The sequence below is a fragment of the Mya arenaria genome, chromosome 15 (assembly GCF_026914265.1).
Source record: "Mya arenaria isolate MELC-2E11 chromosome 15, ASM2691426v1".
In the NCBI taxonomy this organism is placed as follows: Eukaryota; Metazoa; Mollusca; class Bivalvia; order Myida; family Myidae; genus Mya; species Mya arenaria.
The window spans coordinates 7,376,495-7,429,368 of record NC_069136.1 but is presented as its reverse complement, the minus strand read 5'-3'; the positions used below and the strand labels follow the sequence as shown (position 1 = coordinate 7,429,368).

The 52,874-nt window shown below is 37.9% G+C and overlaps 2 protein-coding genes and 2 long non-coding RNA genes across 4 annotated transcripts; 2 read left to right on the top strand and 2 right to left on the bottom strand.

Moving 5' to 3' along the window:
- The first annotated feature begins 24,636 nt into the window (after positions 1-24,636).
- LOC128218938 (uncharacterized) lies at positions 24,637-25,099 on the top strand. The gene is made up of 2 exons (XR_008258513.1): positions 24,637-24,686; positions 24,828-25,099. It is a non-coding gene; the product is annotated as an uncharacterized LOC128218938 (long non-coding RNA).
- Positions 25,100-25,309: 210 nt separating this feature from the next.
- On the bottom strand, positions 25,310-26,259 carry LOC128219564 (uncharacterized). Its single transcript, XR_008258582.1, has 4 exons — positions 26,230-26,259; positions 26,008-26,043; positions 25,644-25,735; positions 25,310-25,329 (listed from the first exon to the last, which is right to left on the bottom strand). It is a non-coding gene; the product is annotated as an uncharacterized LOC128219564 (long non-coding RNA).
- A 450-nt stretch (positions 26,260-26,709) lies between these two features.
- Positions 26,710-27,530, bottom strand: LOC128220138 (uncharacterized). The gene is made up of 2 exons (XM_052928409.1): positions 27,107-27,530; positions 26,710-26,747 (listed from the first exon to the last, which is right to left on the bottom strand). Exons 1-2 carry the CDS (start codon positions 27,528-27,530, stop codon positions 26,710-26,712), a joined length of 462 nt encoding a protein of 153 aa, XP_052784369.1.
- Positions 27,531-34,296: 6,766 nt separating this feature from the next.
- LOC128220133 (coagulation factor V-like) lies at positions 34,297-35,088 on the top strand. Its single transcript, XM_052928403.1, has one exon. The coding sequence runs from the start codon at positions 34,297-34,299 to the stop codon at positions 35,086-35,088; it is 792 nt and encodes a 263-aa protein (XP_052784363.1).
- Positions 35,089-52,874: the final 17,786 nt, after the last annotated feature.

Genomic DNA, 52,874 nt, shown 5'->3' with positions numbered 1-52,874 from the left:
ATAAGGAATGAATTTTAATAGGTAGACATACCAGTAATCTTTTTTAATGGATAGATACGAAAAAATAATTGTAAACTATGTGGTACTTCAGTTACTTAATTGCAATGCATTGTGCACTTCGATACCAAGATTATTTCAGTTTTCGACCATTTTCATTTTTTTTTCGCTATTTCATTAAACGGAGTGCAGTCCCTTTAATGCGCTTGTTCTGATTCTGAATCACACAAAAACTGCATAAAACTTCCTCGCCCGACATAAAAAGTTTTTAAACCTAAAACCTCGGCCGTATAGTGCCCATATAAGTGCACCAGCAACCTCAAAGGAAAAAAATATCAATAAAATATAGCTAAAATAGGTACAAAATTGTACACTTTGACTAAAACATTTTTACTTAGTAAACAAGCAATCGTTCAGTTTATACCCTAAATAACGTTTTTGTTAAGGCCTCTAGAAACATAGGTTAAAAACTGATAGAAGTTTACACGTGTGGCCTCCGGGTTGGTGTATTTATATTTCGAGAAAAGTGATTTTTTAGATCGTATCATGCATGATCAAAATACTGTCAGAACAAAGATCATTTAAACCTTTAATCTGTAAGCGTGACCTTGACCTTTGGTGTACATACCTGGTCTTGTACGCGACACGCCACGTCCTCATCATTGTAAAACTTCATGGCATTTAAAAAAATCGTACCATCCGTAAAGAGTCTTGATCTGTGACAACAGTCCGGACAAGCACCATTTGAACATCTGACCTCTAAAGGTGACCTTGACTTTTGGTGTGCCATGCCGCCTTATCATGGTAATCTTTCATGGCAAGTTTTAAAAGCCTTTACTGCATGGTCAAGATACAGCCCTGACAATGATCTTTTCAACTATTGACCTTTAATGCAAAGACCTTGGTCTTGTGCGTGACAAACCACCTCATCATTGTGAGCATTCATGGCATTGTTTTTTGAAAATCCTGAGATGCATGGTAAATATACAGCTCGGACAAGGTTTAGTCCGGACAAGGTTCAGTCCGGACAAGGTTTAGTCCGGACAAGGTTAAGTCCGGACAAGGTTCAGTCCGGACAAGGTTCAGTCCGGACGGACGCATGCACATTCACGGATCCATCATTGTGATGACTATGTCTCGATCACCTCAAGCGATCCTGACACAAAATAGAGATGAAACGCAACAGGTGTCGAACCTGTGTCCTATTGGTCTGGCGGGAACAGTATAACCCATTCCACGTTGGAAGATATTGCTTAAGGTGTTAAGAAACGTTTAGGCTAATTTCATAATTTGTCAGATTTGTAAACATTGTCATTGCGATTCGTAAACATTGTCATTGAGATTCGTGAACATTGTCGTTGAGATTCGTAAACATTGTCATTGAGATTCGTGAACATTGTCATTGAGATTCGTAAACATTGTCATATTGTCATTACGATTTGTAAACATTTTCATTGAGATTCGTGAACTTTGTCATTGAGATTCGTAAACATTGTCATATTGTAATTACGATTTGTAAACATTTTCATTGAAATTCGTGAACATTGTCATTGAGATTCGTAAACATTGTCATTGCGATTCGTGAACATTGTCATTGCGATTCGTAAACATTTTTATTGAGATTCGTGAACATTGTCATTGCGATTCGTAAACATTGTCATTGAGATCCGTGAACATTGTCATTGAGATTCGTGAACATTGTCATTGCGATTCGTAAACATTTTCATTGAGATTCGTGAACATTGTCATTGCGAGTCGTAAACATTGTCATTGAGATTCGTGAACATTGTCATTGAGATTCGTAAACATTGTCATTGCGATTCGTAAACATTGTCATTGAGATTCGTAAACATTGTCATTGCGATTCGTAAACATCGTCATTGAGATTCGTGAACATTGCCACTGAGATTCGTAAACATTGTCATTGAGATTCGTGAACATTGTCATTGAGATTCGTAAACATTGTCATTGAGATTCGTGAACATTGTCATTGAGATTCGTAAACATTTTCATTGAGATTCGTAAACATTGTCATTAAGAGTCGTAAACATTTTCATTGAGATTCGTAAACTTGGGAGTTATTAAGAATGGAACATGTATTGTAGACAGTTGTAGATTTTCTTTGTCAAACAATTCTACTGTTCGTTTGTTCAGGATTATGACTTTCACCTTGTTATGAACTGTGTTCCGTTAGAGCAATCGTGTCTTTGCCATTATGGAAAGAAACGAAGACACATAAGGACGAATGCGAAGAAGGGAAAGTACGAAGGCCAAGGAGTGAACAGACGCTTTCGCTACTCTCCTTTCACAATCATTATGTTGCAATTTACTTTTGTTCTTTCGCTACTCTCCTTTCACAATCATTAAATATTCATGTTGCAATTTGAAGATATTTCCATGCAAGGGATTCAAAGAAACTTTCGTGCTTTTATCATTGAACGAGGGCAGATATATCATGTAAAACACTTTCATTTTGAAAGTAGCTCGAAAGCAAAACTTTGGCTGGGTTATTAAAAACTTGCAATATTACAATAGCCATCCATTCCTTGTTTGTTGTATATTTAACCTGATTTGCAAATTCAAATGATTGTAGAGAAAGCACAGTGGCTATTCCGCCAGGTCGTTGGATAAAGGGGGTGGGGTGGGGGGGGGGTGGCAAATAGATCCGTGCACCCCTCCCGCTCCGACAGTTGGCTGGCAAGGGAAGTTTGGGCAAAACCTTGAATAAAACAAAACAGCATTACAAAAACATGAAATAATGCAATATGCACCATTTCAATCTTTAAATAGCTGACCATCTATTGGTATAAATCACTGCCGACATCTGGACGACATGGAATTGGTGTTCATACTGAACGCTAAAATACATGAAAATATATCTAGGTCGTCTTTCATGGTCAATAGTAACTCCAGTTAAGTCAATGTCTTTCTTTAGTTTTTTTCAGTCCTAATACAGAAATACATCTTTATATATCACCCCTTAAACATGACATTGCAATGGATCGGTTAAAAAGAACATTGGGCGGAGCGACAACCTCCGCCTTCTTGTGCCCACTTCCCCTCCCCAGTTATGAATTTTGTGTTGGCTGATTGATTAATACATCTTACAACTAAATATATATAAACAACCTTAAAAGTAGGAATGAATATTTTTTTATGAATATATTATGTTAATGTGGTTAACAAACACTGATGCGATTACAAGCGTGCAAACAAAACACTTTACGTAATCATATAATGGGCTACTAACATTTGTTTTTCAAAAACAGGCACAAGTCACTGCACAGAATGGGATCAAGGAAATCTTGATAGTTAATATATCCGTGTGTTTTTAAACAATGTTGAGAATCCCTAAAGAACTTAATCAGCGGTATATAAGATTATTATGGACAAGAAAGACAATTCGTACTCATAGTTGTAACAACCGCAGACTAAGTTGTTTCCCTTGCATCAATAGTGAAAACATGATTGGTCAGTTTGTTTTGAAATGTCTGTAAAAGCTGAACTCTCATAGATTTACCGTTTTATAACTTTTTTACCTTTTCTTGGAATAAGCCAAATTTTGCGTATATATCTGCAAACCTATGATACAAGAATGCTGACAAAAAATCAAATAAAGGATTTTCATTATTCCGTTTGAAAATTAATGTTTTATGGCTTAAACCACAGTGGCTTGATGACAAGGGCTCAATAAAGTCAAAATAAATAATTTCAACTAGTCAAAATTTATTTTATACATACTTGAACATATATATGATCAATATTATACATTGCCATAAACATAAAATGAGATTTGACAAAATTTAAAAATACCCTATACTGTAATATGCTTACACGACATTGGACATTCAAAATCGAAATTCGTGCTAGCACGACATTAGACATTGGCCATTCAAAATCGAAAGTCGTGCTGGCACGACATTGGACACCGGACATTCAAAATCGAATGTTGGCTGGCACGACGTTGGACATTTGACATTCAAAATCGAAAGTCGTGCTAGCACGACATTGGACATTTGACATTCAAAATCGAAAGTCGTGCTAGCACGACATTGGACATTGAACATTCAAAATCGAAAGTCGTGCTAGCACGACATTGGACATTGGACATTCAAAATCGATTCTTGGGCTAGCACGACATTGGACATTGGACATTCAAAATCGAATATTGGGCTGGCACGACATGGACATTGGACATTGAAAATCGAAAGTCGTGCTAGCACGACATTGGACATTGGACATTCAAAATCGAATGTTGGGCTGGCACGACATTGGACATTTGACATTCAAAATCGAAAGTCGTGCTAGCACAACATTGGACATTGGACATTCAAAATCGAATATTGGGCTGGCACGACATGGACATTGGACATTCAAAATCGAAAGTCGTGCTAGCACAACATTGGACATTGGACATTCAAAATCGAATATTGGGCTGGCACAACATGGACATTGGACATTCAAAATCGATTGTTGGGCTAGCACGACATTGTACATTGGACATTCAAAATCGAATATTGGGCTGGCACGACATGGACATTGGACATTCAAAATCGAAAGTCGTGCTAGCACGACATTGGACATTGGAAAATCAAAATCGAATGTTGGGCTGGCACGACATTGGACATTTGACATTCAAAATCGAAAGTCGTGCTAGCACGTCATTGGACATTGGACATTCAAAATCGAATGTTGGGCTGGCACGACATGGACATTGGACATTCAAAATCGAAAGTCGTGCTAGCACGACATTGGACATTGTACATTCAAAATCGAATGTTGGGCTGGCACGACATTGGACATTTGACATTCAAAATCGATAGTCGTGCTAGCACGACATTGGACATTGGACATTCAAAATCGAAAGTCGTGCTAGCACGACATTGGACATTCAAAATCGAAAGACGGAAGTGGTTTGGTTGGATAGTAAACTGTTCCTAAGGAGTTCATTGTTGCTAAGGGTTGTGATGAACAGGGAAGTCATAGTATGTTTAGAGAATTACGGTTGCTAAGGGAGTTCGGTGGTTGCTAAGGAAAGTCAGGATTTCTAGAGAAATATTTTTTAGAGGAACACTAGACAATCAAATGATGTCATTTATCCAACTGTGTTGATATTCATTCTTTTATAAAGATCAAGTAGACACAACAATTAAATATTGAGAGCCATTCTTCAACGTTGAAAGTGATCGGTATTTCATGTTTATGACGTGAATTGGGAGGATTATAAAACGTTGCTCATAAGGAAAATTTGTTCTGTTTTAGCCCGCGACGTTCTCAAAAAGACACGTATCCTGCTCGATTAATATGACACATATGGTGACGTCCTGATTAACTTATAGTATTGGTAAATAATAATAAATGTTATTTTGATTATTTAGTCCAGTGCTCAAGCTAGGCATAAATATCGTTAGAGGGGCGCCCCACTGCCCCTTTACAGCGACTTGTTGCCTTTTCATACACACCGCTGTGCCCTTCTTTTGACATAGCCGCCTTTGATGATAAGTGAATTACCACAGCAGGCACACTTCACAGGTACAGTCATCACAATGCGGGCCTTCAATCGCCAAGTGATCAGCGGTGTGAACGCACGTGTGGGCGGTGCTTCTCGCTTGTCAGAGTTTCTTTCAACCAACGAGCGTTGATAATCCGCTGCCTTTAATTGAGACATATTGCGGCTTAAAACTAATGTCAGTAGTGTTACATCTAGGTGTTTTTGAGCATCTGCCAACACCATGCTAACCCTTTGTTTGCCATACTGCCCATACATCTTCACACGTGCCTTGTTATTGTCCTGCGACAACTTATCGCTTGCTTGAGTGCTGAGCAGACGACAAAAGCAGTCCATAATCGGTAATAACGGGAAAGGACCTCGTGCCAGTATTATTTGCGACTCAACTCAGAGTTAATTCGAGAATCATTATCGGTTCAAGTAATCACACTGGCCACGAAAGTCTCAATACGGATATACCTTTAACTCGAAAATATCTGAACCGTTATGTGATTACAGATGATTAACTCATTAAGTGTGAGTGAGAGTGGTTGTTATGAATTCGGTCCTTTGACGTTTTCCCAAACAAGTTTTGAATGAGCTTTTATGAAAAAAGTTATATTTTCTGATTAATTAATGTCTGTGAAGTTTGCAATCTGGCAGCATGACAGCTTGAAGTTAGCAGCCCAGCTGTATGGCAGCGTGAATTTAGCAACCAAAAGCATGACAGCTTGAAGTGAGCAGCCTGAAAGCGTGGCAGCGTAAAGTTAGCAGCCAAGCAGCATGAAGAAAGCAGCTCAGTTGCCTGGCAGCGTGAAAAAGCAGCCCGCCAGCCTGTCAGCGTGATGTATGCAGTCTAACAGTGTGGCAGTCTGGCAGCGTGAATGTAGCAGCTCTACAGCATGACAGCCTTACAGCCTGGCTGCTTGAATATAACAGCATGACAGCTTGCTAGCCTGGCAGCGTGAACATAGCAGCATGGAAGCGTTAAGTTCACAGTCGAACCGAGTGACAGCTAGGCTAGTTCTGGCTTCCATAACTTTAATGTTGATATTTATTTTTTTGATGTTTACAACACATTAAAGTTATGGCGTAACCCCCATAGTAAAGTCAACCAGAATCTATTGAGTGTGATGATGCAATGCAATCACATGACCATGATGACGTCGATGGATTCTATTTATAGCATTGGTTCATTTAGTTGAATCCAATTGCAGTAAGGCTGTAAATACCTTTTGATAAGTAAAAACAATTTATTTATTCCAAATTTGTTATTAGTTATTTATTAATTATTCGAAATAGAAAAAATAACAGCAAAATAAACACTAGGTCACTTGGGTATTTTCTGAAAATCTTGGTGTCACGTGATTAAATTTGAACACAACTATGACCTAGATAAGGAATGCTTGTAATAGGATTTATTAAAATGCTAAATCAACTATCTTTAAAGCGTTTTTTGGTTTTGAAAATGAGTTTGTGAACTACATTTTACTTCATAAACCTAAGGATATAGCTATTTTGTCTGTACAATGCATACAAGTGAAATAACAGCGTGACATAAAAATGTCACGAATTCTGGTAGGGTTTGGATACGGCGTTCTCTTCAGCGAACACATCCAAAAAGGTAATATATAACGTGTTCGCTGAAGTTCTTTAGCTACAGCTAGGCATGCGCGTGAACTGAGCAGGTTGGCAGTCCGGCAGCGTTAAATTTGCAGCCTTACAGCGCGAAATCCTGGCAGCGTGCAATCAGAACTATGACATACTTGCAACATGAGGTTGGCAGCACAATGGTCTTACACACAAGCACTGTTTGTAGTCAGCTACATAACATAAACCCAGATATTTATGTTTTCAAAACAAGAGTTTTTTTCCATTGCATTGATAATTTTCTGGTTGGCAATTTTAAGTATGAAGACGCTCTTTTTCCACTATCTTTGCTTAAATATACGGATTTATATTTAAAATTATGACTTTTTGACTATTATTTTGTGCTTTTGATTCCTTTGAAGATATTATTTCTGCAAACTTTGATGTAGCAAATCAGAGCACTACCAGGCAATGTAGCCACAAGAAGGCCTCTGCATTAGTCTTAAATTCAAGACGTGTTACAAGTGTACGGGACTCTTCTAATCCAGGATTTGCCATATCATACATCGTAAAAAATCCATACATATACAAATATTTGGACTAGCCTCTGCAAAAAGCTAGACTGGACTAATTGTTATTACAAAATTTGGTCAGGCATTAATGTCAAATTATGCTGCTGATCAGGGAGTTATAAAGATTTTTTGGTCTCAGTGCTGACATTACCTACTTAAAGAATATTAAGTTAACTATTAGTCTTGTATCTTCATTTGTTTAATGCAGTACACATCAGCGCACTAATCTATGAAACCACATACTGTTTGTGGTAAATTTGTACTTACCATGTTGATGATACTAAATCTTAATGTTTACAATCTTGATCAATGCGTCCCTACATCTGCATGCATCACTTTCATGTGTTGATCTTTTACCTGCGTTTCACATTTTAATACATATGGCCTAAGCGAGGAAGAAATCGTATTCATAAGTATTTGCATATTCTAAATTCAATTATATTTTAATTTCGATTGACTTCCGTTTGCAATGTTGCATGACATGCCACGAAATTGAATTGCATAAAATTGTTCGTGCCATTTCTTCCATGTTTTAATCCTCACGGTTCAGTGTTAAATTAACATGATTAGTATATCATTCTTTGGACAATCTAACTCAATATCTGCGTTTGTTGAAAAACTTCACTTGTTTCTTAATTTTGTATAAAATTCATACCAAATTGTATTGTTTTGTTCTTTTTAAAATCCAACATTGCTGCTATTTTACTCACCTTTGTAAGAAAAAAGTCAATGACGTCACAGTATACTTAACACAAGTCGTCCGCAAAACGTGATCTAAATATTTTGGAAACCTCAATATCGGTCATGTACAAGTCATTTTAGCAACACAAACTTATCAATTTGTCGAATTGTTTAAAACTCGAACATCATTACACAAATAACGCCTACGGTGGACTTCTCGACAATGTATAATTAGGAAACTCTTTTTTGGGCGGATTTACAATTCAATGTTGGTTTTTTTATATCCGCGCGGAGTGATATTTTCATTTCTATTTGTGCTTAACTCGGACGTTAAATTTGAAAAAAAGATAATTCAACATTTTATGATGAAAAAACACTTGGAAATTTAAACAATATCAACCTTGAGTTTTTAAATTTCCTTCATGAGTTGAATCATTACTTTCGCCTCAAACTGAGATGAATTATACGGTTTTTCTGTTTGCTCAAATCCTATGAAATCATTACAAAAGCGTCATAGCCGCAAAATGTGGATACTTAGGAAACTGATGGTTTCTAAAAATAACATTGGTTGTTAAGGGAACTAGTATGTTTCTAAGGAGGTCAATTGTTGCTGAGGGGTGTGATGGGTTATAGGGAAGTCGTAGAGTGTTGCAAACGAAATTTGTGGCTGTTATGGAGTTTAGTGGTTGCTAAGGAAAGTCATGGTTTCTAGGAAAATAGATTTGGTAGAGAAACACTAGACAAAGCACAAGTATCTCAGCTCTTGGCATGGCAGTTTTAGGGGAAAATGATTCGTAAATAGTGTACTAATACAAGACAATGTAAAACAAGCGACCCTCGGGACAGAGTCAAACCCCAAGGGAAAATTCGAACGATCTTTGTAGAAGACCACAGCAAAATGCTACATGCCAAATATCTTATCTCTTCGTATTGCTGTTGAGGGAAAATGTTCCGGGACTACTGATTACACCAGACAGAGACAGGATTTGAAAAAGAGTGTCTTCGAAGAAAAAACGTTGTAAAAAAATATTATACATCTTTAAGTCTAAATCAAACAAGTGGCGACTAGGGCGGGGCCAATCTTACACCAGTGCCAATTTAGTAGATGACCGCTGGACCGCTACATCCCAAATATCTAACATAAATGCTTTTTCGTTTTAGAGTAGATGGCTTTGAAAGATGTTCCAAATAAAACTCAAGACAATGATGTATTTCAAATTGTCTTATCTCTCGGACTTTTTTTTGAAGTAAGAATTTTCCCAATACAAGTCAATGTAAAACAAGTAAATATCAGGACATCATTTGACCAATCGCGCAAGAGGTTGTTAGTTCTATCACAACCAGGACGAGAGCGGCTCTGTGGTATAGTTATCAGCCTCTCACCCAAGAGGTTGTTAGTTCTATCCCAACCAGGACGAGAGCGGCTCTGTGGTATATTATCAGCCTCTCACCCAAGAGGTTGTTAGTTCTATCACAACTCGGACGAGAGCGGCTCTGTCGTATAGTTATCAGCCTCTCACCCAAGAGTTTGTAAGTTCTATCACAACCAGGACGAGAGCGGCTCTGTCTTATAGTTATCAGCCTCTCACCCAAGAGGTTTTAAGCTCGATCACCACATGGGATACTTTCTCGTGAACTGTTAAAGTACCGGGCTCTACCAAGAGAGTGTACACGCGAGAGAATATGGTCTCAATCTTCACAATAGAACAAAACTCTACTAAACATTTATAGTTTGTTTCCACAATTTCCTTTAACACTTGTAAGCTCACTGATATGAATCAAAGTGCTGAAAGCACTGATGGACTAGGGCTTCATTCAGGGGAATGTTGACAACCATATTCTAAGCATTGAAAAATCGGCTTACATCACAAGGGGTCACTGTTTAATGGGCTATCTTAAATTTTAGACTAAAACTGCTTGCAAGCTGCAAAGGAAATTTGAAAAATCTAGTTAAGTGTTTGTAGAGTGAGGGGGGGGGGGGGGCACACATACTTCTTTAATTTGATCAAATCGTTTTATATCAAAGGTCTGTTATTTGTAGTTCCAGAGAAGATTTTCAATGATATAATTATATACTATATAGAAAACCTGTCACCTCTTTTTCAGGGGAGCTTTAAACCACAGGGCCATACTTTGAACAATCTTTGTAAAAGACATCTACATTGTACACCTATGTCAGACTGCATGCACAATGCTATTAGGAAGTAGTTTTTATTTAAAAAGAGAAGAATTATTTTCTCCCTCTTAATTTGTGCTTGGTATTCAATTCATATAACATGTTACCATGATAACTTAGTGCTGTTGATAAATATTAGGCACTGCCTTCTGTCTAATGCTATTCATATTACTGCTGCAGACTTTTGTACATAGCAAACCAAGTTGAGTAGACTAAGATGAGATGAATATCGTTTTTAAAATATGAAATATTGAAATGTCTTTTAAATACTTTGACCATCAAATTTCATAACCTGGTGTCAGCAGCTCATCACACTGCTAGTGAGAATGGAATACCAAACATAATTTTATTCTTTATTATATACCCATCATCAATCCACATGCAATACATATCACAAAATACCTTAACCCATTTTCCGCTCCAGTGCAATACGGCCATATGCCACTCTTGTGACGTCAAGTCATAACAAGTATGTTGCGCAATATTAAATTGACGTCATTAAACCAATGAGTGCATCCTTAAAATGAAATTTATTATGCAAAGATGTGGCTTCTAAGTGATCTAATCAGTAATGTATATAATAAAAGGGTTATTAGTACTGCGTTTTGATCCGGATATGGCGGAATGTCAAATTTGATTCTGGTAGTTTTTTGTAGATTTGATTTTACTCGGCTTGTGCCTTGTGAAATCCGAATCTGCAAAAATCTAATTGAGTTAAATACAACCTCCTGGATCAAAACGCAGGAACAATAAAACCTGTTACCCCGTGGACAGAGCAACTTTAACCCACAGGGCCATTGTAACTTTGAACAATCATTGTAAAAGACACCTACATACAAGATGCTTAAGGAAGTAGTTTGGAAAAATTAAGAATTATTTTCTCCATCTTAATTTGTATGCATTAGAAAACTCAATAATTGCAGCAGTTGGCCATTCTTGTATTGTTATCTGTCACTGTCCTGATAGCTCCCTATCTCAATAAATGCAAAAGGTTGTAGGTTCATGTTTCTCCTGGTCAAATATGTCATACCGAAAGAAGATGTTGAATGTAGAATCAAGAAGCTTTCTTTTCAGGCACTCCAAATTGAATAGTACTGTAACATTTGGAGTGCCAAGAATTTGTTGGATTCCTAGGCAACAGGTATCAGGTGTTGCAGTACATTTGGCAAATACTTTTCACCCGTCCTTGTAAATCTAAAATCCATTTCACAAAAGTAGTTCATATAACTATATTAAGGTTGCTAAATCAGAGTTTGAATAATTCTGCAAACTAGATGTGCCTTTAATTGCAGCAATTTGAACTCCAACTCATAATGTCAATTAAGCTGGTTAAGCAATACTGCAGTTCCTTGGTGTGGGGATTGCTTCATTTACTTTTATAAACAAACAGTTCTTGCGTTGGAAAGTACAATGTATTAATATGCATTTTTCTTGCCCTGACTCCATCCAAGCCTTAAATCTTAGATCAACATGTACTTTGGGCTATGTGTAATATCATTGAGAACTATAAATTATGTTCAATTTAGTGCCACTTATGATATTTCATTCCACATACAAAAACACTAACATGTTCTTTAAAACCAATATCCTATGTTATGATAAAACCATTGCCAAGTTGGTAATTTGAAAAGACAAGAAATTATATCTGGTCAGGGTTTGACATAGTATTTCTAGACAGCGTGCTGGACTTGTTTTGCAGTTTTGCATTCTCACATCACCTATACCATTAGTTCTTATCTACAAACTTAAGTCAACATAATAATTAATGTTTTACATAAATATTGCAATGAATAAAACATATTGCAATAAGTGCCAATAACATAGCAATCAAGTATGATCACTATAGGCCTAAATATGAGATTTCAACATTTCCTGATAAACAATAAATAATTTTACTTAACAATTTTCCCATTATTTACACAAGCTTAAAAAATGGTCTCTTTTTGAATACTTCACATATTTCATGGCTTTCATCATTCAAACTAACATTTCGCTTGTTATTTCAATATTCAATGATTTTGTAAACATTCATAAATGATGGTTAAAATTAACATTCATGCTAATCATGCCTACCAAAAGCACCTGACTGACCAATCAGTATCCAATTTTGGCAGGGCTTATTGGTGGTTCATTGAAATCAACCATGACCTCCCACAATCTGCACTGTTCAACAGTAGTTAATGAGTTGTTTCAATTGTTCTTATTTTCATAAACTTAGAAAACAACTGCAGTGAATAAAATTGATTCCTCATCACTGAGAGAAAGTTTAGAAAAAATGAACGAAGCCGAGTTACATCTTGTAGGATATCAAATCCTACAAATGTATTCATCATTTTATATAACCGTATTTAGTAAATGTTCAATTTTTGAAAGTCTAAAAACATTTGTGTTGATATTTTGTGATTCATTTAATTTCATTCTTGTTTCATTTAGTGTTCAATCCCAAGCTTTCTTGTTCACATTTAAGTGCAAGAAAAGTCACTTAATAATTATCTGAATAAATTCATTATAATGTAAGGTCACATAAAGGATATATTGTGCTTTTTAAAAATAACATTTTTTCATCTGTTTAAAATTATGTCAAATGTAGTGCATTGAAATTTTACTATGATTTTAAAGTTGCACTCTCATTTTGACAACTTTTTTTATTTTTGGCTTAGAACGAGCCAATTTTTTGCGAAAATCCATGGAAACCAGTTATATAAGACTGCTGACCAAAATTTAGATGGCAGATTTTTATATTAAAGTTAAAAAATTGATGTTTTAAGCATTATTCTAAAACTGTTAGTAACGGTTTAAGCCATAAAACATTAATTTTCGAACAGAAATATGACAAACTACTAGCTGATTACTAGTCATCAATCTGATATCATTGGTTTGAAGATGTTTATGCAAAAATTTGCTCTTTTTCAAGACAAAAAAAGTTGTAAAAACGGTAAATCTGTGAGAGTGCAGCTTTAAACTATGACAGGAATAATTGAAGGGAATGATTTTTTTGTGATTTCTAGCATTAAAATTGTCTGAATCGCATGAATATTTATAAATTATGTTAGGTATTCTCACATTGGTCACACTTTTTGAACTTTGTGTTGTCTTCTTTTTGTTTGTCTCAAATTAATACAGCATTGGCTTCACTTCAATGTTGTTTATGAAAGGGACTGTACACCAGATTGGCACCAAAAAGTTTTTTTTTTCCTGTAATGAATCTAAGGACACTTTTTTAATAAAATTTTTACTCTTTGAAATCGTTATTGTAAATAAAATACCAAAATAAAAAAAAATTGCAGTGAAGTGTCGTATCCACTATGCTATGAAGACATACTTTTACTTGGTGGAATTTTCCAGATGTATACCTAACTCGCTAATATCATGTAATAACATCAACGGCAAATCACGCATAAGGAATATTCTACTATGTAGACATACCTAGTAATCTTTTTTAATGGAAAAACACGAAATAACTGCTATGAATAAATCATTTGCAAACTATGGGGATCATCAGTTAGTAAGTTTCAATGCATTAATTGTACACATCGATACTAAGTTTATGTCAATTTTCTACAATTTTCTTTAAATTTTTGCTTTTTCATCATTAACTAAGTACGGCCCCTTTAAACTGTACCTTATAATGTCTGTGATTTATCAAATATTTAATAGTTATGGTCTACAACCAAGATTTATATCAATTATCCAGGTTTCAAATTGCATTATGTATACGATTGGAAAGGTAATCGTGAAAGCTCACTTAGTATTATTTTTACAAATAACATTCACCCTGAAAGGTACTCATATTTTGATGATACATAAAGATTTGCACAGTCATTTATGTATACTTGCATTTATTGATAAAGGATACTTTTTTCAAATCTTTGATTTAGATTGCAAAGTATAACTTATATAAATAAATATATATTCTTGACTTTATTAGTATAAACAAGCTAATGCATCAGTCTATTGTAACCATGCCCCCCCCCCGGTCCCGGAATAGCGGGGACTTTTACTTTCGGTCCAGCCAACCCTAGCTAAAATCCCCGCCCTGCGGAGATAATCTGATGGTAAAGTCCCCACCAAATGCCCCGCACCCAAGGGACATTATGTTAAGCCCCATCCACACTGTATTTTCCGGGAAGACCTGGCACTGCGGGGCCACCTGAAAGGTAAACACATGGCCCATTTCGCCGGCTATCCCCGGTATACCCCCGGATGTGGGAGCCGTGGTTACAATTGACTGGTGCATAATGATCCATAGTGATCCAATCTCATGCCAAGATGATTTCTGGTCTGACATCGCAAGGTTAGTTATTCTTAAGCATAAAAAAGCATGGACAGCATTTGAGAAAGACGTGAGGTAAAATCTTCATTACTTCACTATTCCACAACATTGGGTGATAAGGGAACTTTATTGAATATTTTGATTTTAATTCTGTTCCCTTAAAGCCACAAGGCAACAGATTAATTAATACAAATTCAATTCTATCTCCACAATATTTGGCACTGCATTGTTAATTAAAACTCAAAAGTTCCACTTTCAAATTATTTAACCAAGTACCTTTCCCTTAAATATTTCACAAATTTATATTGATCTATCAACAACAATGCATCACCATAAAGTATCTCTGACTGATTTTTGATTTTCATTCTTGGTTAGAAAACAAAAAGTGAGCACAAAGCGTCTTCAGAAAAAGAACTTGTAAAGTATGCACCAGTCAATTGTAGCCACGAACCACGCCCCCCCCAGGGAATAGCAGGTACTTTGACTTTCGGTCCAGCCAATCCCCGGTAAAATTCCTGCCCCGTGAGAACGAACCGGTGGTAAAAATCCCGTGAATAACCCCCCGCGCCCCGGGGATCTAAGGTAAGAGCAATTCCCTGATATATTTTGAGGGAAGACAAAACCACCGCAATCACCAGGCATTGCGAGGACACTAGTTCTGGCTTCCATAACTTTAATGTTGATTTTTATTTTTGACTGGTGCATTTCACAGGGGCAGGTTGTATTGTTTTAACACACCACGCCCCTGTCCGTTTTGTTGTTTTTTATTGGGTTTTTTTTATCAATTTTTAGTAAGAATATGATGTGGTAACTGTAACTTTAAATTGGCAAAAAAAAAAAAGTTTTTTTATTTTTTATCTTTGTAAAGGGTGACGACTTGACCCTGAATTTCCATACTGTATATTTGCCGACATGACCCTGTTTAAGAAGCCATAACTTTATCAAAGATTTTGTGTCAAAACAACACAACCTGCCCCTGTGGTAAGAGAGGAAATCAAAATTGAGCATGCAAGATTGTTTTATCAATGGCGATGGTTCATCACAATGTACTTACACTGACAGTGGCTCCAAGACTTTTCTATGCACATAGGTAAACAATCATCTTATTCACAGATGCTGTGCACATATTCATACATGTGGCTTCATTTAGAATGAAACTTCATAAATAAGTATGCGCATATTTGATATTTTTTATCTCCATTTTGCAAAATTGAAATCACATGATTTTTTCAAACGAATTTGTATTGCTTAAAAATTTACGTGTCAAATTAAAAATGCTTCCCACGGTAAGATGAAAATAAATCCGTTTGATGGTGGTAATCATTCAATGGCGGCTTTATTGATAAATTTCCTCAATAAAACACTATGAAATTCACATCATCAGCATCCGGAAGTAGTAACATACATGTATGTCTGAATCATTCGGCCTCTCTGATCAGAGTAAATTTTGAGGTCAATAAGTAGACTGGTACCCTGATTTACTTTTCCTCAAAAATATAAAGTTATACAGGTACGCGGCATATGGTTTTTAGTTAACATTAATAGTATTTGAACAATAAATACCAAAAATTATGTTGTATTTAAAAATGTGCTTAGTGTCATGCGATGATTAGTTAAAAAAAACTTTGTATCGAAAAGAAAATATCACGGAAATATGCAAATTATGTCGAAAAAAAGAACAGGGACCGACTTCGGAATACCAACATTGTATGCAAAGGATAACAATACTTTTTTAAACCAGCTTTCCTGGTTGTTTTCTACTTAGACCGCCCGCTTTATTATGAATTCACAAGACATTTCGAATGCGCGACGGGCACCGCGGTTAGCTGATACTGGTTTCTTTTCGAATAAAAGAGAAAGAGGGTACCAGTCTATCAATACAGAGCATTGAACGGAAAACTTTCGATGCGTACTTTTCCAATATGTTCATATTCTTATTGCGTATAATCTAACCGTATGCAAGAATATTCATGTAGTTAACCCGATTAACCCACTCGCTACGTATGAATTTCTTGTGCTTCATTGAAAGAACATACAGTTAGCTTGAATTGTTAGGAGAACTATTTTTATTGGATGTTTTCATTGTAATCAGTTCTGGTACTACTTTGATTATTCAAATTCGCTAACGGCAATCCAATCAAAATACACCAATCAGAATACATTACGTCAGTGAATCCCCAGATGCGTCTTGAGAATGCAGATAGCGCGTTTATGGCTATGAACTAGGCCACAAGTGCCCTAGTCCTAGTTCATTTAATGTGTTAGTTTTAACTAGTTAAAGGTACACATTTCTCTATTACGTATCGCATGAAGCCCATTATGCATTCATACTTATTTCTGGCAGTATAAGAGGACGTATTGCTTTATTCGTTTTATTACACGCATACGTTCTTGTTCTTTTTTTCCTCAGGTTGCCTTTGTAACTCTTTTATAATGAGGTATTGTCGTATTTCCATCAAAGCAATAACTCCGATGTTTTGTTTCATTATGATTTGCCTTGGTGTTATGTGTGTATAGTTTGCGTGTTATGGACACATTTACAGAACTCGGTGAATACTCTTTATCCCTTGTAAACATATACGAACGATTCGGTTGAACATTATGCTTTTTACGTAGTTATAAACAGTACATAGAAATTAATCACATTTAAATGCTCAATAAGTTCAACCTCAGCATTGAGTGCGTTAACATAAGACTATACTTTATGTTCATGTAATTAATACAGTTTCAACATATGTATACAAGGATTGCAACTTTAACACATTGATGTATATTCACGTAAATGCACTTTAAATTGAGGATGATATTTCATGTATAACCATGCTGATAATTTGATGAGCAACATTTGTGTTATAACACCTAAAGCGACGCTCAAATGGAATATATTTGAGCCATCAAGAGGGTCGGCTGGTCGGCTGGTCGGTCAGGTGTAATGAAAGGTTTCGTTAAATCAACTACTCCAACAGACTGATATATATCCCCCTGGTACACATTATTAGTTTCATGATCGACAGTCATTACCAATTAAATTATTAATGAGATATGATATATATATATATATATATATATATATATATATATATATATATATATATATATATATATATATATATAACACTTTTCGATATTATGTGTTTGTGCAAACCATTTATAATTTAAGATATATCACTATAATACTTTAAACTCGTTTCTGCTTTATAGGGTTTTAGAGCTTTATTCGTGACACTTGTTCATCTGTTTCAGAGTCACTTGCCCTAACATGTGCTGTATGCGATATTCTAGTTATTGAGGAAATAACTACTATATCAACTTGCTATATAGTGGTGACTCGAGTTTTAATCATACACCAGTCAAACTCATCTTTAAGTTATGTGCCCTTGGACATCATTTACACGTTTGGTATATTCGGGATTCGATAAACGAACGCATTCACACTGCAAACATGTATCACTATGAATTACAATTACATCAAAAATACTAATAATATCTGTCATGTGTTCCTGTTCCGGATAGAAAAATCCGACCCTCGGGCTACGCAGCGTGCCCGAGGGTCGGATTTTTCTATCCGGAACTGACACACATGATAGATATTTTTTCTTGCATACCTTAATATTTTTTGTGTGTGAAGAAACTGCATAAAAAAGCTCATTTTTGTACATTTCACCAAAAAGCGCGTGCGATGATGTTTACTGACGTCATGACGCGCAGTAGTTTTTATTCACTGCATACGTCAATAAGTTCCTTCGATATCAAGTCTTTGAAGGGTTATTTTGTTTTCTTGTGAAGATATATTTTTGCAAAGTTAATGTTTATGAAACTCATCTATTGAAATCTCATAATTATTGTTACTTAAAGTATATAATAAAAGAAATAAAAAGCATTACGTCACAGCACGTGACTCATCTGGCATGCCAGATGGAATTTTCCAGCACGGCTGACGTCACCGGAAATGCCCATCTGGTGTGCTAGAAACTGTTATAAAGATTGCTAGGGTACTTAAGATATGGCTTTTTGTTGTTGTTGTTGTTGTTGTTATTGTTGTTGTTGTTGTTCATGAGTGTCATTTTAAACAGTCGATATCTCGGGAAAATGGAGGAATGTATATTTTAGTAAACAAACGATCATGCATAATGTTCTGTAGAGAAAAATGTTCGAAATTACATTGCAAATTTTGAAAAATAGTTTTAATGTATGTTCAGCGTACAAAGTGCTTCAAGGACTACAGAGCGTATATAATTTGCTTACGAATTTAATATGTTAAGAGGTGAGCAAATTCTACGAGGGTAAACTTTATTCGATTGCAGAATTCATGTTGTTGTTTTTTATCTGAATTATATCACCATCTGCTTTCATATTAATTGTCCCGCTCTCAACTTATACGAAATGGTTCAATAAATGATATGCATGAATGTTGCAATAGAGCTGTATAAATGCGTGTATGCTAAATCAAATGTTGTTGTTTTTGTTGTTGTCTTGGCTTGTTTCAATAAAAATGTCAATTGACAATAATTGCCAGAGTAACAATGTCAAAGTCATTTTTGTCGATTCTGATGGACGAGAAATAAAGAGACAAAATGCAGAATGAAAATCTGCTAAGATGGAAGACAGCATTTTTTTCTTAAGTTGGCATTATAAAAATGTATTAATTTGCTGGTCGAAACTTAACTGCATTTGTATATACGAGCAATGAATCATCCAGGATAATAGATCTATAGATCCCTTACAAATATAGTATATAAAGTGAAATTTAACAAGTGTCACATACCATGATTGACATTGGCCCGATTGTTCAGAAAGTCGCTAAATAGTTAACGACGAAAATCGTTGTTAAATTTAGCGATAAACAGATAGCGATCGTTAGGATATTCGCTAATTTGTTTTTGATTGTTCAGAAGTTTTTAGCAATAGCGATCGTCAACATTTTCGTTAAACTAACAACAAATTTAAATCACCTCTTACCCTGATATCAAAAATTTAGCGACGGTTAACGACGACAAACAAAATGGCCGCAATAATTGGTGCTCAGAATGTAAACATCAGGAAAAAACGTGTTTATCGGCCAAATTTTGTATATAAAACTCTCACAGACAAGGAACTGCGTGCAAAGTACAGATTTGGTAAAGAAGGGTTGCAATTTATAACTGACCAGCTTGAAGAAAGGCTCCGTAGACCTACCGGTAAAGGTTGTGCCATGGATCCCGCAGAGCAGGTAAATATTTATACCATTTTTTTTTCATTTTGGGTACAAATTTCAATTAATCAGAGGAATTATAATTGGACTTATGTGTATATATATACCTTTCAATCATTAATATTAACATGGACCTTTAATCAGTTAATAGACCCGTGATATTAATTGTTAATTTTATACTTATGCCAGAATGACAAAGCAAAATTTACCTTCCACTGTTGAAATTGAATAGTAGGTTTGTGTCATCTACAGGTAGATACAAGTTATCTACGATAAGATTCAAACAATGATTAATTAATGCATTGAATCAAATCGTAAAGTACCTTATGTGTCTTGCAATTTGAGTGTAATCCACAAATGTATACACGGTTTTCCTGGTGTTTTTATTTCTGTATCCAATTTTATGATAGCATTGATTATTTTTTGGGTCGTGCTAAACTGCTGACCGATTAGCTGACCATATAGGAATAGAAGAGATTTGCTGACGAATTGCTGACCATATAAACAAAGAAGGATTTTTATTTTTTAAGTTTTTCTGTTTGTTATGTTTGTTTTCAGTGTTTTAAATGTTATAATGTCATATGAAATAATTAATTGAATTGACGAATATTCTTTTTTGTTATTCCAAGAGCGTTTCGTTGCAGATACAGTAGATGTCTTTTTATCAGTAAAAGATAGAAATAAAACTGTCTACATCCAGGCCACACCACGTGGAGGCGCTCTTACCATGGCCTATTTTTTTTTTGAGTGAATGAGCTAGTGAGTAGTGATTGATTGAGTGATTGAGTTATTGTGTGAGTGAAAGAGTTATTGATAGTGAGTGATTGATAGTGAGTGATTGATTGAATGGGTGTGCTAGTGAATAAGTGCAAGCGCAATTGCCTGAATAAAAGTCACCTAATATGTGTATAATACATGATAAATGTATCATAGTCCATTTTCAGTAACTTTTCAATATCGAGTTTTCCTAGACGTTGGGTCAGCTAAGAATTTGGTCAGTAACTTTCCAATATCGAGTTTTCCTATACGTTGCATTGGTGAGCTAAGAATTTGGTCAGTAACTTTCCAATATCGGGTTACCTTATATGTTACATTGGTGAGCTAAGAATTTGGTCAGTAACTTTCCAATATCGGGTTTCCCTATACGTTACATTGGTGAGCTAAGAATTTGGTCAGTAACTTTCCAATATCGGGTTACCTTATATGTTACATTGGTGAGCTAAGAATTTGGTCAGTAACTTTCCAATATCGGGTTTCCTTATACGTTACATTGGTGAGCTAAGAATTTGGTCAGTAACTTTTCAATATCGAGTTTCCCTATACGTTATTTTGGTGAGCTAAGAATTTGGTCAGTAACTTTCCAATATCGGGTTACCTTATATGTTACATTGGTGAGCTAAGAATTTGGTCAGTAACTTTCCAATATCGGGTTTCCTTATACGTTACATTGGTGAGCTAAGAATTTGGTCAGTAACTTTCCAATATCGGGTTACCTTATATGTTACATTGGTGAGCTAAGAATTTGGTCAGTAACTTTTCAATATCGAGTTTCCCTATACGTTACATTGGTGAGCTAAGAATTTGGTCAGTAACTTTCCAATATCGGGTTTCCTTATACGTTACATTGGTGAGCTAAGAATTTGGTCAGTAACTTTTCAATATCGAGTTTCCCTATACGTTACATTGGTGAGCTAAGAATTTGGTCAGTAACTTTTCAATATCGAGTTTCCCTATACGTTACATTGGTCAGCTAAGAATTTGGTCAGTAACTTTTCAATACCAAGTTTTCCTATACGTTACATTGGTCAGCACTATGCAGTGAACCGTGAAGTTGACTGACCATATAGTCACTTTGGTCAGCTAAGAAATTGGTCAGTATCTTATGAATGATGCATTACTTTGTCATCAATATGCACTGAACCATGAAATAGAGTGACAAAACAACAATTGACCCCGAGGCTCTTGGTGCAAATCGTGACAACTCGATAGTCGCACAGTGTTAGCGTTCTTATCTTTACAAGATATTAAGGGGCTTCATGGAACATAAGAGTTAATGAATAAATATAAATTAAAAGCGTACACTAGTTTCACCATTAATGCTTTATTTGTTTATATCTTATATTTAAGATTTTTCAAGACATATTATGTTAAATTTATTTTATATACTCCTTATAGTGTAAGAATAGACGGATTTTTGGTGTTTTTTGGGGGTTTTTTTTTGGGGGGGGGGGCGGGATTGCATTTCAATGAAATGAATTGAGTTGTTTTTTACTGGTTTGTTGAAAATATGTGAAATATATCACGGTTTTAATTACGATGTACAGTACAATTATATGCTGTATATGACTATTATATAGTCCAAAAGTTACATTGGTCAGCTAGGAATTAAAAGGACTTGTAATTAAACATAATATGAATAAATATAATATAATGCCCACATAACAATATTAAAGGTAAATTATTTGTCAATGACATATTGCTTACATAACTAATTTATTAAGTATTTAGTCACGAATTTAACATTGTATCATAGTCCAATTTCCTCATATGTTCCATTGCTCAGCTAAGAATTTGGTCAGTAAATTTTCAATACCAAGTTTTCCAATACATAACATTGGTCAGCACTATGTAGTGAACCGTGAAGTTGACTGACCATATAGAAACAGTACAACTTTCCAATATCGAGTTTTCCTATACGTTGCATTGGTCAGCTAAGAAATTGGTCAGTAACTTTTCAATATCGAGTTTCTTAAATATCAAAACTTTTTTTTTCATGTGTTTTCCTTCTTTGTCTATATCGTCAGCAATTGGTCAGCAACTCTCTCTTATGGTCAGCTAATCGGTCAGCAGTTTAGTATTGACCTTATTTTTTTTTATTGCTAAACCGGTTTCGTAGTGTTTAAGAGAGGCCCGTCTTCAAATATTCTCAATACAAAAATCGGTGGAAAACAGAATCTCAAGAAATGAACAAAAAGTAAAGCTAAGGAGCGTTATAATTATTTAAATAATAGTACAGTTAGTAATATTGAGAACTGTATAATAAATTCGTAGAAAACATAAATGTATTATCAATGAAACAAAAACTTACGTGAAAACATACGTATGTTTTCTTACCCTCAGGTTTGCATTGCTCTACGTTATTATGCCACTGGGGCATTTTTCGATGTGGTAGGGGACACCATGGGGCGCGACAAGGCGACAGTTTGTCGCGTGGTAAAACATGTAACAGAAGGTCTTGTAGAGATGAAAGATCGCTTTATACGTTGGCCGACTAGAATGGACACCCGTCGCAACATTATGGCAGGGTTTGCGGATGTAGCTGGGATTCCAAATGTGATTGGTGCGAAATCATCCATATGTATTAAAAAATATAAAAATTATGAGTGTAACCAACATCACATTATCACTGATACGTTCATATGTTGCATTAATTTTGGTTCAATTCATTCATTTTTTTTTAAAGCTGTTGTTAAATTTATCATTAATCTTAAAAACAAATATTTGTAGATGGATTAAAGAATTTCCATTCCGTTTCATAGTGATCAATTTATATTAATTATGCTCATTTGTAATAAAATGTGTTTCGACAACAGGTGCCATTGATGGATCACATGTTGAAATTACGAAGCCAGGCCCAACAGAAGAAAGGCTGTTCATTAACAGGAAGGGAAGGGCATCCATAAATGTAATGGCAGTTTGTGATAATAAAGGTACATAATATTGCAATACATTATTCAGGTGAATCCTGTTTTAATTGTTCACGTATGTGTTTATCATAAACTATCGTGTGTATTGCATATTAACTGAGTATTCCGCCCGATTTTGAAAAGTAAAAGTCTGAATCTGAATTTTCGCCTATTGGAAAGGATTAATATCATTTAGTGATTTGGTCAGAAGGACACTGACCTCAAAATCATGTTTTGTGTATTAACATCAGTATTTGAATTTATATTTGAAGATGTAGGATGAGCTGGGTCTTATGTTTATCAAGGTGAAATCCTTTTTTAAAAGATAACAATTAACTTGGTCATTTGACCTTATGATCCCATAATCAATCGTCTGTTGATAAAGGTCAGTGAATTAACCTTATTTTCAGGAAGATTTACTTTCATAAATGCAGAATGGCCGGGCTCTGCGCATGACAGTTTTGTTTTTCGAGCGTCTTCGCTACAGGACTTTCTGGAGGAAAATATTCATACACTTGAAGATGGTGTTCTACTTGCTGACAGCGGGTAGGTCCACATTAAAACTTTTGGGCAACACACAATATACACAAACATTTGAAAGATAAATTTTTTTTTAATCTAATTATTATTACAACAGTATATCACACTGTTATAATGTATATTTCAAACCTTTGAATTCAATATGTTTATCATATGAGATCAATTAAAACATTATTAATATAATTATAATATGAATAGTGTCATCTTTTTAACACAGTATTATTTTCAGAACTGATGATCTCCCCCTGTTTCTTATCTGCTATGGTCCAATCTGAAACAACAAATTATAACATTATTAACAGCCACAAGATTAAAGTATTTCTCTCTCTTGTCTTTTTAAGATATGCTTGTTCGCGTTACATGTTGACGCCGTACAGAGTCTCTGATACACTGGTGAAAACCAGATTCAACAGAGCCCACTGCCGTTGGAGGGTTGTTATAGAAAGAACATTTGGTAGATGGAAGAGAAGATTCTCCGTCATGTGCAAGAAGGTCTGTTTGATAGATTAATTTAGGTTATGTAATAATGCTATATATCTTAAAAAAATGATATAAAAAAGGATATATATATAAGCTCGAAGCTTTGCCTATATATGTTAAGTTATTCAATTTGTTTTATATATTATACTCTAGGTAAGGAAGACACCCGCTCAAGCATGTAGAGAGATTGTCGCTTGCGCAGTATTGCATAACATTGCCATGTTGTTTGGTGAACCTGACGTTGATGACGGCGATGTGGATGAACTTCCACTTATACCCTATGTTGGTGGTGAAAATGGATTTGCCATCCGTGACCATATTGCGCAGGCCTATTTTGGATAGGAACATTTCCTATTGGAAGGAAGCATGCAGCTGGTGCTATGTTGTTGTTTTGATGTAACAAAGTAAAGTTTATGTTACGTGTTCTATGCATTTCTGTTAACTGATCCACTTACCCTATTCGTCACAAACTAATGGAATTATGTCCATGTCATCCTTCCCCTTCAACTCTATCTGCAAAGCTTTAAACAGCTTCCTTTTCTCCCTAGACGTTGCGATCTTTTCCCTCAAAAGCTCCATCTCCAGCTCAACTTTTTTATTTTGTCCTTCGAACCATTCCAGTTGAGCTCTCTGCACCTTTTCCTGCAGAGATGTTCTGCAAGGATAACATGTTAATGAAAAAAAAACATTAATTAAAATTTAAAATTATTGTATCTAATAACTAAATAAAACAACATTTGCAGCGTTGCCCATCTATTGCTTATTCAGCTTGTATTTGAAACCAAGGTTATTGAAGGTAGTATCATCTTCATATCTAGACGAAAACATTCAATGCGATAAATACAATGTTATTATGTCTATTCACGTCTTGTTGCATAAATATACAGCTACATATTTCATTCCAGAGTTCAAATAAGTTAGTATTCCATTTTAAAGTTAACAATTCCTTATATGTATAAAATTTCTTACTTCATTTTTTTCACTTGCTGATTACTCGAGGATTGCATTCTACTTTGGAATTCCTTGCCGGTGGACTGGCTTCCTCTGTCTAATTCTATCGTCTGATATGAGAAAGCAAATTAAGATATAGAATTAATACACATTGGATAGAATTATTGTTTTGTTTTACAAGTCATGATTTTGGCTTCGTATGTGTGTACCTTACTTTCAATGTAATAAAATATATATCTTGCAGCTGAGTTTGACAGTAAGTTATAACCCTAAATAACACCCATTTAATTATATATTTTATATTAGAATTTGTTTCCTCCTTCAGCCTCTAAATCCATTAACATTTTTAATACAGCCTAGAAAATAATTTTAAATTTCTTACGTCCAAATCGAACACTGCACGTCTCTCTGCTTCTGACTGTAAATGTATAAAGCATACATCGAAGTGTACTATTTAAGAATAGGGTGTGATTACATGTTCACTCTTTAATGATCAATTGTTGATATATAATTCAATTTTAATTGCTAAAAATTAAGGTATTTAATTCATAAATGTATACATTATATCAACATGATAATTTACAATTGAATAAAATAAACATACATCTGATTCTGGTATGACTTGAATAACCACATCACTATTTGGCAGCTCATCGACCTTTAATTCTGAAAATATATGTTATGTTTATTTTTTAAAGTTACATCGATGATAGATGAAACAAAGTTAAATTGAAAGGATAAAATAAAATCCATTGCATCTAATGTGCTGTATCGAAGCAGTTCAATACTAATAACCGTCTCAAAATTTGGATTTTATTTATACAATGGGTTATGGTGACCCCATGTCAGGGCCTCAAATATCAAGGGAAGGCACTGTCATGAAATATAGAATTGCTTGATTATAATTTTAAATAAATAAATTAATAGATCTAAACAAAATGATATAAATGCTTGCAAAAGATACATTTAACATGTATCACATTTATTTGTTTACAACTGTTTGTGATTTAATGATTATTTCATCGTGTTAAAAGTTTGTGACATTCGAATTTTAATAACATAAACCGGTTAAACCATTCTACAATCAAGTGGCACATGAATCATGACAGAAGTTGGCAAGCGCTGGAAGAAAAAATCGCTTTACTGGATAATATTTGAAGCTGCGACACGTAGCATGTATTTGCAAAGGTATGAACTTATGTCATGGACAATTGACTATGGTAAATTATCATGACATCTTTTCATTATTCAAGGATTTGTCATATTCACACTCCACATGGAAACAAAATGGAGGTAGGAATTCCATTTTCTATTTTTAGAACATGTCGAGTTCATTTGTGTATCTTTTTAGCAGACGGAAATATTTTAATAAGCATTTGATAGTGTAGAAATATATCTGTAAATAAACATGATACTTAATGAATTAAGTAGTACTTGATGTTTAAATCTATAAATAAACAATGAATTAAGAAGTCTTATACCCTTCTCTGCTGCAATTGTGGTTTCTAGCCCACCAGGAATCCCACTGAAGCCTGGGTCTGCCTTATTGATGTTAATAAGGCGGAGCACCTCCTCGGGCGGTTTTTCAGATGGTGGTCCACCCCCTGTTCCCTTCAAATGCTTTCTTTGTTGCATTTCTGTTGACTTTGCAACCCGGTTCAAGTTGTGAAATTTGTTTCTCACATCTTTTCCTGTTCTTATCCCAACTCCAGCAAGTGAAACAGCACTTCCAATACAATCCCACATCTTTTGTTTCGCATCTTGTGATACCTTTGCGTTATTTAATTTGTCCTTTACTTTTTCATATTCAGTTATGAGAATTTCCCTCTCATATGCACTAAAGTTGCAAGCTCTTTTCTTATTTTTTTCTGACAATGACAAAGTGTTGTCTGCTTGGGCAGCCATTATGTTTTTTTCAATGCATTGTGGGTAATACTTTATGCATTTAAATGCATTGTGGGAAAAAGCAAATGCATTATGGGTCAACCCCATTATACATTTGTCGCTTAAAATTTAGCGATATCGCTAAACTTCCTAGCGATATCGTTAAATAGTTTAACGATTATTAGTTAGCGATAGCGATAACAATAGTCTGAACAATCGGAATTTTAACAATTTGTTAGCAAGCGATACATAAAAAATGTAGCGATTGTTAATTTGACGATTCGCTAACTTTTAGCGACTTTCTGAACAATCGGGCCATTGTGTGTCAACATTTACTATGAGCTACTATTAGTCCAGTCATATTGTGAGAAAATTGTGCACATTGGATTAAAATCTTGAAACTTGGTATACATGCAGAAAATGTGAATATGATTTAAAAAAGCTCAGGACCCACTTTGGATTCATCCAATATGGCCGCCAAAATCCAAGACGGCTGCCATTACCCTAATTGTGTTAATATATTGTTGCGGTACTGTGGTCAATGTACTGCGACCGCAATTAAGCCATTATTTAGTGATTTTTAATGACTTTTAAGATGTTGAAAGTGAATCTTTTAAAATTCATACAAATATTCCTCGATAAAAGGTTTTTTGTTGCCATAGCAACCATGATTTCCTTCAAAATGATTAATTTACCGATTTTAAGAGAAAAGAAAACTTTTTTGATGCTTCTTATAAATTCATGTTTGAAAATTAACATTAATTGAATATGTTGCAGTAGTGCTGCTTTTTTAAACTTAATTTCGTGTAAAGAAGACCAAGACATCCAAGATGGCATTCAAGATGGCCGCCATAAATATCTATTTGAGCATTGTTTTATCAATGCGTGTATGTTAATAGAAAAGGGTAAAATGTTTCAATGTTTGGTAATGTACATTATGTTTCCTAAATTATCATTCCGAACTGACTACCTCAAAGTCAAGTTCAAGGCCATATCAAGGTCAAAGTACAAAAAATCTACAAAATTTGAATTTCTGTATAACTTTCTAGCAATTGAGCTAATGCAAATTAATTTGTACTCAATATATAAAGCCGTAATTGAAAATTGAATATTCCTTTATACTTCGTTACTATTTATGAAATCGTTAACATTATTTAATTAACTACGGGGGTTATGGTTAGGGTAAGGATCGAATCAGAACACATCAAATATGGCACCAAATTAAATATGGCCACCTTATCAAATATTGCCACCAAATCAAATATTGCCATCATATGGCATTGAGTACTAGGCTTTATTATAGCGCTGGGTTTGGTCGGCCCTGCATTGGGTTTATGGTTGCCAAAATGTGTAGCACACAGGTTTATTTGCCTCTGATTGAGCAAAATGGTCGTCAAAATGTGGTTTGTCCAACACTAAAAAGATTTATTAAGAGCAGCACACGGGTTTCTGGCTCTAAACGGGCTAAATAATTGCCAATATGTGGAACTACGTACTAAGAATGCTTATATACATCTTCACATAAGCTTGTTTTAAGATTTAAATTGGCTTTACTGTTGCCAAAATGTGGACAATAAAGCACTGCACATTCTTAAATAGAGCTACGTTTGTTTGGCACTAAATTGGGTTCATGTTTCCATATATGATGTTCTTAACCTTAATAAGAGCTCCACGAAAGTATTTAGAGCTCTGATAAAGTTTTATGGTTGCCAAAATTGTTGTATTTGAAACTGGATATACATATTGAGAGCTGCACATATGTTTGTTTGTCTCTGAACTGGGTTAGGTTGTCAAGATGTCGTCGTCTATTTGAAAATTGGAAGGCTTACTAAGAGATGCCAATGGTTGTCAAAATGTGGTTAAGCTGGCGCTGATAAGGCTGAAGTCGAGCTGCATGTGCTTTTGTTTAGCTCTAAATGGGATTCATGGATGCCAAAGTGTGGCCTGTTTGGCACTGAGTTGGCTTTGTTAGAATTGCACATGGGTTTGTTTCACTCTGAATGTGCTGTATGGTGGCTAATATATAGTTTATTTGCGGCACTAAGTACAATTTATTATAGCTGAATAGTTGTTTGTTGGACTCTAAATTTGCTGTATGGTTACCAAACTGTGTTATTTGACACTGATTAGGTTTATTAAGAGCTGTGCACAAGTGTATTTGTTTGGATTTAAATGAAGTTTATGGTTAACTCAACATGGGGTTTTGGGTACTGAGTAGTCTAATTTAGAAATGCACATGTGCACTGGGTTAGTTGGCACATATTAAGCTTCATTAGAGCTACACATCAAATTTGGCTCTAAATTGGCTCCATGGCTCCCAAAAGTGGTCTTGTTGGCACTAAGTAGCTTTATTAGAAGTCTGCACATGGGTTTGGCTCTAGATGGGCTTCATAGCTACCATATGTAATATGATTGCTACTGATCAGGCTTTAATAGAGCTGTTTGTTTTGGTTTTAATTGGCTTTATGGTAATAAAGTGGTCTATCTGGCATTGAGTAAACTTGATTATAGCTGCTTATGTGTGGATTTTATCTCTGTTTGGGCTGTAACACGGAATATCATGATACCAAGTAGGCTTTATCAGAAAAGCACATGTGTTTGCTGGTTCTGAAATGGGATTATGGTTGACAAAAAGAAGTTATTTGTCACTGATAACGCTTCATTAGAGTTGCCCATGGGTTTGATTCGCTCCGAATGGTTGTCAAAATGTGGTCAAAAAGTTTTGCTCTGAATGGGCTTCATTGTTGCCTAAATGTGGTCCATTTGTTACCAAGGCGGCTGCATATACGATTTCTTTACACTAAAATGATCTAAAATGTAAAAAAAAATGATTTAAAATGTATCAAAACAATTATGTATTGTAAAATCGATAGAGCGCCATAGAGCCATCGTATTATTTTAGTTGCAATATGAACTTTCAAAAGGTGCTTTGGACACACAGTGTACGTAAAGGAGGAAATCTTGAGCTCTTATATGGTTTGAGGTACTCAGTGGACTAATAGAAACACATTTTGCTTTCTAAATACTGATTAGACCTGGGCATAAATATTCTTGTTGTTTTTTGTACATTATGGTGAAAAAGCACTGGATAGACTTGAAAAGTGATATTCTCTGCTGGTGGATTAGCTTATTTGAAACGCAAATAAATATTTGTTTATGCAGCTTGTTAAGCAGTGTATGGGCTAATTTAGGGACACATTATGGCTAACGTTACTTGTGTGTTGGAAAGAGGTAAACACAATTCATTTTGTTATTTGGTGTGTGTTTTTATAATGTTTGACATTCAAAAAAGATTTTGACCTTTTGAAATGCTTATTTTTGCATGTCAAAGCAAAGTACATTATAAAACATCTACCATCTGTTCATATATATATATATTGCATCCAAACAGTGTTACATGATAACCTCGGAAAGAGCACTTTTATGGAGATTGCCTTCGATAGTATTTATTTGGAGAAGCTCTAGTTGCTTGGAGCTTGCGTACTATATAAAAAACGTTCATTGATTGGGTAAATTGAGGTAAATTGTGATAGACAAAAATAGATAATTTTATACAATTGCCAATTTTGACAGACCCTTGTGTGAGCAAACAAAACTTAATAAACCAAAAGAGACAAAAAAGACAGAAAACCTTGATATTTTTCTGATTATTTGTAGTGACCTTGACCTGGACATTGAATATGTCAGTTATTTAGGTCATTTTATTTTGATACTAGCTCAATTATCAATAAGACGCTTACATAAATAGCAAGTTTGCAACCACCCTTGGTATGTTTTAATGCTTGAAATGTTGGCTTATCCAAAAAAATATGAAAATATTGCTAAAATATGACTTTGAAAAGGATATCTATATGGGAAAAATAAATGCTTGGGTATTTTTCATATTCTGACCTTGAAACGATCATTACGTTGGCCTTAAACTGGTCAATGCTGTATAAACATTTAGGGTCCATAATGAAAGAAGTAGTAGCCATGTGAATATTTGACTGTGTCTAATAAAAGAAAATTAACATATTTATACATAATGTTTTTACTAAAATTGAAATTTTATGGCGGCCATTTCGGATGCCATCTTGGATTTCTCAGCCCACACCACGGCACAAATATTTCTGCCATCACTTGCATACATACACTACAACCGAACATTTTGGTGTATACAATTGCTTGTCTCATGCACTTTAAATAATAAATTATTGACTGTCACTCTACTATCATTTTTAGTCATTTTAAATGATTATTATAAGCATGAGATTAAAAAGCTTTTCGTTTCTATGGATTTTTCACAGAAAAATTAAAGAACATCAAGAAGTTTACAGGTTTGGGTAGATTAACTGGCGGACAAATTTGACTTTTAGGGGAAAATGGTTGCCATGGCAACAAAAAGCTAATTCTGTATGAAAAAATGTTTTTGTTTTATAAAGTTCTTTCGTAAGATTTAATGAAAAAGTAAATACTATGTAAATTATGTATTTACTGAGGTCATGTCACAATTTATTTACTAATAGTATTCCTCTTTACAATATTAAAGGTCATGGCGGCCATTTTGGATTTTGGCAGCCATCTTGGACAAAATTGAGATGGGTCCTGAGCTTTTATTAACCTGAACATTCATATGTATCATTTGGCAAAGTTTCATAATTTTAACCCAAAGTGCACAATTTGGTGTAATTTTGTCACGATATGACTGGACTATATCATAAGTCTGGGCAATTAAAGTATATGATTAATATGATATTCATGTATAGCTTGTTCAATGGTTAAATGCTTATTTCGAAAACAATGAATCGTTAAAACAATGAGTGGTACATTAAATTAATAAAAAAACAATGCAATGGCGTTTTACACCTGGACAAGAAATGATCAACAGTTGAAACAAACAGTATGTCTTAATAATTGAAATCCAATCATTGGAAGTTGTAATTGTTTGCGACTGTTTGCTGCTGGATTGGGCTTATTTGTAATGTTAAATGATTGACTGTATCTAAGCTCGTGTGCATGCTATCCATTAATGTTTGTGGTATTCGGTACAATATATGAATTTAATTCCGATGGATAGGACGAATATACATGCAAGTTAAATAGTGTAGCACCCGAGTGTACGGAATCAGCGCCAGCAAATACTCAATACTCGTTGTGTTTAATCCGGTATTCATTGTCATCAAGAGTGACCACAGTGAGGTTATATCCAGGCACGATACAGAACAACTTAAGCCCGTCCCTTACATTGGCCTTGAAATCCAGGCACGGTACAGAACTTCTTGAGCCCGTCCCTTACATGGGCCTCGACATACACAGGCACGATACAGAACTAAATGAGCCCGTCCCTTACATGGGCCTCGACATACACAGGCACGATACAGAACTAAATAAGCCCGTCCCTTACATGGGCCTCGACATACACAGGCATGATACAGAACTAAATGAGCCCGTCCCTTACATGGGCCTCGACATACACAGGCACGATACAGAACTAAATGAGCCCGTCCCTTACATGGGCCTCGACATACACAGGCACGATACAGAACTAAATGAGCCCGTAACTTACATGGGCCTCGACATACACAGGCACGATACAGAACTACATGAGCCCGTCCCTTACATGGGCCTCGACATACACAGGCACGATACAGAACTAAATGAGACCGTCCCTTACACGGGCCTCGACATACACAGGCACGATACAGAACTAAATGAGCCCGTCCCTTACACGGGCCTCGACATACCCAGGCACGATACAGAACTAAATGAGCCCGTCCCTTACACGGGCCTCGACATACACAGGCACGATACAGAACTAAATGAGCCCGTCCCTTACACGGGCCTCGACATACCCAGGCACGATACAGAACTACATGAGCCCGTCCATTACACGGGCCTCGACATACACAGGCACGATACAGAACTAAATGAGCCCGTCCCTTACATTGGCCTCGTCATACACAGGCACGATACAGAACTACATGAGCCCGTCCCTTACACGGGCCTCGACATACCCAGGCACGATACAGAACTACATGAGCCCGTCCCTTACATGGGCCTCGACATACCCAGGCACGATACAGAGCTAAATGAGCCCGTCCCTTACATGGGCCTCGACATATCCAGGCACGGTACAGAACTACATGAGCCCGTCCCTTACATTAGCCTCGACATACACAGGCACCATACAGAACTACATGAGCCCGTCCATTACACAGGCCTCGACATACCCAAGCACGAAACAGAACTACATGAGCCCGTCCCTTACATTAGCCTCGACATACACAGGCACCATACAGAACTACATGAGCCCGTCCATTACACGGGCCTCGACATACCCAGGCACGATACAGAACTACATGAGCCCGTCCCTTACACGGGCCTCGACATATCAAGGCACGATACAGAACTACATGAGCCCGTCCCTTACACGGGCCTCGACATATCAAGGCACGATACAGAACTACATAAGCCCGTCCCTTACACGGGCCTCGACATACCAAGGCCGATAACAGAACTACATGAGCCCGTCCCTTACACGGGCCTCGACATACCCAGGCACGATACAGAACTACATGAGCCCGTCCCTTACACGGGCCTCGACATACCTAAGCACGATACAGAACTACATGAGCCCGTCCCTTACACGGGCCTCGACATACCAAGGTACGATACAGAACTATATGAGCCCGTCCCTTACACGAGCTTCGACATATCCAGGCATGCTACAGAACTACATTAGCCCGTCCCTTACACGGGCCTCGACATATCCAGGCACGGTACAGAACTACATGAGCCCGTCCCTTACATGGGCCTCGACATACCCAGGCACGCTACAGAACTACATGAGCCCGTCCCTTACACGGGCCTCGACATATCCAGGCACGCTAGAGAACTACATGAGCCCGTCCTTTATATTGGCCTCGACATACACAGGCACCATACAGAACTAAATGAGCCCGTCCATTACACGGGCCTCGACATACCCAGGCACGCTACAGAACTACATGAGCCCGTCCCTTACACGGGCCTCGACATATCCAACACGCTACAGAACTACATGAGCCCGTCCCTTACACGGGCCTCGACATATCCAGGCACTCTACAGAACTACATGAGCCCGTCCCTTACATTGGCCTCGACATACACAGGCACCATACAGAACTACATGAGCCCGTCCATTACACGGGCCTCGACATACCCAGGCACGATACAGAACTACATAAGCCCGTCCCTTACACGGGCCTCGACATACCCAGGCACGGTACAGAACTACATGAGCCCGTCCCTTACATTGGCCTCGACATACACAGGCACCATACAGAACTACATGAGACCGTCCATTACACGGGCCTCGACATACCCAGGCACGATACAGAACTACATTAGCCCGTCCCTTACACGGGCCTCGACATATCCAGGCACGGTACAGAACTACATGAGCCCGTCCCTTACATGGGCCTCGACATACACAGGCACGCTACAGAACTACATGAGCCCGTCCATTACACGGGCCTCGACATATCCAGGCACGCTACAGAACTACATGAGCCCGTCCTTTATATTGGCCTCGACATACACAGGCACCATACAGAACTAAATGAGCCCGTCCATTACACGGGCCTCGACATACCCAGGCACGCTACAGAACTACATGAGCCCGTCCCTAACACGGGCCTCGACATATCCAACACGCTACAGAACTACATGAGCCCGTCCCTTACACGGGCCTCGACATATCCAGGCACTCTACAGAACTACATGAGCCCGTCCCTTACATTGGCCTCGACATACACAGGCACCATACAGAACTACATGAGCCCGTCCATTACACGGGCCTCGACATACCCAGGCACGATACAGAACTACATAAGCCCGTCCCTTACATGGGCCTCGACATACCCAGGCACGCTACAGAACTACATGAGCCCGTCTCTTACACGGGCATCGACATATCCAGGCACGCTACAGAACTACATGAGCCCGTCCTTTATATTGGCCTCGACATACACAGGCACCATACAGAACTAAATGAGCCCGTCCATTACACGGGCCTCGACATACCCAGGCACGCTACAGAACTACATGAGCCCGTCCCTTACATGGGCCTCGACATATCCAGGCACGCTACAGAACTACATGAGCCCGTCCCTTACACGGGCCTCGACATATCCAGGCACTCTACAGAACTACATGAGCCCGTCCCTTACATTGGCCTCGACATACACAGGCACGATACAGAACTACATGAGCCCGTCCATTACACGGGCCTCGACATACCCAGGCACGATACAGAACTACATAAGCCCGTCCCTTACACGGGCCTCGACATACCCAGGCATGGTACAGAACTACATGAGCCCGTCCCTTACACGGGCCTCGACATACCAAGGCCGGATACAGAACTACATGAGCCCGTCCCTTACACGGGCCTCGACATACCCAGGCACGATACAGAACTACATGAGCCCGTCCCTTACACGGGCCTCGACATATCCAGGCACTCTACAGAACTACATGAGCCCGTCCCTTACATTGGCCTCGACATACACAGGCACCATACAGAACTACATGAGCCCGTCCATTACACGGGCCTCGACATACCCAGGCACGATACAGAACTACATAAGCCCGTCCCTTACACGGGCCTCGACATACCCAGGCATGGTACAGAACTACATGAGCCCGTCCCTTACACGGGCCTCGACATACCAAGGCCGGATACAGAACTACATGAGCCCGTCCCTTACACGGGCCTCGACATACCCAGGCACGATACAGAACTACATGAGCCCGTCCATTACACGGGTCTCGACATACCCAAGCACGATACAGAACTACATGAGCCCGTCCATTACACGGGCCTCGACATACCCAGGCACGATACAGAACTACATGAGCCCGTCCCTTACACGGGCTTCGACATATCAAGGCACGATACAGAACTACATAAGCCCGTCCCTTACACAGGCCTCGACATACCCAGGCACCATACAGAACTACATGAGCCCGTCCCTTACACGGGCCTCGACATACCAAGGCCGGATACAGAACTACATGAGCCCGTCCCTTACACGGGCCTCGACATACCCAGGCACGATACAGAACTATATGAGCCCGTCCCTTACACGGGCCTCGACATACCCAAGCACGATACAGAACTACTTGAGCCCGTCCCTTACACTGGCCTCGACATATCAAGGCACGATACAGAACTACATGAGCCCGTCCCTTACACTGGCCTCGACATATCAAGGCACGATACAGAACTACTTGAGCCCGTCCCTTACACGGGCCTCGACATATCAAGGCACGATACAGAACTACATGAGCCCGTCCCTTACACGGGCCTCTACATACCCAAGCACGATACAGAACAACTTGAGCCCGTCCCTTACACTGGCCTCGACATACCAAGGCACGATACAGAACTATATGAGCCCGTCCCTTACACGGGCTTCGACATATCCAGGCACGCTACAGAACTACATGAGCCCGTCCCTTACACGGGCCTCGACATATCCAGGCACGGTACAGAACTACATGAGCCCATCCCTTACATGGGCCTCGACATACCCAGGCACGCTACAGAACTACATGAGCCCGTCTCTTACACGGGCCTCGACATATCCAGGCACGGTACAGAACTACATGAGCCCGTCCCTTACATTGGCCTCGACATACACAGGCACCATACAGAACTAAATGAGCCCGTCCATTACACGGGCCTCGACATACCCAGGCACGATACAGAACTACATGATCCCGTCCCTTACATGGGCCTCGACATACACAGGTACGATACAGAACTAAATGAGCCCGTCCCTTACATGGGCCTCGACATACACAAGCACGATACAGAACTACATGAGCCGTCCCTTACATTGGCCTCGACATACACAGGCACGATACAGAACTACATGAGCACGTCCATTTCACGGGCCTCGACATACCCAGGCACGAAACAGAACTACATGAGCCCGTCCCTTACACGGGCATCGACATATCCAGGCACGATACAGAACTACATAAGCCCGTCCCTTACACGGGCCTCGACATACCAAGGCACGCTACAGAACAACATGAGCCCGTCCCTTACACGGGCCTCGACATACCCAGGCACGATACAGAACTACATGAGCCCGTCCATTACATGCGCCTTGACATACACAGGCACGATACAGAACTTAATGAGCCCGTCCCTTACATGGGCCTCGACATACAAAGGCACGATACAGAACTACATGAGCCCGTCCCTTACATTGGCCTCGACATACAAAGGCACGATACAGAACTACATGAGCCCGTCCATTACACGGGCCTCGACATACCCAGGCACGATACAGAACTACATGAGCCCGTCCCTTACACGGGCCTCGACATATCAAGGCACGATACAGAACTACATAAGCCCGTCCCTTACACGGGCCTCGACATACCCAGGCACGGTACAAAACTACATGAGCCCGTCCCTTACACGGGCCTCGACATACCAAGGCCGGATACAGAACTACATGAGCCCGTCCCTTACACGGGCCTCGACATATCCAGGCACGATACAGAACTACATGAGCCCGTCCCTTACACGGGCCTCGACATACCAAGGCACGATACAGAACTATATTAGCCCGTCCCTTACACTGGCTTCGACATATCCAGGCACGCTACAGAACTACATGAGCCCGTCCCTAACACGGGCCTCGACATATCCAGGCACGGTACAGAACTACATGAGCCCGTCCCTTACATGGGCCTCGACATACACAGGCACCATACAGAACTACATGAGCCCGTCCATTACATGGGCCTCGACATACCCAGGCACGATACAGAACTACATAAGCCCGTCCCTTACACGGGCCTCGACATACCCAGGCATGGTACAGAACTACATGAGCCCGTCCCTTACACGGGCCTCGACATACCAAGGCCGGATACAGAACTACATGAGCCCGTCCCTTACACGGGCCTCGACATACCCAGGCACGATACAGAACTACATGAGCCCGTCCCTTACACGGGCCTCGACATACCCAGGCACGATACAGAACTACATGAGCCCGTCCCTAACACGGGCCTCGACATACCCAAGCACGATACAGAACTACATGAGCCCATCGCTTACACGGGCCTCGACATACCAAGGCACGATACAGAACTATATGAGCCCGTCCCTTACACGGGCTTCGACATATCCAGGCATGGTACAGAACTACATGAGCCCGTCCCTTACATGGGCCTCTACATATCCAGGCACGGTACAGAACTACATGAGCCCGTCCCTTACACGGGCCTCGACATACCCAGGCACGATTCAGAACTACATGAGCCCGTCCCTTACACGGGCCTCGACATACCCAAGCACGATACAGAACTACATGAGCCCGTCCCTTACATGGGCCTCGACATACCAAGGCCGGATACAGAACTTCATGAGCCCGTCCCTTACACGGGCCTGGACATATCCAGGCACGATACAGAACTACATGAGCCCGTCCCTTACACGGGCCTCGACATACCCAAGCACGATACAGAACTACATGAGCCCGTCCCTTACACGGGCCTCGACATACCAAGGCACGATACAGAACTATATGAGCCCGTCCCTTACACGGGCTTCGACATATCCAGGCACGCTACAGAACTACATGAGCCCGTCCCTTACACGGGCCTCGACATATCCAGGCACGGTACAGAACTACATGAGCCCGTCCCTTACATGGGCCTCGACATACCCAGGCACGCTACAGAACTACATGAGCCCGTTCCTTACACGGGCCTCGACATATCCAGGCACGCTACAGAACTACAAGAGCCCGTCCCTTACATTGGCCTGGACATACACAGGCACCATACAGAACTACATGAGCCCGTCCATTACACGGGCCTCGACATACCCAGGCACGATACAGAACTACATAAGCCCGTCCCTTACACGGGCCTCGACATACCCAGGCATGGTACAGAACTACATGAGCCCGTCCCTTACACGGGCCTCGACATACCAAGGCCGGATACAGAACTACATAAGCCCGTCCCTTACACGGGCCTCGACATACCCAGGCACGATACAGAACTACATGAGCCCGTCCCTTACACGGGCCTCGACATACCCAGGCACGATACAGAACTACATGAGCCCGTCCCTAACACGGGCCTCGACATACCCAAGCACGATACAGAACTACATGAGCCCATCCCTTACACGGGCCTCGACATACCAAGGCACGATACAGAACTATATGAGCCCGTCCCTTACACGGGCTTCGACATATCCAGGCATGGTACAGAACTACATGAGCCCGTCCCTTACATGGGCCTCTACATATCCAGGCACGGTACAGAACTACATGAGCCCGTCCCTTACATGGGCCTCGACATACCCATGCACGCTACAGAACTACATGAGCCCGTCCCTGACACGGGCCTCGACATACCCAGACACGATTCAGAACTACATGAGCCCGTCCCTTACACGGGCCTCGACATACCCAAGCACGATACAGAACTACATGAGCCCATCCCTTACACGGGCCTCGACATACCCAGGCACGATACAGAACTATATGAGCCCGTCCCTTACACGGGCTTCGACATATCCAGGCATGGTACAGAACTACATGAGCCCGTCCCTTACATGGGCCTCGACATATCCAGGCACGGTACAGAACTACATGAGCCCGTCCCTTACATGGGCCTCGACATACCCAGGTACGCTACAGAACTACATGAGCCCGTCCCTTACACGGGCCTCGACATATCCAGGCACGATACAGCACTACATGAGCCCGTCCCTAACATGGGCCTCGACATAACCGGGCACGATACAGAACAACATGAGCCCGTCCCTTACACGGGCCTCGACATATATCTGCACGATACAGAACTACATGAGCCCGTCCCTTAGATGGGCCTCGACACAAGATTGTAGATTCGTATTAAATATTAAACAACAAATAAGGATTAATTTTATTATTTAATTATAAGGCAAATATTATAACATTAACAAAATATATGAGCAAGAAATCATAAAAGCATGGCAAACTGAAGTTAAAAAGTAAGTAATCATTCGTGAACGTTTCAAGCAAATATTATCAAAGGAATAAAATATATGAGCACACAAAAAAGCAAGACAGACACACGTCGAGAACAGACCTACTCCAGAATGTTTATCAAAATTCATACAGAAACACGATGAGGAATCGAGCACATGCATTCACGAATATTATGAAGAAGGTACGTTCAAATTCAAAACGATAAATGTGAAATGATACTCTTTAATCATCTTTACAAATAGTGTACACGGCATGCTCATCATACAGACATTTTAATCGATGTGTGATTTTGACGTAATTTGCGTCATTAAGTCTTTGAAGTCGGACAGACTTCTTGACTGTCAATTCGCGAATTTTCCTTTTTCAATATGTATCAGAAAAAAATGCACTTTTTGTTAAGCAAGCACATCTGCTCAACTGTCTTGATTATAACTACGGCTCGATTCTCCATCATTACAAAATACATCAGCAAATGATAGACTGACGTTCAGAAAAGTATTTCTATATGCATGTCATGTACCATATTTCATTTAAAAAGAGTAACGATAAAAGCATACTTTGAAGTAAAATAGTTTTGTAAAAAGATATAACAATCTTAGAGATTTAGTCTTTTTCTCAAAAACAATCAATATTTGGCTAATATTCACTTTCGATAAACATTCAGAATAACTATTAAGTTGCTTCTTTAATACGGCTTTTCATATGACAAGAACGAAAACTCTTAAATTGCACGTGTATTTTGCGGTTTCGGTTGAATTATCTATTTTCCATGAAGAATTGCGTCTGAAAGATATAACCCATGTTCGTCCAGATCAAACATATCCAAACCTTTAGAGACCATTGACCATCAGTATGCTCTCAGTTTGAACTCAAAACGCACATATAGGTTAGACTGTTTCTTTAAAAAGAAGGTTTCCTACGCAGTAAGCTTCTCTTGTGGCGGATCTGTGGTCTAGTGGTAACATACTTTACTATCAATCCAGGGGTCGCAGGTTCGATTCCCCGTCGCATCACTAAAAAATACTAATCGTCTTCCGGGAGGGACGTTAAATGGGGGTCCCGTGTGACAGTGCTATACACTGGTGCACGTTAAAGAAGCAGGGTAGCTCTAACCAGGGTTACAATCTGTCTGTGCACTATACTCCAAAAACCTAAAATGACTAACAATCCTAATGGAGCTTATAAATAAGCTTACCCCCCCCCCCCCTCCTACACCCCGAGTAAGCTCCTTTGACGATAATATGCGATCTCAGCCGTATGGAAATCGCTTGCCTTCAGCTAGAAATATGAAATTCAAAAAATATTCAAATCATATATTTGTGATTGGAAGTGTTTTTTTCCTACTTATCCAAATGTGTTTGCGACTGAAATACAGTACTTTTTTTATTTCCGAGGGATTCGACAGAATTGTAATGTTTCTTCCATTATTGATTTTTTCTTCCATTTGCCTCGCAATAAGACACATTTTTTTAAGTTCAGAATTAAAACATCTTCATTTAGATGAACACACCAAAAGTGATTGAAACTTTGTTTATGGTCTAATATTTAAAAATATTGCTTGACCAACGTTTCGACTTGTGTTTGCTCGCTTATCGGCATACATGTAAGTCATGGAGAGTGTGCTTATCAGCTTCTGTCTCCAGGTTTTCAATATAAATATATAACAAATCATATCAACCTAAAGAGCAAACAAAGCTACATGAAGAATTTACACAGAAATTACATTATAAACGTGCATGCTATCAATCTTTCTCCACAGAAAAAGACATGTATCCCCCAACAATAAATCACGCTTTCTTAGATTGTTCGTGCTTATATGACAGAGTTGTTATGCCATTGCAAATGTTCCATTGCAAATGCTTATTGCCCTTCATAAACCTCGTATGTAGGTTCGTAGTAAACTCAGTTTCTGCTGCTTATCCATCCTATTTATTGTTATTACCTAATTTTATTCTGTTTTACTCGTACGCTACATTTTTCCTCGACCAAACTCCACAGAACAATTGCTATGGCCTTATGCAAGGCTGTATCTATTAGTGTAAGTGTTATTTGGCATTATTTCTGTTTGTATGTCTTCTTTCTGTATGAATATAAACATTAAATAAAAGCAAGTTTTTTTGGCCTGAAAAGACAACATATTGGTATTACTTTGAGGGTCGGTGTCAGCGCCACTGGCAGCAAATTTGTGTTATATTATCCACTATGTCGACTTTTTAATGTGGATGAAATCGTCTCAATTATTTCCTGAGTTTAAACTCTTATATATATATATAAATACTTGGTGAAAATGTTGATGTGCTTAATGTTACGGACAAGTTCGTTCGTGTGGTAAATTATTTCATATATAAAAGAGTTTGCCTAGTGTACCTTTACACATAGCAGATTTATTTATTTCTTTTCTTCGTGTAATCATGATAAAACGACAGCGTTTTCCAGTTTTTGGCGAATCCTTTCTTGGTAAAGTTCGATTGTTGCTTTTACCTCAGTTACTTAAGAAATAAGCTCGTTTTACATCAAAATAGAGGTAAGAAAAGTATAAATAATGATAAAGGCAAATTAGAAGTAAAACATGGGCATCAAACTAACACATTCAGTATTACCGCAGGATTGCAAAACATGTCATTTATTCTATGCAACTGAATGCATTGTGCATCTGTTGTGACTTCACAAAAGTACTAGTACTATATGTTGACCAAGCTGCGTTACATTTATATACGTACGGCTATATGTTGACCAAGCTGCTTTACATTTATATACGTACTGCTATATGTTGACCAAGCTGCGTTACATTTATATACGTACTGCTATATGTTGACCAAGCTGCTTTACATTTATATACGTACGGCTATATGTTGACCAAGCTGCTTTACATTTATATACGTACTGCTATATGTTGACCAAGCTGCGTTACATTTATATACGTACTGCTATATGTTGACCAAGCTGCTTTACATTTATATACGTACTTCTATATGTTGACCAAGCTGCGTAACATTTATATACGTACGGCTATGTGTTGACCAAGCTGCGTTACATTTATATACGTACGGCTATGTGTTGACCAAGCTGCGTTACATTTATATACGTACGGCTATATGTTGACCAAGCTGCGTTACATTTATAAACGTACGGCTATATGTTGACCAAGCTGCTTTACATTTATATACGTACTGCTATATTTTGACCAAGCTGCGTTACATTTATATACGTACTGCTATATGTTGACCAAGCTGCATACCAAGCTGCTTTACATTTATATACGTACGGCTGTGTGTTGACCAAGCTGCGTTACATTTATATACGTACGGCTATATGTTGACCAAGCTGCGTTACATTTATAAACGTACGGCTATATGTTGACCAAGCTGCTTTACATTTATATACGTACTGCTATATTTTGACCAAGCTGCGTTACATTTATATACGTACGGCTATATGTTGACCAAGCTGCGTTACATTTATATACGTACGGCTATATGTTGACCAAGCTGCGTTACATTTATATACGTACGGCTATATGTTGACCAAGCTGCGTTACATTTATATACGTACTGCTATATGTTGATCAAGCTGCTTTACATTTATATACGTACTGCTATATGTTGACCAAGCTGCGTTACATTTATATACGTACTGCTATATGTTGACCAAGCTGCGTTACATTTATATACGTACGGCTATATGTTGACCAAGCTGCGTTACATTTATATACGTACTGCTATATGTTGACCAAGCTGCGTTACATTTATATACGTACTGCTATATGTTGACCAAGCTGCTTTACATTTATATACGTACGGCTATATGTTGACCAAGCTGCTTTACATTTATATACGTACTGCTATATGTTGACCAAGCTGCGTTACATTTATATACGTACTGCTATATGTTGACCAAGCTGCTTTACATTTATATACGTACGGCTATATGTTGACCAAGCTGCGTAACATTTATATACGTACGGCTATGTGTTGACCAAGCTGCGTTACATTTATATACGTACGGCTATGTGTTGACCAAGCTGCGTTACATTTATATACGTACGGCTATATGTTGACCAAGCTGCGTTACATTTATAAACGTACGGCTATATGTTGACCAAGCTGCTTTACATTTATATACGTACTGCTATATTTTGACCAAGCTGCGTTACATTTATATACGTACGGCTATATGTTGACCAAGCTGCGTTACATTTATATACGTACGGCTATATGTTGACCAAGCTGCGTTACATTTATATACGTACGGCTATATGTTGACCAAGCTGCGTTACATTTATATACGTACGGCTATATGTTGACCAAGCTGCGTTACATTTATATACGTACTGCTATATGTTGACCAAGCTGCTTTACATTTATATACGTACTGCTATATGTTGACCAAGCTGCGTTACATTTATATACGTACTGCTATATGTTGACCAAGCTGCGTTACATTTATATACGTACTGCTATATGTTGACCAAGCTGCGTTACATTTATATACGTACTGCTATATGTTGACCAAGCTGCGTTACATTTATATACGTACTGCTATATGTTGACCAAGCTGCTTTACATTTATATACGTACTGCTATATGTTGACCAAGCTGCGTTACATTTATAAACGTACTGCTATATGTTGACCAAGCTGCGTTACATTTATATACGTACGGCTATATGTTGACCAAGCTGCTTTACATTTATATACGTACGGCTATATGTTGACCAAGCTGCGTTACATTTATATACGTACTGCTATATGTTGACCAAGCTGCGTTACATTTATATACGTACTGCTATATGTTGACCAAGCTGCGTTACATTTATATACGTACTGCTATATGTTGACCAAGCTGCATTACATTTATATACGTACGGCTATATGTTGACCAAGCTGCGTTACATTTATATACGTACGGCTATATGTTGACCAAGCTGCGTTACATTTATATACGTACTGCTATATGTTGACCAAGCTGCGTTACATTTATATACGTACTGCTATATGTTGACCAAGCTGCGTTACATTTATATACGTACTGCTATAGGTTGACCAAGCTGCGTTACATTTATATACGTACTGCTATAGGTTGACCAAGCTGCGTTACATTTATATACGTACTGCTATATGTTGACCAAGCTGCGTTACATTTATATACGTACGGCTATATGTTGACCAAGCTGCGTTACATTTATTTACGTACTGCTATATGTTGACCAAGCTGCGTTACATTTATATACGTACTGCTATATGTTGACCAAGCTGCGTTACATTTATATACGTACTGCTATATGTTGACCAAGCTGCGTACCAAGCTGCTTTACATTTATATACGTACGGCTGTGTGTTGACCAAGCTGCGTTACATTTATATACGTACGGCTGTGTGTTGACCAAGCTGCGTTACATTTATAAACGTACGGCTATATGTTGACCAAGCTGCGTTACATTTATATACGTACGGCTATATGTTGACCAAGCTGCGTTACATTTATAAACGTACGGCTATATGTTGACCAAGCTGCGTTACATTTATATACGTACGGCTATATGTTGACCAAGCTGCGTTACATTTATATACGTACTGCTATATGTTGACCAAGCTGCTTTACATTTATATACGTACTGCTATATGTTGACCAAGCTGCGTTACATTTATATACGTACGGCTATATGTTGACCAAGCTGCGTTACATTTATATACGTACGGCTATGTGTTGACCAAGCTGCGTTACATTTATATACGTACGGCTATATGTTGACCAAGCTGCGTTACATTTATATACGTACGGCTATATGTTGACCAAGCTGCTTTACATTTATATACGTACTGCTATATTTTGACCAAGCTGCGTTACATTTATATACGTACGGCTATATGTTGACCAAGCTGCGTTACATTTATATACGTACGGCTATATGTTGACCAAGCTGCGTTACATTTATATACGTACGGCTATATGTTGACCAAGCTGCGTTACATTTATATACGTACTGCTATATGTTGACCAAGCTGCTTTACATTTATATACGTACTGCTATATGTTGACCAAGCTGCGTTACATTTATATACGTACTGCTATATGTTGACCAAGCTGCGTTACATTTATATACGTACTGCTATATGTTGACCAAGCTGCGTTACATTTATATACGTACTGCTATATGTTGACCAAGCTGCGTTACATTTATATACGTACTGCTATATGTTGACCAAGCTGCTTTACATTTATATACGTACTGCTATATGTTGACCAAGCTGCGTTACATTTATAAACGTACTGCTATATGTTGACCAAGCTGCGTTACATTTATATACGTACGGCTATATGTTGACCAAGCTGCTTTACATTTATATACGTACGGCTATATGTTGACCAAGCTGCGTTACATTTATATACGTACTGCTATATGTTGACCAAGCTGCGTTACATTTATATACGTACTGCTATATGTTGACCAAGCTGCTTTACATTTATATACGTACTGCTATATGTTGACCAAGCTGCGTTACATTTATATACGTACTGCTATATGTTGACCAAGCTGCGTTACATTTATATACGTACGGCTATATGTTGACCAAGCTGCGTTACATTTATATACGTACGGCTATATGTTGACCAAGCTGCGTTACATTCATATACGTACTGCTATATGTTGACCAAGCTGCGTTACATTTATATACGTACTGCTATATGTTGACCAAGCTGCGTTACATTTAAATACGTACTGCTATAGGTTGACCAAGCTGCGTTACATTTATATACGTACTGCTATATGTTGACCAAGCTGCGTTACATTTATATACGTACTGCTATATGTTGACCAAGCTGCGTTACATTTATATACGTACGGCTATATGTTGACCAAGCTGCGTTACATTTATATACGTACTGCTATATGTTGACCAAGCTGCGTTACATTTATATACGTACTGCTATATGTTGACCAAGCTGCGTTACATTTATATACGTACTGCTATATGTTGACCAAGCTGCGTACCAAGCTGCTTTACATTTATATACGTACGGCTGTGTGTTGACCAAGCTGCGTTACATTTATATACGTACTGCTATATGTTGACCAAGCTGCGTTACATTTATATACGTACGGCTGTGTGTTGACCAAGCTGCGTTACATTTATAAACGTACGGCTATATGTTGACCAAGCTGCGTTACATTTATATACGTACGGCTATATGTTGACCAAGCTGCGTTACATTTATATACGTACGGCTATATGTTGACCAAGCTGCGTTACATTTATATACGTACGGCTATATGTTGACCAAGCTGCGTTACATTTATATACGTACTGCTATATGTTGACCAAGCTGCGTTACATTTATATACGTACTGCTATATGTTGACCAAGCTGCGTTACATTTATATACGTACTGCTATAGGTTGACCAAGCTGCGTTACATTTATATACGTACTGCTATAGGTTGACCAAGCTGCGTTACATTTATATACGTACTGCTATATGTTGACCAAGCTGCGTTACATTTATATACGTACGGCTATATGTTGACCAAGCTGCGTTACATTTATATACGTACTGCTATATGTTGACCAAGCTGCGTTACATTTATATACGTACTGCTATATGTTGACCAAGCTGCGTTACATTTATATACGTACTGCTATATGTTGACCAAGCTGCGTACCAAGCTGCTTTACATTTATATACGTACGGCTGTGTGTTGACCAAGCTGCGTTACATTTATATACGTACGGCTATATGTTGACCAAGCTGCTTTACATTTATATACGTACGGCTGTGTGTTGACCAAGCTGCGTTACATTTATAAACGTACGGCTATATGTTGACCAAGCTGCGTTACATTTATATACGTACGGCTATATGTTGACCAAGCTGCGTTACATTTATAAACGTACGGCTATATGTTGACCTAGCTGCGTTTCATTTATATACGTACTGCTGTGTGTTGACCAAGCTGCGTTACATTTATATACGTACTGCTATATGTTGACCAAGCTGCGTTACATTTATATACGTACGGCTATATGTTGACCAAGCTGCGTACCAAGCTGCGTTACATTTATATACGTACGGCTGTGTGTTGACCAAGCTGCGTTACATTTATATACGTACGGCTATATGTTGACCAAGCTGCTTTACATTTATATACGTACGGCTATATGTTGACCAAGCTGCTTTACATTTATATACGTACGGCTTTATGTTGACCAAGCTGCGTACCAAGCTGCGTTACATTTATATACGTACGGCTGTGTGTTGACCAAGCTGCGTTACATTCATATACGTACTGCGCTTTTCCCGTTGCTTTGGTAACACGCAGACAGGCAAACGTTCGAACTCTTACTAAATACGAACTCATTTAAAGTATGTTAAAATGGAAATGCAAGTGGTTTACTGGTGTACTGACTATGCAACAACTATCTACTTTGCCTATTCTAGAATATTGTGATAAAACCCTTTTTTGAAATTCACCAGCAAGAGTTAGTATTGTGTTGAAGTCTATTGAATCTTATTTTCGTTTAAGCGTATCGTCCTGCTTGAATGGCTTAGTAAAGGGATTTTCTGACTTCTTGTCCCCTAGCTGGCCAACCGGATGCTTTCAAACAATGTTCTTTTTGTAATTATCATTGACATTGACAACTGATCATGAATGAATGTTTCATGTTTTCGTTGTATTTTAAATATATTCACAGTTCAGCTCTTTTAACGATTTCATATTGATAGTGTCTCAACACGGGACATTTCAATAAAAGACGGAAAGGTTTTTCGGTGTTCATCGCAAACATCGCCAGCCTTCACTAAAGTATTGCTCTTGTCCTATTACTACAATTAATCTAATTTGAATAGTGTAGTTGTTGTCTCATTTTTTCATTTCAGGCTGGCATCGGTGATTTACCATTGTGACTGGTAGATCCACGTTACTGTTTTACGTGTGAATGAGACTTCTGTCGAAGGAGGCGAATATCTTCAGACTGACTCAACAACTCCGTCTGAGTCTACATTGGAAACCACTCTACACAAGCGGGAGAAGTATGCATTGATGTATGGGCGAGGTGATGTTGCATTTCTTAATGATAATCAAAGCATCACTCTTCGTTTACTGTAATGGATCTGCCAAGTGTTTTGACAATGTGTAAGTTCCTTCTCATTAGCCATTCTACAAAAAAGTGACAAGAAGAAATTATTGATCAAATGGTTATTTAACGGATCAAATGGTGGTAAACAGTTACAAGAATTGATTCAAAATAGCCTTTAAATTGACACTTATATTCAAAATCGTGACAAACAAGTTTTTAACAAAAATAAATTTGGGTGATGAATCGTACACTACTTACTTAATAATGCTTTTATGGAAAGTATCAATTACAGTTCACAAGATTGTAAAGATTTTCTGTGACCTACTATCGTCTCATAAGGTAGAAAAGCGTGCTTTCTGCACCTTTTTATGAAATTTAACTTGGTATTTTTCATTTGAACCACTGTTTACATTTAGTCATATTCTTTTGTGGTAAATCTCATTTGGGAGTATGCGTGCATCTTTAAAGAAAGGAGAGTCCATTGCAAACTTGAATATCTGAAATTTGGACACACAGACACAAATATAACATCTATTCCGACAAATCAACCTGATATATGGACAACATATTACACGTAGATGCTGTTTCAACTGTATTCTTGTAAAAGGTCATTCATTTTCTGTTGCGGTTGACGACCATAAAACATATGTACTAAATGACTGTGTAATTATCGTTAGCTTATTCGTTAACAATGACTTTGGATTACCGTCTCATGATAGCAATACACATAAAAAGTGCAAAGCAGGGAAAAGCCCTGTAGAAAGTAAAACCGTTTAGAGGCGCGGGGCTAGAGCCATCGACCAGTGAGGCTACCAGACGCAGGGCTAGAGCCATCGACCACTGAGGCTACCCGACACAGGACTAGAGCCATCGACCACTGAGGCTACCAGACGAACAGTTAGGGAAAACCCTCTAAGAAATCGATTAAAGTCAATGTCAATGAAACCACTGTATGTAACCGATGCATTGAAATTAATCGAAATCATTTAACAGATTACCGTCAGAAAGAATCAGACCAATCTCAGACATTGATAATGGCCAGAGAAATTAAATGACAGTGACTAAAAAAGAGAGAAAAATATTTACATTGAACGAACCTAATGTTAATATTGCAATGCCGGTTATAACAGAACGTAGTTAACCAATACAGCTAACATACATGTTGCCAATTCTCATATACTAATTGATTTCATATCTGCAATTATAAGAAAAGACATTCAATACAAATGGTGTCTTAGTTTTCTTTATATATCACTACGACCAATAATGCAACAAATCGTATGAGCAATTCGACAAATAAAGCAACAAATCGTATGTGAACTATGACCAGTGAAGCTATACTCATATGTAAACAACGACCAATAAGCAAAACATCTTATGTTAAATAATATCAATACAGTAGCAAGTCTATAAAAGGCTATAAAAGATATCCTATGTGAACTATGACTAATTGAGCAACAGATATATGTGAACTACGAGCAATAAAACAACGATTCATACGAGAATACAGAAAAATAAAACAACACATCCTATGACTACTATGTATACCTACGGCCAATAAAGCAACAAATCTTGTGTGAGCTATGACCCGTAAAGCAACAAATCTTGTGTGAGCTATGACCCGTAAAGCAACAAATCTTGTGTGAGCTATGACCCGTAAAGCAACAAATCTTGTGTGAGCTATGACCCGTAAAGCAACAAATCTTGTGTGAGCTATGACCCGTAAAGCAACAAATCTTGTGTGAGCTATGACCCGTTAAGCAACAAATCTTGTGTGAGCTATGACCCGTAAAGCAACAAATCTTGTGTGAGCTATGACCCGTAAAGCAACAAATCTTGTGTGAGCTATGACCCGTAAAGCAACAAATCTTGTGTGAGCTATGACCCGTAAAGCAACAAATCTGATGTAAACTAGGACCACCAAAGCAAAAATCGTATGTGATTTACGATACGTAAATGAACAAATATTACGTGACCGTTAACCTTTACTAAAACATAAACAGAAAAATAATAACATGCAGTTTGTATCGTCTCTAGTCTACTCTCTTAGGCACATAACTGTCCTCATCTATCATATTTGTAACAAACACTTTACTTGCTATATCGGTATATGTGTATGTATTACTAAGGTAATGGCATTCTGGTAACAAAATACATTATACAGTTTTCCTATTGTAGTTTCAGAAACGAATACAAGCGTTCTTTATGAAATTAGTTCATAATTTCAACTTATTCAGGTGATAAAGTTATATATATAATTAACTTTAACTGTTTGATTTGTTTTACCCGCCGTAATGAGTTCTTCAAGACGCGCTTACATGTTTCGTCGTATTTGTCGAATGTCGGGGGGATCTAAAACATTATTGGGGTAGTTGCGGGTGATTTTGAGTTAAAAAATAAAACAAGATTAAGACGGATTTTTGCATTCAACCAACGCGATGTATGTTTCATAATAATGAACATGGTTGAATACACGTGAATAGAGTCATTTGTCTTTGAATACTCTTTATCAAAGGGACGCTAAGTATAAATACTTTATGATGCAAAAATGCGTTCAATATATTTTATCAGAGGTGTGTTGAAATACCCTTCCAAATAAGAAAAAAGTGGAAAAAGTAATGATCTTAATTCATCCTATATACCTATATACGAATACATATTGCGCATTTATACATCTATCTCGAGATCGACTGTCGATCAGTCATCATATAACCACAATATATTCTTCTTGTCAATCTTTGTGGCACATTAAATTTTCCTTATCTTTTTGATGTACATTGTATGGCCTATTAAGGAAATAAAATAAACTTTTAGTACGCATTCATGGAATAAACAGGACATTTATGATACTTGTAAAATAATTAAGTAGTTTTCAATTATATCATGATTATGCACCACAGCATCGCAAGATCAGATGATATTTACTAGTTAGTCTGTAAATACTTAATCAACAATTCTCAGTAGGGGTGTCCTAACGTGTACTTGCATGACTGTAATTGTAGGATGGCATTTTGTTCAAATACGTAAATAACCCAATTCCACAGAGAGGAATACAAATGATGTTTAAATAATGAATACTGATTGAAATATCCCTATAACCTCAATTGAAAAAGCAATCGCATGAAGCATAAGTGTGCTGTCATTTCATTTAGGTGTTCTTTTGGTCATAGCTCGACATATATTTTTACTTTCTGGAAATATTGGTACTTAGTTTAATAGCAACAAAAGCTGAGTCAAAAGACAACTTTCGAGCCAA

Coding starts and splice junctions, on each gene's coding strand:
- LOC128220133 (XM_052928403.1), top strand. CDS start 34,297: ATGGGCCTCGACATACCCAGGCACGCTACAGAACTACATGAGCCCGTC.
- LOC128220138 (XM_052928409.1), bottom strand. CDS start 27,530: ATGGCTGCCCAAGCAGACAACACTTTGTCATTGTCAGAAAAAAATAAG. Junction 26,748..27,106: donor CACAATTGCAGCAGAGAAGG/GTATAAGACTTC, acceptor TTTTTCTTCCAG/CGCTTGCCAACTTCTGTCAT.